Source organism: Meleagris gallopavo, chromosome 23, assembly GCF_000146605.3.
Source record: "Meleagris gallopavo isolate NT-WF06-2002-E0010 breed Aviagen turkey brand Nicholas breeding stock chromosome 23, Turkey_5.1, whole genome shotgun sequence".
In the NCBI taxonomy this organism is placed as follows: domain Eukaryota; kingdom Metazoa; phylum Chordata; class Aves; order Galliformes; family Phasianidae; genus Meleagris; species Meleagris gallopavo.
In genome coordinates this window covers 5,177,918-5,231,425 of record NC_015033.2, presented here as the reverse complement: position 1 = coordinate 5,231,425, position 53,508 = coordinate 5,177,918, and the positions used below count along the sequence as shown (strand labels likewise).

At 47.1% G+C, this 53,508-nt stretch overlaps 4 protein-coding genes across 8 annotated transcripts; 3 read left to right on the top strand and 1 right to left on the bottom strand.

The window, feature by feature from the left end:
• The first annotated feature begins 4,752 nt into the window (after positions 1-4,752).
• On the top strand, positions 4,753-11,516 carry DRAXIN (dorsal inhibitory axon guidance protein). The gene is made up of 6 exons (XM_003212328.4): positions 4,753-5,244; positions 6,870-7,054; positions 7,582-7,693; positions 8,046-8,135; positions 8,338-8,427; positions 10,547-11,516. The coding sequence occupies exons 1-6, from the start codon at positions 4,797-4,799 to the stop codon at positions 10,657-10,659; spliced, it is 1,038 nt and encodes a 345-aa protein (XP_003212376.1). The 5' UTR covers positions 4,753-4,796; the 3' UTR covers positions 10,660-11,516.
• A 5,212-nt stretch (positions 11,517-16,728) lies between these two features.
• On the top strand, positions 16,729-23,696 carry AGTRAP (angiotensin II receptor associated protein). 2 transcript variants are annotated; one of them, XM_019622558.2, is made up of 6 exons: positions 16,729-16,827; positions 20,843-20,877; positions 21,084-21,195; positions 21,803-22,001; positions 22,205-22,243; positions 23,465-23,696. In XM_019622558.2, exons 1-6 carry the CDS (start codon positions 16,801-16,803, stop codon positions 23,569-23,571), a joined length of 519 nt encoding a protein of 172 aa, XP_019478103.1. In that variant the 5' UTR covers positions 16,729-16,800; the 3' UTR covers positions 23,572-23,696. The 2 variants fall into 2 exon arrangements, with proteins under 2 accessions (XP_019478103.1, XP_010721213.1); XM_010722911.3 differs by lacking the exon at positions 22,205-22,243 and having other exon boundaries at positions 16,735-16,827; positions 23,465-23,601.
• A 3,676-nt stretch (positions 23,697-27,372) lies between these two features.
• Positions 27,373-41,771, top strand: C23H1orf167 (chromosome 23 C1orf167 homolog). Of its 3 annotated transcripts, none has more exons than XM_019622556.2 (20): positions 27,376-30,015; positions 30,513-30,556; positions 31,110-31,287; positions 31,400-31,575; positions 32,022-32,119; positions 32,483-32,666; positions 32,935-33,116; positions 33,625-33,811; positions 33,979-34,201; positions 34,730-34,911; positions 35,060-35,156; positions 35,572-35,714; positions 36,206-36,414; positions 36,773-36,917; positions 38,258-38,528; positions 39,077-39,185; positions 39,424-39,655; positions 39,753-39,888; positions 40,381-40,491; positions 41,584-41,771. In XM_019622556.2, the coding sequence occupies exons 1-20, from the start codon at positions 28,657-28,659 to the stop codon at positions 41,641-41,643; spliced, it is 4,326 nt and encodes a 1,441-aa protein (XP_019478101.1). In that variant the 5' UTR covers positions 27,376-28,656; the 3' UTR covers positions 41,644-41,771. The 3 variants fall into 3 exon arrangements, with proteins under 3 accessions (XP_010721211.1, XP_019478101.1, XP_010721210.1); XM_010722908.3 differs by having other exon boundaries at positions 32,480-32,666; XM_010722909.3 differs by lacking the exons at positions 39,753-39,888; positions 40,381-40,491; positions 41,584-41,771 and adding an exon at positions 40,592-41,002 and having other exon boundaries at positions 27,373-30,015; positions 32,480-32,666; positions 39,424-39,447.
• Positions 41,772-42,904: 1,133 nt separating this feature from the next.
• MTHFR (methylenetetrahydrofolate reductase) lies at positions 42,905-53,502 on the bottom strand. 2 transcript variants are annotated; one of them, XM_003212327.4, is made up of 12 exons: positions 53,480-53,502; positions 50,491-50,742; positions 49,169-49,407; positions 48,941-49,051; positions 48,585-48,778; positions 47,872-48,122; positions 47,138-47,272; positions 46,658-46,838; positions 46,088-46,270; positions 44,607-44,708; positions 44,272-44,391; positions 42,905-43,789 (listed from the first exon to the last, which is right to left on the bottom strand). In XM_003212327.4, exons 2-12 carry the CDS (start codon positions 50,730-50,732, stop codon positions 43,592-43,594), a joined length of 1,956 nt encoding a protein of 651 aa, XP_003212375.1. In that variant the 5' UTR covers positions 50,733-50,742; positions 53,480-53,502; the 3' UTR covers positions 42,905-43,591. The 2 variants fall into 2 exon arrangements, with proteins under 2 accessions (XP_003212375.1, XP_019478102.1); XM_019622557.2 differs by lacking the exon at positions 53,480-53,502 and adding an exon at positions 50,328-50,384 and having other exon boundaries at positions 50,491-50,580.
• Between the last annotated feature and the right edge of the window lie 6 nt (positions 53,503-53,508).

Sequence of the window (53,508 nt, the reverse complement as noted above, 5' to 3'; positions counted from 1 at the left end):
GGGAGCCGCCGAGCGCCCGCACCGCTGCGTGAAGCGGCCGAACGGAGCTGTTCCCTCCGTGGCGTTGTGTGTTCGCGTTCCCCCGAGTGCCCGCGGGTCGTTCTCTGCGTTTCTTGCCAGAAGTGAGATCTTGGTTGTGAATTAAATCAATTTGGCATCGCTTAACGGCTCGTTACGACCGGCAATTCATCATGTGGGGTTTAAGTGACGTTTATCCGATTCACACCTGGAGCCGGCCGTCAGCCTCAGTGGAAACGGTTCTGTGTTTCCATCTCCTGTCTTTTGCAGAAGGAGACGTTGGTCCCACGCGTTCGGGTTCAGAGTGAGAATGACATAGAGAGGAGGAAGGCAGAGAGCGCAGCCCGGCGCTGTGCTGCTCGGGGACGCATCGCGGTGGGGACGGGGCCAAATCTCAGAATAACGGACTCATTCGGGCAGGAAAAAAGCTCTGAGATCAACTCCAACCCCAACCCATCCACGCTGTGCCCTTTCCTTGAACACCTCCCCGTGTCAGTGCCTCCGTGTGCCCCTCTTTCCCCGTCCCACCGGCGGTGCTTTCCTCTGGCTGAGCGATGAGCTCTGCTATTGATCGCGTTTCATTTGTCACCGGGCATTGTGAGGGAAGCCGGAGAGTCCCCTCCGCTGCGCTGACAGCAAGCGACTATATCTCAGATGCTAATCTCAGACTCACTGCTATTTTAATCTCATTATCGGGCAGGGGAGGCTCTGTTTGATAGCGGGTCGCCTGTGATGGCTGTGTCAGCCGCTCCGAGAGGTCCCGGAGGAGAGCAGAGCAGAGGGTACTGCATATTCATTCATTCCACTTCAAAACAGCGGCTCTGTCCCCTGGGCTGCGCTCCCTGCTCCAAGGGATGCACTCTGTGGGTAGGCACCAGGGAAACGGGGCACAGCTGTGCTTGGGCTGGGATCACCTGGGCAGCAAATCCCAGTCCCAGCCCTTAACTAATGGGGAATGAGGCACATTTGGAGTGAATGCACTTTCTGAATGCAGGTTGCCTCGGGGAGGTACCTACAGCTGCTGCTGAACCCTCTGCAAGCTTCAGTCTATGATGTCCTGTCTTGTGTTTAAGCTGGATGGGGCTCTGAGCACTGATGGGGCTGTGGGTGTCTCTGTTCATTGCGGGGGGTTGGACCTTTAAGGCTCCCTTCCAACCCAAACCATTCTATGATTTTTGTGCTGCCATTTGCAATCAGTGCACGGAGCAAACGTGACTGTGGTCCTCCAACAGCAGAGAGCTGTTTGGTGATGGCAGAAAGAGAAAGCAACAAGCAAAAGGAAAAAAAAAAAACAGATGTTTCAAAGGGTGGTGTTGTGGGATTCATCCAGCCTGAATATCTGCAGAAGGTACACAGCTCCCAGTCAGGATGGATGAAGAAGATACGAAGTCAGATGAATCTGAGAGGTAGGTTGGGAGGAGAGGTGACAATGGATGCAGGCAACCTGCAAAAAGAGGACAGCTTTGACCCAAAAGAGCAGTGAGCTGCAGGCTTGGCTGCTCTGTCGTCTCTTTATAAAGTTATCCTTTATAAAGTGAGCGTGCAAGAAGTGTGGGAGATGAGCAAAGTGATATTATGTGTGCCTAGGGGAGGAAAAGAAAAGGGTGCATTCAAAATTTCCCATCTGCTTTCCAGTAGATCCTGGAAAGCTGGGGGGGACCCCTTTGAAATGGGAGGGTCTTCTCTTGGCAGATTGTGTATGAAGCTTCCCAGCATTTGCCTCCAGAAACAGAAAACCAGATGGAATGAGACCCAGCAGGGAAGGGAAATCTCATTTATCTGTACAATGCTATCCTCCTGGCTCCAGCCAGCTCTCTGCACGTCGGCTACCATGGAACCTACCCTGGCCATTCTGCTCCAGGCCTTCCCAAGCCAATCCATCACCCAATGGCTCCTTATTTGCAGGGAGCCTGGCACACGAAGCCGGGTTTATTGTCCATCATCTGTGCCACTCATGCACATACACACAGCACTCGTGTAGCTGAGCACACGCTTTGTCTGTTGCTGCAGCCTGGGGTTGTCTGGAATCCAGGAAATCTTTATGCACTGCTGCCAAAGGCTGAGCTTATGAGAGCCAAGGAGAAGTGTGTCCCAGATTACATGCTTGGGTCTGGCTTGGTTCAGCTCTTGAGCGTAAAAACTGCATCATCTGTGGTCTGGAGTGATAAAGGAACTTGATATTCTGCATTTCTGGGTTGAAGTGTTCTGTTCCTCTCTGCTGTGTCACGAAGAACATGGGTGACAACTTAAAGCCAAGGCTATCATGTATCATGGCTTCAGTCAGATGTGTGAATGAACCAGCGCAGCAGTGGCAGCACGAGAGCCTTTTTTTCCACACCAGGGTGACAGAGCTGCATTTACAGGGAGAAAAGAACCATGAGTTTCTGTGTACCCATTCAGTCCACGTCTGCCTTGCAGGATTACAAGCTGAGAGCAGAGCAATAGTAATAACATGTGAGTCCAGAGAAAGAGACTGCCCAGGGGGATGTTCCCCAAGATGCCAAACAACAAAATTTCTCTCACAGGGTTCTGACCATCCGCTGCTAACCCAAAATAGATCAGAAGTGTTGGCTGAGAGACAGCTCTGCAACGCTTTTGTCAGCCCTGAGCTCGCACCCCAGGTAGCTCCAAGGCCTTATCTTTGCTTTACACATTTTCTCGTCAATAGGCAGATTTGCTACCTTGAGAAGTAGGTGGCTGATAATCTTGGGGGTGCACAAAGGAAGCACAAAGTGTTGGCTGAAGTAACGAGGACACAGATCTGGTGCTGGGGAGAGCTGCAGGAGCTTGGTGAGTGTTTCCTTTATTGAAGTACCGTCCTTAGAAGAGGATCAATTTTGGACTTGATACAACATACACGTTTATTTCTGACATAGGAAATTCTGCCCTGGGTAAAACATCTTTTGCAGAACAGGTGCATCAACAGTGAGAATGCTGCTGTGCTCTGCATCCTCACGCCCTGGGCTGGCTGCTGTTGTGGACTGGGGTCCTGAGAGGACTTGGATGCTGAGGAGCAGCATCACAGCATCGAGCTGTTCTTTGGCTCCTGCTGGAAAGCAGAATTGTGGCTAATGTGTCTGTCAGGTTCGTTATCAAAAGGCTGCCTTCCATTCTCTTTGCACTTTTTCTCTCCTCCTGCCGTTTTGCCTGTAGATGAAAAGGTAAGATGCTGTCTGCAGCTCTCTGGGTTGTTCTGTGATGCCTTGATCCGGCTGGTCTGTGCCGGTTCTTACAGAGAAAATCCCTCAAAAAGACAAAGGCTGCGGATGCAGGGTTTGGGTTGTGCTTGGCTGCTATTTGTTACATTGGTGAGAAGCAGGAACTTGAGGTGCGTTGATAATATATTTAGCTGTCAGTCTGGTTTTCCTTTGTGCCAGGTAGCTGTCAATAAAATGCTATTCCATAGCACTACGCCTGCAGGAAATGAGCAGCTCCTAGATCAGCCCTCACCTCACACTTTGTTGGCTTTGTGGCCAGTGGAAGGACCTCATTTTCACACCCCACGTGGAAGGAAAGCCCTCTGTGCTGCCTGCTTCTCTCCAGAGGAGATACAGACCGAAAGTTTGCTCCCAGTCTCTAAGCAATAGCAGAGATGCATCTTGCAAAGGCAGAATCTGCTGATGTGTAGTTGAGCAGAATTACCTGCTTCCCTTCACAGGTGACATGGAGCAGCAGAGCACCTGGAGGAAGGGGCACAAGCCATTGCAATTAGGCAACAGAGTGGATCACTTGGTGAACAGAACGATGGCCATCAGTGGCAACCGAGGCCTGGGGTGCAGGAGAGGTTGGTGGAGGGGGTTGAGCCGCCCAGACTGAGAGGAACACTCCAAGAAAGCTACCCGGAAGTTTTCTTTAGAAAGGACAGGCAAAGAAAAACTAAATTAGAGAAGTCTCTAACCGGTGCAATGTCCCAAAGCCACATCTCATAACACAAACACAGGGATGAAAAAAGACCTGTGAAAATCCTCCACTGAAGCAGAATGGATGAGAATGCTCTGCAGCCGCTTACTGAGAGTTCTTTGGACTTAGATTGCCCTCCCTGTGCAGGTGTCACTTGGTGGGACGAGGTGAAGTGACTTTGCAGGCTCAGGGAGAGCAGTGGAATGAGCCATAGGGCGTTCAGCTTGCCTTCCTGCCCCTTGACCAGTATCCCCTGCTCTGCTGACAGCAGCAGATTTGTTTTTCTGCTACACTGCAGAGACGCAGCCCAACCCATCCCGTATTTTCTCTTTCCTTGCCCACTTTCAGGCGGTGTGTGCGTCCACGCCTTGAGCTGCTCAGGGCTCTTGCTGTTGCTGGTCCTGCGAAGCCACCATCTGCCTCCGGTTCTGTTCGTCTTGACGTCTTCATTGCAAGGAAACCAGCTGTGTTGGGGCCGCTGCCAGGCAGGCTGAGGATGCCAACGTGGCAGCCGAGTGCCCCAGCCGACAGCTGGTGCTGTGCAGCCCTCAGATGGCAGGCAGTGAGTGGGAGGGCAGGGGGCTGCTCAGCCATCAAAGGAAAGTGTCCTGCTGATTGATGGCCCTCATTTGCACATGAAACTGGGACCTCTTATCCCTGCAGGCCCTGCACGTGGGTCTCAGCTGCTGTAAGCCCGGCTGGCACAGGAGATAACCAAGGACGGAAAAAACTCTCATCCAACTCTTTTTGGATGACATCTGGACATCTCAAGTGTCTGAGTTGAATTTTGGTTGCCCTTACGGTTCCTACAAGTTGGTTGCTTCATTTGTGTTGTCGCTCTTGATTTGAATTGCAGGTGACACAGAGGCCCCAGGATTATGGCAGCTTCCTCCACCTTCTTCCCTCCGTCTCTTTTCCTGTGTGTGCTGCTTCTTTCTGACATCGCCTTTGCCATCTCCTTGGACACTGACATGAAGCTCAAAAATGAGAACAACAACCACTTTCAAAACCAAGAGATGTGGCTTCAGCATCCCAGGAGTGGGCACCAGCACAAGCATGGCTTGGCCAAGAAAGGCAGGGTCCTTGCTCTGCCTGCTAGAGGGCAACCGGCTGGGGAAGAGGCCTTCCGAGTGGGCAGCGGAGCTCCAGCCATGGAGGAGCTGGTGCCACTTGGCCAGCCAGCAGCACTGAAACAGGATAAGGATAAGGATGTGTTCCTGGGCTTTGAGCTCCCAGAGAATCAGTCCCCTGGGTCTGAGAGAGGAAAGAAGCAGAACCGAGAGCAGCGACGGCACAGCCGCAGGGACAGGCTGAAACACCACAGAGGTATGAGGGGACCAAGGGGAAATGGGGTCAGACTAAAAGAGGGGGCAATTAGATTGGATAGAAGGAAGAAGTTTTTTGCAGTGAGGGCAGTGAGGCACTGCATAGGCTGTCCAGAGAGGTGATGCAGGCACCCACGGTCAGGGAATGGGGCTCTGATGGAGCTGTGGGTGTCCCTGCTCAGTGCAGGGGTTGGACCTGATGGCCTTTAGGGTCCCTTCCAACTCCAACCATTCTACCTTCATGGGAGGCTGAGGCTGTTGGCTCACTTGTAATGAGGGCAAGAAGATGTAGCTGTGGTTGAGTGTGCGGAGAACGTGGGGTGTGTGCCTGCTCTGGGGAGAAATCTGCCAAACAAAAGAGGCACAAGAAAAAAGGCAACTCCAGAACTGTAGGCTTATACTGCTGGCTGCAATTTTCTGAAATTGACCTCGTTTGCCTTATAGGGGAGAGCTCTGGAAGTGCCTAGGACTAGAGGGGTTGGTTTGGGGTGGCCTGCTTTGTTGTTGCTTTTTTTATTTTATTTTATTATTTATTTATTTTTTAAGCAAATAGTTCAATTTAGGATGAAAAAAGACCAAGCCATGCTCAATCTCTCCACTGACTTCAAAACATGACAAGAACTGGAAATAATAATTAGAAAAGTCTACTTAGCTTGAAGATCAGTTTCTTCTCATCACAACTTGTATTCTTCTGAGTTGATGGCAAACTATGACAAATGTAGCTTTTCCACATGTGAGATTGCATAATTACTTTACAGCATTGTTAGAAATGTTGCTAAAAGTTTTTGACTGGACTGCTTCCCTTCGCAGGTCAACTTGTGGGGGTCTCTGCGGTACGGTGTCCTCACAGCAGTAAATCTTTAGTGCTCTTAAAGCCAGGCAGTCCATGCCCATCTGCACCATTTGACAAGTTGGGTGTCAGTCTCCCTGCCTTCCAGCTATCACTCCTCCCTGCATCAGTAAGAAGAGCTCTGTTGTTTTCTCAGGGGACTGACTGAACAACTTGCATTAAGCAATATAGAAAGAGCGTGCAACAAAGCTGGCTTGAAGCCTTAATTGCAGACTGCAAAACAGGCCCAGTACCTTTGGCTTAACCTAAGGTCTACGTTGAAATTAATTCTTTGCAAAAGCATGGATCAAGCTGTGAAGTTTTTGGTTGGTTTTTTTTTCATTTTAAGTTAAGGAGGTTCTAACTTGAGCTAGATAGAAATTGCCCACTCTTAAAATGAGGTAAGGATGTGTTTCAGGAATTTGCAGCAGCTTTAAAAATGGCTTAAAGGATGCATTTTGTATTCCCAAGACCAGCCAAAAAGAATTGGCTTGCTACGTCTATAGCTCCAAGAAATCTTGGAGATTTGCATTTCCTTTAGGAGGAAATCCATTGATTCTTAAGCATGAGAAATACAGAACTGCACCTTCTTGAAGATGCTGTGATGTCAGTGTGTAAGAATCAAGGTGCAGACAGTTTGGGACTGACTGACACCGGTCTCAACAGCAGCTCAGGGTGGTAGAAAATAAGGCAGTGGCTGGTTGGAAGCAAAGATTCCTTTAATTCACATTTTTCCATGGCGTGCAGAGAGGAAAGGGATGACAAAGCTCATGCTGTGCACCTGTTGTCCTCTGCAGGGAAGGCTGCTGTTGGGCCAAGCTCCCTGTACAAGAAACCTGAAAGCTTCGAGCAACAGTTTCAAAACCTCCAGGCAGAGGAAGCGACCAGCCTGACCCCCACCGTGCTTCCCGTCACTGCCCTGGATCTGGTCGTTTCCACAGAAGAGCCTCCTGTTCTTCCAGCCACGTCGCCGCGGTCACAGGTAAAGAGACCACTGGTAACTGCACTGTACCTCTGATACAGACAGCAATCTCCTGCAGCTAAGGTCCAGTTTCTTCTTTTTCAGTTAGAGGTAAGTGCTTGCCTACCACCAAAGCCCTTCCTCAGGAGCAGCTCTCTATCTTGCAGACACCCCAAAAGCTGCTCCTTTAGTCCCTTCTCTTCCCTGCCCTCCTTCTCCCTTAGCTAGCCATCTCCGTTCAGCTTCCAGGAGCAGAGATGCAGCAGTAGCTCTTGGCTGGAGAGGCAGCATGTTCTAATGCTCCTTGCTGGCCTTCCTGCCCCACAAGGAAACAGTGAAAGCTTCCCTCTTGATTTCAGCTGGGACAAGAGAAAGGTTTTCCATTCTAAACATGAGATGCTAAGAATCCCCAGTGGACAAGGTGGGGGGTGTGTGTGGGGTAGGAATTATAAAGCCTTAAGGTCTGAAAGCATGAGGAAAATTGACAAATGCTTCAGTGTCACTACAGAAGTATAATCCATTGTCTTTTGGTATCTTGTGGTTTGCAGGCCCGCCTCAGGCAAGATGGGGATGTGATGCCCACCCTAGATATGGCACTCTTTGACTGGACAGATTATGAGGACCTCAAACCAGAAATGTGGCCGTCAGCTAAAAAGAAAGGTGCTAAACTCACACTGTTGAGCTCACCATCTTCTTTCCTAAAAGTCATCCTGTAAGTCTTGGCCTATGGTTAGTGTTGGCAGACGTGCTGAGGGATAAGAGGCCGTTGTAGTGGGGAAAGAGAGAAAAAGCTGATTGTATTTATGCTCTGTTTCAACACACTTCTCATTTTGGATGGATAGTTTGAGAGGAAAGGAAAAATGATTAGGTGGAGGGTTGAGAAGTAGAAAGGAGACTGAACTATAAGGGTTTAGAACTCAAACTCGTGAAGTTTGAGGCTTTTTTTCACCTTAGTCTCCAAAATATATACTGCAGTGTGATATTTTCTACCAGCATCAATTCTTTTCCATAGAGAAACGCCGCAGTAAGAGCTCCAGTGGTGGAAATGAAACCTCATCAGCAGAAGGGGAGCCGTGTGACCACCACCTTGACTGCCTCCCAGGTCAGGATCAGCCTGATAACCAATCTCATGTTTGTAGAAATGGCTAAAGACCAGCCCAAGTTCCACTCTAAGTATCCTAATTTTAATGCTGTTCAATAATGGGGTGCAGAGGGCAGTTCAAAGGTAACATCTGTAACACTGAGCTGTCGCAGTTCTAGCAGGGGACAAATCAGCCATGCTCACCCATGCTCTTATGTTGCAGGCTCTTGCTGTGACTTGCGTGAGCACCTCTGCAAACCACACAACCGAGGCCTCAACAACAAATGTTACGATGACTGTATGTGCACAGAAGGTGAGCAGCTCCTCGCTCCCCTGCTTCCTGCTGTCTCAGTAGTTGGCTGAGTTGACTGGGCAGTGTTTGCAGACAGCCCTGCTGTTCTTAGCCATTCCTTGACACCGACTCGTGATGTGACTAATGAGTCATCTGGGATATCTTGTTTTCTCTCTTGATATCTATCTAACAGAAGAAGCCACAGAAAATAAACAACTCAGTGGTGCTTTGAAGTCCCACACGCTGTATGTGACACTGTATTACTACCCTTGCTTCACATTACTTTATGCCTCGTATGGCTTTTCTGAGTTAATTTCAAATGAATATGTAGCAATTCAGTAGGTGTGGGCAGGACTCAGACTTCTGTTTCTTAAAACTATTTCTGGAGAATCTACAACAGCCCTCAATAGGCAGTTACATCATGAAGATGTTGAAAAGCACTCTTCCAGTCTGAACACGTTCAGGATCAGCTCCAGGCACTGGGTCTTGTTTGCCAGAATAAAACTGCCTGCCAGGTTGGGTGACCTGTGTTTAAGGACTCTGGTGGCTCTGACCAGGTCATACACCTACTGCACCCAGTTAACTGAGTGTTTTCCTGGATTTGTAATGTTAAATGATAGCTCTCACCTTGGGTGTGTCATGGAATACTTGGAGGCCTTCATCAGTGAGGATGTTGTGATAGATTAACCCAGAAAAAAGTCTTTCTGCAAGCCTAATGAACTCTGCCTCTGGCCCTACTTTACGTTTAAGCTAGTTGTGTGTTGATGCCAAATATGCATCCTCTAAAGAGATCCCCAGAGGTATATGGTCCAGATAAGATGTTTAGATAAGAACAGAGCTCTGATCTTGCGTGCTCTCTTCCTGGGAGGCCTAACTGCCCTGGGGGTGGCTGGTAATGAGGGGCAGAAACTCAGCTTCAAGGTAGCCTGGTCTCAACATAGCCCAGGGACACGCACTCCAAAATGCTGCTCAGTGACCTGTGACATTGGATGGGTCTCCTGTGTACAAGTACTCAAGGACAGCTTATGGGCTGTCTCATTATTGCAGCCATAAATCCTCAGCCTCCCCCACTGTGGGGGTGCTGGCACTGTTGCTATCTGTTGTCTGCTCTGGAAGTAAAAAGATTTTCAGTTTCGAGAACGATCAAATCAGTTCCTGCCAAGAACTGCTATAACCAGATCCTGGACTACTGAAAATCAAAACTTTCGTGTGCATTGCTTGCACTCCATCTGGCCACCTGCCTCAGTTGGAACAAAGTCAGACAGTAGAATCATAGAATGGCTTAAGTTGGAGGGAACATTAAAGACCATAGAGCTCCAACCCCCTGCTGTGGGCTGATTGCCCCCCACCAGCCCAGGCCACCCAGGCCCTATCTGGCCTTGGGCACCTCCAGGGGTGGGACAAGCACCATTGGGTAGGCATGACAAAGTAAATCAGTACCAGAAACTGATGAGTTAACCTGACCAGAGGCTCCCATTGCCTTCCCCTGCCATGGGAGACCATGTCCTGAAGGGTTTTATAACAAATAAAATCCTTTTTTTTTTTTTTCCTCCCTCCAAGTATTCATCAATGCTATCTCTGATAGCTTCCTTCAGACCCTGCGTTTCTAGCATCCAAAATAAAGTGAAAGAGATGAGCAGTGAGCTTTGGATCAGACCTCCCAGTAACAGCACGTCAGTCTCTTCCCTCCTCTCTTGAAGCTTCAGAAAAACAAATAGCAAGGGGAGCTCCCCAGCCGTCGGTGCTGCACATTATGTCTGCAGTAATTTCCCGATGGAGAGATCACTTAGACAGTAATGGGAAGTAATAGGGGGAAACCAAGCAGGGCTTCCATAAAATCACTGGAAACAATTGGGATAATTCATTGGTATTTCAAAAAGCCAATGAAGCTTTCTGCCAGAGCCAATGAATCCCAGACCAGAACAGTGAGCCAAGCAGAATAGCAGGGCTCAGAAAGCAACGCGCCCTGCCCGTGCGAGGCATGTCTGCCACCTCCTTTGGCACAGCCCAGGCTTCCCAGTACTGGGACCAGCCCCACTGCTGCGGGTTCTGTCATGAGCTGAGGCTGGGAGCTGTGTTCAGCGTTTAATGAGACCTTACCCTCTCACCATGCCTGCTGTTTGCTGTTGTTTTTTTACAGGGCTACGCTGCTACGCCAAATTCCACCGGAACCGAAGGGTGACCCGAAGGAAAGGGCGCTGTGTGGAGCCTGAGTCGGCCAACGGAGAGCAGGGATCATTCATTAACGTTTAGGAGGGTGGGACTTTATCTCCTGCCTGGATGCTCGGTAGCTGGAGTCAAACTGCCTACACCTAGCAGTGAGGATTAGAGAAAAAGTCAAGCGAATGATTGAAGCTGCAGGCCAGGCTCCAATAGAACTGAGGCTGGCGTTAACTCTAGGGTGGTCTCAGCCTTTCCCAAACCAGGACTGCATTTCTCCTCCCTTCCCTCAGCACATTCCTGTCCTCTGGGTCCCCCTCTCCCAGTTAGTTGGAGACGATCGTGATTGCCAGTCTGATAGCAAGATAGGAAAGATCCTTCAGGTCAGGAGGCACAGGAGCTTAAGCTTTCCCTCTCAACAGTTGCTTGAGAAGAAAGGCAGACACTCCTTAGGGATCAAAGGTTCTTAGAGAACTGGAAGCTAATAGGGAGACAAAGAAGGGGAGACAAAGCAGAAGCTGCCTGGGTGAGGAGGGACCCCCTGACAGAGCTCTCCTTCCCCCCTCTGTTTACTGCTACAGACTGATACTCCCCAGCAGTTACATGCTACCACTTCCTACCTGTCTTCTTTGAAAGCATTCACTGCCACTCCTACCCTTCTCTCCTGCTCCCATAGAATGACCTGGTTTCTGCAAGGATGTGGCAAGACATCCCTGCCTGCAGCTCTCACTCATTAGTTATCCTGCCAAGTCTGTTATTTTTAATGATTATTTTTAGGAGCTTTCTGGGGAAGTGATAGTTTTCCTAGTGAGCCAAAAACGAGGTTTTTGGTAACAGGAGATAGGGACAGGCTGTTCCACTGTAGTGAATCCTGTGACATGTTGCATGTGTGTTTCCACGATGTGTAAATAAAGCTATGATAGATACTCTTTGTGGAACCCTTCTGCTTCTTCAGCTGCACCTGAGGATGGGGCAGGAGCCAGGAGGGCTCAGAGGAGTAGAAATAGTAATCCTGGTGCTTTGGGCAGAATCCTCTTTACACTGCTTTCCTAGACCCTGCTGTGTTCCATTAGGACAGGCAGATCTCCATTTTGCACTGTTTCTGTCATAGTGTCACACTGTGTACTCACTCAGGTGCTTCCTGGCATAATGGTTTGTGTCTCTGATATGATGGCTGCCCAGTCATGACTACAGAGATTCGCTGTGGATTCAGTAGTAGTTCTGACCCACGCGCACCTGTATTGCTGGGAGATGCACAGAACAATTTGGAAAGGAGGGTTTAGGCAAAGCCTGACGCTCATCTGGCCAGAGCTATTTTGATTTCTAATTACAGCACAACAATCTCAGCCCAAAAATTTGGAGTAAGGAATGGTGGCTTGGCTACAGCTCTATGCTGTGGCTGCAGGGATGCAGTTTGTTAACCCAGGGAGAGAAATGCAGCCCCTCCCTCAGCACAGATGCAGAACAGTAGGTGGTACTGCCAGTGCTATTGTCAGTGAAAGCATAAATGGAAAAAGGCTTTAATTGATCACAGTCAATTGCAGAGCTCTCAAATCCTGGTCTGTGTGACAGCAATAAGAACCACATGCACAGTCTTTTATCAAAGCCAAGTTTTGATATTGCGGTGCTTTCTGATATTGGAGCTGAGGTCTGTTAGGAACAGTGCAAGTAAAAGAAAGCTGGAAATTTGGCAAGGATCTTTATCCTTGGCGATGCAGGTATTCATTGCCCCATATTCCTCTAGGATTCTGGGCAAACAAGACTTTGTTGTAATAAAAGCAAGTCTGAATTTTAAGCCGGAGGTTTTAGACTTCAATAGGGGACCCTTTGCTTTTTCTGCTTTAGGTCCACTGTTAACTCTGAATATAGAGAACAGCTGATTCTTAATTGCTGGGATTAGTTAAATGTCTAAGGACAGTAAAAATTGAGTTAATTATAACGAACTGAGCTACAAGATTATTGTACTGATTGCTCAGATTGGGGTTTCAGTAGGAGAGCTCATGACTGAGACTTGTTCCTTCTGAATCAAACTGTGATGCTGCAGAGGAGAAGCAGAAAGGAGCAGCAGACAGGGCAGAGCATGCTGCACTGCCACAGCAGTGTGAGCAGAATCAGGCAACCTGATTTATGTCTCTGCCAGATATATGACTGACTTCACGGCTGCAGTGCAAATGAAAGCTGTTGAGTAAATAATGTGCCAAGATATAGAACGCAGGATCAGCCCATGACATAAAACCCAGGGGCAATGTTTGTGCAAGTCCAACCCACTTCTGAGCACAGGAAAGCTTTTAAGTGCAGCTCTGCTGGCTCAGCAGCACGACAGCAGTGGCAGCAATAGTACCACTAGGTTACATTTAGCACATTTCCCCTTCCTTCCTTCCTTCCATGCATCTCGCAGTTGCAACGCGATCAGTGACAGTTCTGCCTTTGGGGGCATGAGCTCTGAATAAGGCAGAGGGAGGCAAACGTCAGGCAAGCCTTGTTTTGTGTGTTCTTTTCAATGGATTGTTTGAGAAACTCAAATTAAGAATTCACACAAACTGAGCTTCTCTCCTGCCCTCAGAGAGCTTAATCCACAGCTCTTGGAAGGTTTTTCTGTTGTCTAGAAAGGACTTTGGGCCAGGCCCAAAAAAGGAACAGCAGGGCTCTGTGGAGTCATTTTGAAAGATAATTGCAGTGCATGCATGCAAGTCAGGTGAATGACAGGGTCCCACCCAAAGTCCTGCTCTGCAGCTACTGCTTTTAGCAGCCTCACAATGAGCCTGAGGTGTATGCATCATTTAAAGCACTTCTCCAAGGGTGAGAATCATTAGACGTGGAAAAGAGAGGACAGAGTGCTGATTTGACATAATCATCTCAGCAGCTGCCTGCTCTGTGAATGCTGCTGAGTGTGTTAGGGATGTTGCTGGCAGTTGCCAAAATGATGACTGCAAGGGAGACAAGGAGGGGAAGCACAAATTAAAACACTTGGGAATCATTATCTCTCAGGTCTGTAATAGTCTGCATTCATTTTAGCTGGGGGTGTTTTACTGAAACCCTCTCTTCCCCCCCTCCTCTGGTAATTACCCTGTTGTCAATCCATGGGGTGTGAAAGTGCTTCAATTTCAAACCCATGCTATACTAAATTGTTCGTGTCTGTGCCAGACAGACTCTGCTACATAAAGAAAACATTGCTTTCACGTATATTCTTTCAATCTGGAGGAATGAGGGCTGTTTTTTTTCTGTGAATGTTCTGAGTATCACATGTTCCCCATAAACTCATTTATGACATATCCATGTGTTTTCTAGAGCATCAATCTTGAAGTAATCCTTCAATTGTACAAGAAAATCTCTTGTTACATTTTAGAAAAACACAAGAGTAGCTCTTTTTTGCTGAGCTCAGAAAGGAATTTTTAGATTTATCTGAAAATATACCATATTAACCCTCCCCACTCCCCAAATCATCTCGCCATATGTTTTGCAGTGAGCTTTCTCTCCAGCACTGCAAAATGTCTTCAGTGACCCTTTCAATCCAAATGATGCTTCTGCTTGCTGATTTCCCCCTGGGATCTAAATGGGAGTTTGCAGAGCCGAGACAACTTCTGTATGCTCTTCCTCACTGCTTATTCAGAAAGTCTCTATTGGTGACACATGCATTTGTGCAGAGCTGATGCTTTCATTGCTCTTGGCTCTGCAGGCAGGACACAACTCAAAGATAGCACGGCAGCTGCAGTCATTAGTTATCTTTGGGCTAGACCCCAAGTGAGTGACAAGAAGAGTAGAACTGTGAGCACTGAGCTTGCCTTTATCTCTGTGGGCCAAACAGGGAGAGCAGGAGCTACCATACTAATGCCTACACTTCCCCACTGCTATCACCCTGCCCACCAAAGGAACAGCATTCTGAAGAAGCAAAGGAAAGCATTTCTGCCTTATTAGCCCCATTTTTATGGAAACAGCCGTGCATTAGATTTTAACTTGATTTGCACTAGGCATACTACCAAAATCTTTCATGTAAAGCAGTTAATTGCTGGATATTAATTGCAGTGAGCTGAACTCACCTGAACCAGTCTAGTTAAGAAAATCTCTGTATCCTATTTCCAGCCTCTGGAGTTATCTGCTTCTCCCCGCAGTCTTTAACTTGCTGCTATCTTTCTCACCACGTTTGTGATGCTTTGAGCTATCAGAACTAAGAAGGGAACAGAGGCAGCAGCTTACACAGAGAGGCAATTTACAAGGTACAAGCAAAGCTAAGCAGACATAAAAAACAACCAGTGTCAAGATCCAATAGGTGTGAGAGACGTGCAAATGCATCATGTCTATCACAACTCTCATTGTTTTCATATCCATGAGATCATTAAGGCATTTCTGAGTCCCCTGAGTCCGTGACATACAAGCCCAGAATATAATAAACAGGGCTGAATTAATTGCACAATACATTGATGAACAAAATGAAGTAAAGCACTTCCATTGTACAAGGAGAAATGAATGCTTTGCATTGAACAGCAGTCACATCAATCCAAATTACAGCTCACACTGCATAAATGATAATGAGACCGCCTGTCTCATTCAGACCAAGTGAGAATGCTGGAAGGAGCAAAGACACCCACATACTGCTGCATCTAAATAGTGCTTACACTTATACTGGGCTGCAGTGGAAACTGTCATTAAAACAAACCATATTGCTTTGCTAGATGCCTATTCCAGCAGAATGGCACCCCTGTCACAGTTTGTACCCAAACACTGAGCCAGCAATACAGATATTCAGTATCTCTTTACATATTTTCGGATGTCAAATCTTCTCTTTGCCATTTAGGGTAAAATCCAGTCCTTGACATCACTCAGATGATTAGCGTTGATCCCAATTGATACCACTACTTCTGTGAATAGAAGCAGGGCTTCCCTGCAGGACACAGAAATGAAGTCCTAGCTGATGTGGCAATGCATGAGTTACATTTCTGGTAAGGTGTCACAATTGAGGATTTTTGGGAGGACATTTTAAAATGTTTTCAACTACGCAGCAGGTCAGTTTGCTGCTGCTGCTTCTGCTTAGCGATTTAATGACTGTGTGATTTGGGCATTTAATACTTTGCCTTGGGAGATCTTCAAAAACTGTGCATATTAGCAGCCAGCAGGACTCAGGATGCCGTGAAGGACAGGGCAGATAGAGACTTCCCTTTTCAGAGGCAGGTGCACAAATGGCTTTTTCAAGGCCTGTTTGTGGCTTGTTTGAGTTCAGATCCCACACTGCAGACAACTCTTGCACATAACCTTGCACTGTGCTGCTTGAACTAAAAATGAGACTGAAGGGTGACTCACACATTTCCACATCCAGCTTCTGCAATGAACTTCTGACTCCTCTCTCACTCTTAGAGGCCCCATCTTAAAAACAAATTACAAGAAAGCAACTGACCCAGTAAAATATCACAGTCTGTAAAGTGTCATGCTCTGCAGACAGGTCATGCATACATTGGGCAAGTAAGGTTGGAGAGGATCACCCTTATTTCTTGGTTCTGCTATCCCATTGCTGTGTGTGGGGATAGGACTGCTGCTATGAACAGGGCAGGGAGAGAATTCATAGCTGTACACTGTGGGTTTGGGTCGACCGTTTACATAACAACTTCCCCAGCTTTAAAGCTGGAAACACTTTCAGAACAAGAAGTGAAGGAACCCCAGCTCAGAATCACAGGCTCATTAAGTTTGGGAAAGAGCTCTGTGATCACCAAATCCAACCTACCCCAATGTGCCCACATCCCTCAGTGCCACCATGTCACACTGAACTCCTCCATGGTGACCCCACCGCTCCCTGTGCAGCTGTGCCAGCACACCACTGCTCCTTCTGAGGAGAAACTGTCCCTAGTTAATCCCTAATATCCAACCTGCACTTTCCCTGGTGTGACTTAAGGCCATACTCTGTGTCACACGGATCAAGGGCTGAGCCCACCTCGCCACAACCTCCTTTCAGGAGCTGCGATGAGGTCTCTTCCCCAGCCTGACCCATCTCCTTCCCTCAGCCTCTCCCCACAGCACTGTGCTCCAGACACAGCTCTGTTCCCATCTCTGTACACACTCCACGGCCTTCATTTCTTCCTTGCCCAGCCTGACAACGGGCACAAGCACCCCAGCAAGGTTACCCTCATGCTGGGATCCACCCCCGGGGCACGGCGCTGAGGGAGGCGGTGTCCCGACCGCTCCCGCCTTCCTCCCCTCCCCTGGGCGGCCCCACGGTGGGAGTCACGGGGCGGGCGGGCCGCTGCCATGGAGCTGCCTGCCGTCAGCCTCAAGGTACGGGGGGCTGAGCCGCTGTGGGGCGAGGCGGGTCGGCTGGGAGAAAGGGGAGCGGGTCCCCTCGTACGGAGGTGGGCGTTGCGCTTGGTTTTGAGCTTGGTGCCCGGTGAGGAGGCGCGGGGGGTGTTTGAGGAGGGAGAAGTGGTTGTTTTTGCCTTTTGTGGGGTTTTTTTTGGAGTGGTTGTCGCTCAGATGGCCGCACGGGACGGCCAGTTCCCCCCCCCCGCACCTCTCAGCACTGATAGTGATGGGCGCCGCGCGCGTTCCTGAGGAGGCGAAGTTGGCGCTTAGGGAAACCACCTCAGAAAGGTGGCCGCACTGCGGGCTGATACTGACCGACAGAAAATGTGTTGTTTTTTTTAATTTTTCCTTCATTTTTGTGGGAGAGGAGGGGGTGTTGAATGAGGGTGACTGTAAACTTTCATGCGGTATTTGGTGGAGAAACGGGAAATAAGGGGCTTATGTTAACATCGGGAGGAAGCAGCTCCTGACACAGAGGCTGAAATCGCCCATTTGCTTTCCACGTTGCCCCTGAGACTGAAGATACCCTGATACCAGACTCTTTCCTCTATTTTTCCACCATTTATCATATTTTCAGAGCCTTTTAGGGTTACATGCCGCTCATTGCCCAGCTTCCCTGTTGGGATTTTGGGTGCGTTGCTGAAAGCATCGCAGGTTGGGTTTGCAGCCCTTGGTTCTGAGCTGTGTGTTGCCAGCAGGTTGGGGACTGCTCTGTGTCAGCTGCCCCTGTGGTTGCAGCTTGCTATGGGAAGGCTTACTTGTGGCTCTGCTATGTGAAATCTGGGAGTTCATATAGGCGTGTTTCCCCTTCTTATTAGCTTGCTGAGAGAAGGGACTTCCCTACTTAGAGGCAGGTACACAAATGGCTTTTTCAAGGCCTGTCTTGTGGGTTGTATTTGCAGTCACAGAACTGTAGGGGTTGGAAGGGACTGCTGGAGGTCATGAATCCAACCCCCTGCTAAGCAAGCTCCCTACGGCAGCTTGCACAGGAAAGTGTGCAGATGGATCTTGAATATCTCCAGAGAAGGAGATTCCACCACCTCCATGGGCAGCCTGCTCCAGTGCTCCATCACTCTGGCAGTAAAGAAGTTCTTCTGTTACAACCTGGAAACCAGCTGATATTTTGCTCTGTCAAATTTTAGTTATTATGTGGTTCCCAGTCTGCTAGAAAAAATGCTACATTCTCCTTTTTAGTTTTTTTTTTTTTTTACACGTGTGTGTGTCTTTCTTTCTTTTTCCCCACGCTAAAACAACAGTGAAAAATAACAACATCAAATTAAAAAATCTGCCACTGAAATCCCACGCTCAACCATGGGAGGTAGTGATGCAGGAGCTGGAAGAAAAGGCATGCTTCTTGAATGAATGAGTCCCCATGACAACATAAGTAAAATGTTGCATTTCCTCCCTGGTTTTTGGCAACCATTCTTAAATCTCTTCCTGGGTGAGAGTGATCTTGACCTGGCCAAACTTTTCTCAGCACTGGGAAGTACGTTTTGTAAAGTGAGTGTGGTGAGGCACTGGAATGGGTTACCCAGAGAAGCTGTGGATGCCCCATCCCTGGAGGCATTCAGGGTCATGTTGGATGACCCTGGGATGGTGATTGGCAGCCCTGCCCATGGCAGGGGGTTGGAACCGGATGATCTTCAAGGTCCTCTCCAACCTAAGCCATGCTGTGTTCCGAGATTCAAGGGCTGCAGCGTAGTGAGTTAATAATTATCCTGCATCTTTGTGCTGTCCCTGAGTCATGGCCTGCTGCTCTGAAACACAACACAAAGGTTGACAAGGTTCTTATTCAGAGAGGGACCAGGAATAACACACTACTGCTATGGGTTGGCATTAACTATCTGTAGTTCCTCTGAGATCAGAAGGATAAACCAAACAACAGAACAAGAAAAATTCCAAAAACCTGCAGGGCTGCAGTGTTTGTGCCAGAATGCAGCAAAGTCTCAGCCTCAAAGTTCCTTTTTAACCTGCATATAGAACTGTAGAATTAATATAGCAGGCCTTGGCCTACCGTAGATGAGGAATTCTCTCATGGAGCAGCATCTTCTGGCTCAGCTGTGATAGTAATGCTCAGCAAAGTGTGGAAAGCAGCACCACCTTATTTTTGCAGTGAGTGCTTGATAGCTAGGATTATTGCAATAGCTATGCTAAATCTTGAAATACCAAGTTTGTTCAAGCTTGGAAAATGCCCTATAATGAATATGCCTGAAAACAGATGTCTTGTTCTTGGGTGTTTTTATATGCTAGCTCTGGAATCATAGAATAATTTTGATTGGAAGAGACCTCTGTATGTCACCTAGCCCAGCCTCCTGCTCAAAGCAAAGCTAACTTGAAAAGTAGATCAAATAGGTCAACTCAAGGGGTTGGCAACCACTTTGGAGATTATCCAGTCCAGCTCCCCTGCTAAAGCAGGCACCCCAGAGAAGGCTGCAGAGAAAAGTGTCCAGGTAGGCTTTGAATACCTCCAGTTAGGGAGAATGAGTTCCTGTTCCAAAGAACTCTTAAAAAAGCAATGTATGCTCTTCTTAGGTATGGATATATCCCCCTGAACAGATGGGAATGAATTCTTCTGTCTCACCAGGAGGCTGCCTGCAAATTATCTCACGTAATGACTGCAGCTTTAAATAATGTTTTTCATTAACACTCCGTTTTCTGTGTTAAAGCATACTGAGACCATCAGCCAATTCCACAGTGCCCTGAAGAGCTGTCAGATAACTCAGACTAATAGCTGGGAAGGAAATGCTTTGTTTTTCTTTCAGCAGCCCCCTGGATTATCAGCCCTTGCTTACCTGACTTTCTGCTGGTGATGGAGCCTGCTTCATAATTTAATAACTGCAATATTGATCTAGACAGCTTTAAAAAAAAACACACACAAAAAAACCCACCCTGTGTAATTATATTAACTGCTGAACCTTGAGGGGTCTTGTGCGTAACGTGCAATTAAATACTACCTAATTAAGAATTTCCCTGATGTTGTGATCATCTCTTGGGTGAATGCTATTTGCATGTCTCCATTCTTATCCAAGAACATCTTGTATTCTCTTGATTAGCAGTTTCTGCCTGGTCTCTGCGGTGCAATCTGGGAGGAGGGGAAGCGGCGGGTGATGCTGAAGCATTTTGTAGGCTTTCATGAGCAATTAAAAAAAAAATCATTATTAAAAACCTGTTCGAGCAGTGTTTGAAGTTCAGACAGTCCATGCTGAATGCTCAGCAGATGTGATAGGGTGCTAGAGTAGAACAAGAGCTTTATCTTATGATATCTATGTTGTGATATCTTGGCTGGACAGTCCAAGGCACTGCAGATGCATCACTCCTTGTTTCACTCATGTCACAGCTTCATGGGTCATTAATTTTTGTGAAGCAAGGAGTTGTGTGTGAAGTTACACATTTTGAGTCAGTAAATATAGCAGTATTTGGGCACTGGTGTGTCACTGGAAGTGAAAAGAGTGGTGTAGCATGGCAGGATTGGGTTTTTAAGTTCCTAGAAGATGGCTTCAGGTCTCTTAATATTGGACTGAGACAGGCTGCTGCTCTGAGCGGGTTGGAAGGGGGTGAGGGGGAATTCACTGAAGTCTACAGCAAAAGTGCTGGGAGCTGCAGTCGTGACTATTCATGGACTTCTTGGTGGTGGGACACCAGATTGGTCGTGTATAAGCTGTGAATCAGATTGTCTGGCTTGCAGTACAAACTCTTCTAGAGTTCCAAAATCAATAACACATTTAGAAAAGGTTGAAGTGTGCTCTGAATCTACTGTCAACAGTGATGATGACAGTAGTGAATGACTGTAGTGGAACACCACAGGAAATACTGAGCAACAGAATCAGAGAAAAATGGCTTTGTCTTTGCTGGCCCTGCTAGGGCAGTTTTTTGCACTGGTTCCAGGGCACTCTCTCACTCTGTCTCATGAAGATGAGGTGGTGTAATTTTCTGTTGTTTTTACCACAGTTTTCCCAATTGCTGATCTGTCTTCCTCTCTGTTTTTCCATAGGCCATCATTCTGGTGCACTGGCTGCTCACAGTGTGGTGAGTGATTGGTAACTGGCCTGGCTTGAGAAGAGGATATTGCTTCAAACTAGGAATGGGATGTTCTTGGGGAATCAGCACTCCCTGTTCATGCCTGTGTGCAAGGAGCTCCTAAGTCCCAGTGGTTGTATGGGAGCAGGGATAAATGCAAACACTGCTGCGGGCTCCTTGTGAACTTGGCTTGGGTTTTTTGTCTTGTTTGGCAGGGGATGCATGAATAACTCGTTTCCAGCCTCCTATGCCTGGGGGAATTTCAGTGTCCTTGCAGTGGGGATTTGGGCCATTGTGCAGCGAGATTCCCTTGATGCCATCGTGATGGTGAGTGTGAGGGCATTTGCCTCTACCAGGCTGCTCAGAGACAGGGTGGAGGGCAGAAAAGCTCCTTTGAATCAGTGATGATCTTCAGCTGCTCCCAGTGCAGCAGTGAACAAGTCAAACTCTTTATTTATTTATTCTAGTCTCCCCAGGGGAGCCTGGCTTCTACTTAAGCACTATAAACTGTGGTGAGAAGCATTCACTATCCATTATTTTGCTTCTCAGGGGTAAGGCATGCTTGATTCTTTTTTTTCCTGTCTGCTGTTGTCACTTATAATGCCAGACTCCGAGTATTTAATATGCTTGAGTTAGAGATGCCTTTTAAATCCCTTCTCTGATCATTAAAGAAATTGGCAAGCAAAAATAAACAACCCTGGAAGATACTGGTAGAAGGCGTCCAGCAGATGTGAAGAAAATGCATGATGTATGAGATCATACACTTAGGATTATCTGTTTACCTGGGGGCCATGTCAAGGGTTAGCACTGTGTTATACAGAGGTAAAAGCACGACTGTGTGAACATTGATCTTCTAGTAGATAGAACCTATAACTGGCTGTTACTCCTGGTAGGTAATCCCTCATTCAGTTCATGTCCTGTTCTCTCTTTCCAGTTCCTGACCGGCCTCCTGCTCACAGTCCTCACAGACATCATTCACATCTCTGTCTACTACCCTTTGCATAGTTATCTCATTGATGTGAAGCGTTTCAGTATGGGCATGGCCATCTTCAGCCTCCTCCTGAAACCCGGATCCTGCTACTTTGTGTATCGAATGTACCGGGAGCGTGGAGGGGAATACATCTTCAACATAGGTAGGGTGCTTCCTCTACATCTGTGGGCCACATCCTCTCCTGGAGAAGGCTTTGTACCCTTCAGCCTCGGCCTTGTGCAGCTGGATCCTACCTCTCTTTCCAAGGAGGAGGATGGCCTCTCTCTTCCTCGTGTCTTTTCTCCCTTTTGTGCTCCTGCTGAGTCTTAGGCCTTAAATTTACATTCTTCCTCTCTTCCATTGCAGACCTGGAGTCCTCGTCTGACAGCCATTTTGCCTACAATGGTATTGGTGTCACTGCTGTCACTCTTACTCAGTTAACTCAGGTTTTTCCTCTCTTCCACTTTTATGCACTTCTTGGAAGCCTTTGGGTGTCCCTTTCACTGTGCCGACCTTTTCCTTCTATGGGAAAGTTAAGGCATCATCCCTTCCACCTGGATTATGCATGTGAGAGAAGGGTGGATTTCTAACTCCACGCTTCATGCCCTAGCTATCTTGATTGTTGTGGACTGCTGTTTCCTTACCTGGGAAATGGGACTGATGTTTACCTTGTGCTCCTTTGCTTGGAGGTACTCATTTTTCCTCCTGGCTGCAGTTGCTAGGAATAATGTGGCAGCCTTGCGAGAGAGAGGTGTTAGGTTGGGTATTCTGTCAGCTTCTTTGCCAAGCATTCCTGGAGCTGCTGCCAGAGATTGTTTGGTGTGTGGGAGTTCATCAGCCTAGTACAGCTGTCTTTTTCTTTCCTAAGGCTTTGTAGGACAAAAGATGGTATAACAGGCACTACAGTGTTTGAAAACTGCCACTTAGACTGCAGTGGTGCTAGCAAAAAAAATGAGGTTTCTTGTGAAAAGTGGTGGATACTTGTAGAGAAGGAGAGGCTGTCAGAGGAAAACAGTGGCTTCAGGGTATTGTTTGCACCTTGTGGTAGAAGAATGTGAATGTTTTCTCCATCAGCTGCTTGTGCAAATGCCAGGCAGATCTCTCTTAGCTGGCTCGGAAGGCCTGTGTGCCATGTTTGTGCCCGTTTTTATTACCTGCTTACTGTACTTGTAACTAGGATTTGACATCTGTATCCTATAGAAAGTGTAGCTGAGTATTCTTCCTTCTTACCATGCTGTTCCAGCACAGGCATGCTGACAGAATTTTTTCCCAGGCACAAGTTGGAATTCAGTCACATAGTATTTTCTTATCCTCTCCTGAAGTGTCTTTCTCACAACATTTTCAGTACAAACCATATGCGGTTATTTTCTGTTGAATGTGTTTGACAGATTTTCTCTTTTCCTACTAACTGGCATTTTTCTGTAGAACTGAATTGTGATTTTCCAGGTCCTCTGTCTTGTCTTTCTTTTGAAACAAAAGCCCTCTTCTAGGCAGCATCCTTGCTGCATAAAAACAAGCCTGTCGTGGTAATGTGGCATGCTCCTCAACTTTTGGTTTCTTCTAGGAGATTCAGTTTTTTGTGCTCATTTTATTTTTTTTCATCAAGCTTGTTCTCTTCTTGTTCAGGTCTCAACCATGCCGGCCGGGACCGCAGTGCCTATGAGACAATTGATCAGCAGGAAGGCTCTCCACTATGGCCTGACTCAAGCAGGACAGCTCAGCATTCATATTGAGGCTCTTGTCTGCAGCAGAATGGACACCTCCCTCCCTCATCCAACCTTACGCTCCTCCTGTGTCTGTTCTGATGGAACAAGACCTTCTACTGAGCAAACAGGAGCGGATCTGATTTGACTTTTCTTTTTCCTTCCTGAAGATTAGGCAGAGGGGTTCTTGGAATGAGCCCAGAACATCTCAGATGACTTTAAGCACTGTGACTCTCAGTAATTCCAACACACTGCTTTCCTCTCTCCCCCTAAATCTCTCCTGTGTGCAGCTGGATGTGCCTTCTGCATTCTTGCAAGTCTTGCATTGTGCCTCCTCTCTATTGTCAGTAAGGGAGAAGCACAAAATATTCCTGGGCAAGCTGTCTTTAGCAAGCTTATGGACTGCCCTTAAGACAACACAGTTTAGCCTGTCTTCTTGCTGATACGTTTTCAGGAAACATCTGGGAGTTCTTGAGGGCTGTTTTTGATGATGTTTTTAAATTAAGATTTATGACCATAACTCCCTAAGCTAGCTGTGGTGGTTTATGTGCAGCTGGGGTTGGTATAAAGTGCTCTTACTGGGCCAGGGAGCATTGACTGATGCTTTTATGAAAGTTAAATGTCATTCAGGATACTTAAAATGGCTGGTAAATGTTGATTACATGTGCTCTGTGCCTTGAAATGTTTTTTGCCTTCAGCTGCCTGCCTTAATAGGACTTGAAGTGTTACACTTTTCTAAGAAAACTACAAAATGAATACAGTTCTTTTGTGTTAGAAAAAAAATTACACTGGTCACCCATGTTTCATTTGAAAATATTGCTATTCCTGAGGCTCTGGGACTGTAGTCTGGGAGAGTTATTATGGGACAAGGTCTACAAGGCTTCAATGGTCTGTTGTAAGCTTTATGTAAACATGTGGAAGGTTCTGCATGGAGATGTATGGGCTGTGAAGGTAAGTGAGTAAAAGAAGGACTGGTGAATGGCAGAGGTGGGTTTGTGTAGTTCTGCACTGCAGTGGTGAGCTCTGGAGCGTGGCAAACTATAAATTTGGATCTTACGCACAATAAACCTGCCCTGCTGTGGCTTTCAGGGGGAAATTCTTAAAAACAAATGTTCAGCAGGTTTTGTTAGAAGAAGAAAAGATTGTCAGCCTTGGCTGAAGGGAAATACAAGTGCTGGGAAGATCGTGCTTTTCTGCAGCAGGGTTCACTTTCGAAGTATACATCTGTTATTTCACAATTGCATTTCTCTGACAAGACCTGCTGCTGTGTTGACTCTTCAATGACCAAAACCCCGTTAACCTTGCTCTAGCCCTTAGAAACATACCATTTGTATCTTAAAAAGCAAGCGTTTTTCTTTCAAGTTTTGTCACTCTAAACATTAGCAGATGCTTCATTCCCTCTACAGCACGAGCGTTACGGTGGCCTGCTGCTGTGCCTGGACCAATGCTGCTTATGCTTGGATGAACGCATGGTAGATGCTGTAGAGCTGCATTAATCTGATTTACTCTCTCATGATGAAGAGTAGGTAGGCAGAGCTTGTTTTCTATAAAGTGGCAGAGTGGACATATTCAGTGTTTTACTGTTCTTCAGAACTGTACAGTGACAGTATGGATCCCTGAATAACATGTTTAAATACTCAGGAGATAGGCAGCTTTTTCTTCCCTAGACCTGTGGACCACAGACAAAACGGCTGTTTTGAATGCAGCGCTTCCTGAGTATTTGCATGAGCATACGGTTACATCTAAGGAAGCTTTTCCAAGCCGTTCTCCGTTGGAAAACAAAACAAAACACAACAAAATCTGTATCAGTGCCCATTTAGCTGACGTGCTGTGTGCTTTCCTGTGGAGAGTTCAGCAGATGTGGGGGCAGCACAGAGGACAAAGCGAGGCAGGGGTGTCAGCACACTTGCTGTGAATCAAGGATGCCAACTCTGGGCAGTAAAGCAGAGACAGATGACAATAAAAACTGCCCCTTTCCTGGCTTCTGAGGAAGAAAAAACCAGTCGTTGCCGCCTCTCCCTCGTACTGCGGGGCTGAGGGCAGAGCACGGCCCGTCTCAGGAGCCACGTGCTCCCACCCAAAGCGCCAATGGCAGCCGGCGGGTGAAGAGGAGGAAACGGCGTCCCCTCTCCATGGTGCTGAGCGGGCGCTTTGTGCAGCGACAGCCGTGAGAGGTCGTGGCTGAGCTGCCCTGCCGTGCCGGACCCCACATCGTCTGGGCCGCCTTGAGAACGCTGTTCTAATTAGCCGTGGGCGAGAGCCGCTTTCCCGTGGCCATCTGCAGCCCTGGTGACAGGCGGCGTTGCTAATCGGAGGGGATAAGCTGCTTAGGGCAGCCCAGCTGGAGTGAGCTCACTGCTGGAGTTGGGAGTTGAGGGGGGACAAAGCAGCCGGTTTGCCCCTGCCTTCAGAGGAGCAGACAAAGAGGTGCTGATCCGCCCCCGAGGTTCTGGCGAGGCCGAGCAGTATGGTCAGCAGCTCTGCCAGTGAGTAAGTGTCTCAGCTGCTGGAGCAGTGACCATCTTCTCTATATTTTGGGGAGGAGTACTACACCATGAGGCTCGAGGCCAAGCTCGCAGTAACAGTGACGGTTTGGTCTGGGGGACAGAAGTACTGTTTCTAAGGAATTCTGTGCTATTGGTTCTATGATTGGAAGCATGTTGGTGTGGTATCGAACCAATCGCTGGTTCCAACTTGAAACGTGAGCCTTGGTCAGCAGGGGTGGGAAAAATGGAGTTATCTGTGCAGTACTCGTGTTTGTCATTTATCTTCCTTGATATCATAATGCTCACTTGAAAGAGCTTTATTTGCTTTCCATCAGTTGTGCTATTTACTTTGCTTGTAGTAACAGAAGTACATTGATCAGCTTAATTTTTGTTTGCAGAATTGGATTTATTTTGGGTTCTAATGCATTAGCATCATGCTACGCATGCGTTAAATGCTTACAGACATAAAAGCTCATACGGAATCCATTGGTTGTGGATTTTTGCAGTTTGCAAAATATGCTGTTTGCCTTGTGGCCTTCGAGGGAATTTTAAAAGGCACTTCATAAAATCTTATTGCCTTTTGAGTAGGATTAACTACTGCTTATAAGTGGCTACAGATAGGTCTGAATGGTAATTACAGCAAGGACAACAAACATGACTTTTAGTGGAGGCTTTCTCTTTCAGGTCTCAATGAGACCGAAATTAGGAATATGTCAGATGAAAAACAACTCAAATAAGCATGGTGATGTATTGAGAATCTGGTAGCTGGCAGAAAGAACTGCTGAACTGAAAAACAACAGAGCAACACAGTGCCAAAGTTCCAGATGTTCATGGAACAAACCAGGGCTGATAAGTAGATGGTTCTGTGTCCTTTGACAATTCCAAACCCTTTATAAAACTTCTGTGTGATGTGTTTGGTTGGGTGTTCCTGGGATGCAAGGAGAGCTTCTGCAGAACGCTGTTCTACGTTTTGATGTTACAATTGGTGCAGTGGGAAGTACCCTAAAGAAGGCAGCAGTGCTTTGTCTGCTCGCTCTGTAAGTTGCCAACTTCTACTTGGCTTGAAAAAAACAAAAATGGTGCATTTGGTGAGATTTGATAGGCAGAAACAGCAGTTCCCATGGATAATTGCAACACTGCATGATGACCTACTGTCCATTTGGCAATCCCCACCTTGTGGTGGTTATTGAAGGAGTTTGTATGCCTGCTTGCAGCCAAGGATGTCCGAGGCTCACATACTTTGGAAACAATGCCATTTTATGGAGACCTTCTGCTACTTGAGTGTGTTTGAAAAAGATGGTGGGCGTTTATTTCCTGCAGTCTTTTTTTTTTTTTTTCCCATATGTTGGTCTATTTGTTTGTTTTTTTTTTTAAAGATGATCTAGCTGCGTGTCTTTTTCACCCTATCATTTTCATTTTTTAAAAGAGGATTGGCAAAGAATGCTTGGAATGACAGTGACTGGCATTTGCATTTAAAATTTGAGGGAATGAAAGCACAGTCCCCTTGAATGGCACTTACTGCTGTTATCCACAACTGAAGTATCTGTTCTGCATGAGATCTATATGTGTAACCATCTGACTTAGTGGCTAGACTGCAAATTAGGTCTCCCATGTATGTTGTAATTATTCCAAATTGGGGGACAGTGTAGATTCTCTGCATGTTTAAACACGGTTCCGTTCTGTAGTGTGGACAAGGAGAAACTGCCCTATGTAGCCTCGAGTCTTTGCAGGGCTGTAACACAATTTGTGAATAAAGGTGAACTTGACACATAGTTAAACAGTACCTTAAGTCCAGGCAGTATCATTGCTAGCAACCTTGGAGAAAATGGGCATGGAGGAGATGTGAATTTGATTTCTGATCAATGAAGAGAGGGTAATCATCGTAATCCAGATGGAACCAGGTTTCTCTGACTTGTGTTTGTTTTAAAGTCTTTCTCTTCCAGCAGTTTTGTTGCAGATTCTTTCCCTTCATTCATTCCTGCTCTGCCAGTCATGATTGTCTGCTGACAGTAGGATGGATATAGTGTCCATATTACTTCCAGGATTAAGGCTGGTGGACTGGGGACAAAGAGACTTAGAAGGAAAGTACCCAAAGCCTGTGACAAACTAGGGAAGATGGGTCGAGAAATATGCATGCTCCTCTGTTTATATTTCTTCTTGTTTTTCTTCAGAGCAAAGAAACTTTCAGAAGGATGTGAATGTTGATCTGTATTTGGGCGCGAGAAGTTGAGCAGATACTTCTCATCGCTGGCTTGAGGCTGCTGCACTCAGTGTAACTCCCAGGCAGACAGAACAGGGCTGGCTGAGCACCTCATCGCAGTCAACTGGGCAGAGAGAGCCCTGGCTGTTACGACTGACCTCTCCTGTTCTTTTCAGCTGTTCCAGGATACCACCAGTCAGTTCTCCAGTTCCTGCTTCCAGCTGCAAAATAATCTCTAAGCTGCAGCAGCACAGCTCGAAGCACGTGGCTCACAGGACTCCTCATCTTGCTGTGTCCACACTTCCTGCTGCAAAACTCCCTCAGGGACACTCTCAGTTTGAGGCTTATAGCCTAGAAGGGAGAAGGAATGAGAATTCTGGCCTTCCTCAGCAGCACAGTCAGAAAGCAAAGGCAGCTGGTAGCTGCTCTATGCCTACTGCTCATCATCGCTGTTTAGAAGGAAGGAACAAGAACAGTGACTATCCAGTGGAAAAGCAGCAGCCACCTGCTGTGTCTTGTATGGATACTGGGAACCCTTCACTGGTCAACACACCTTTGCCATTTCATGCTGTAGATTGCTCTCTTAGGCACAAATTAGTGTTGTGTACTTCTTCAAGGAGCTCAAGGGGAAGTGTCAACTCTTGTAGTTCAACCCTGACTTCAAGTGATCTCGGTCCATCTAATTTGGAGCCCCTACAGCCTATTTTGCAGTCCTCACAGATTTCTGCTGCTTTGTACTGTTCAATCCGGAGGCTGAAGCAAGAAATTGCTTTCATGGGGAGCCGGGCCTCCATTCCTCTGGAGCCCAAGTCTTTTCCAGTCAGTGGCAGTTTGTGCTTTGCTCCTGATGATCCAGCTCCTACTATCCTGAGCACAGGAGAACAGTTAGCTGGAGTAAAAACCAGTGCTGCTCAGGCAAGATTGAGATGGAGCATCCCGTTTGCTAAAGGCACAAGCCTTGGTGCAGTGATGAGGGACTTTGGGCATGCTGAACCCATCTCTGTCTCTCATAGATGCAGATACATTGACTCGAGCATGTGGAGAACCAAACTTTCAGGTGGCATCCATCCAGATAGGCTGTCTGCTGGGATGAGCTCTGGCAGGCTTGTGGATACAGAAGAAGATTCTTCCAATGATTGCTCCCCTTATTTCAGATGCCAGTCCCAGGCAAAGCCAATTCTGGAAACTGGTGGGTTTTACGTTCATACAAAAAATCATTCATGTGAAAAGGTTCTTAAAGCAGAAGGGACATCTGGTGAGCCATCCCTATGTGCTATGCCTTGGACAAAAAACCACCCTGAGGGTCTGCACATGTCACTGGAAACGTGGTTGGCTGGGACTCAGATGAACGTTGGCGTATCCATGTATGGGACTCCAAGAGAAATGTGTGTAAGAGTCACTTCTTCTGGAGATCAAGAGTTTAGGCCAGTACAGCAGCTTAGCATTAAATCTGTAAAAGCCAAGAACCCCAAACCTCCTGTTGAGTCCAGCAAAGGCTTAGAAGAGGTATGTGACTGTAGATCTCGATCAGCCAGCAGGATGGCAGTGGGGGACAGCAGCCAGTCCAGCCTCTTCAGCACTCAGGTTGGAAAAGACATTGGTGACTGTTCCAACATAGAACACGTGAATGCAAACAGAGAAGAAAGGAGAAACAAACACTTCCAGCAAAGCAGCTGGAGGAATTGGGAAGCCCCTGACCACTCTGAAGAACCTTCTGTAGAGAGGAATGCCAAAGAACCACAGTGCTGTGAAGAAGGGAGCCAGACACAGGAAACTGTGCCCAGTGAGGTGAGGGTGGGCTCACTGTGTAGCATCCCTAATAGCAGATACTGTGCTTATTTCTACTTTTTGATAGTTGAAGCCCAGCAGTGATGGAAATGCTTGTCATTTATTTTTCTGGCTCTGAATGGTCAGAATCTCCTCTTTCTGGTCCTTCTCCATCTCAACATTTGCATGCATCTTCCTAAACACCAACTTTTTCACTTGGTGGTTGGTCTTGGGAATGTAAAGACCTGTTTATATTCCCAGGATCTACATGCAGACCAAAAGCATTAAGCAATTTTTTTTACCCTGCTTAATTGCAGGGTCCTGAGATTCCAGTTTTGTTGTGCCTTTTAATGCCTGAAGTGTGTGAGAGCATTCACAGAGCAAAAGCACCCAATGTAACACACGGTGCTTAGCAGGACTGTTCTGGACTCCATCCAAAATAGCTTACCATGCTGGGCACAGGCAAACTCTTTCACAGTAGGGTATTGGAATGACTGTTGTCTTCTGTCTGTTTTCAGGTGTCAGAGAACAGCATCTGGTCTCCAAAGGTGAATAAGCAAAGGTAAAAAGGACTCTGAATTTTCATGTGAGTGTGCTGGTAGTTAATGGGAGGAAAACTGCTGGAAAGTGGCTGAGGAACCATTCCTGGCTTTAGGATTTAACAGTGGATCTGCCATGGTTGGCTCAGGAGCTACATCTGGTTGTTTTCAAAAGCTGGCTGTCTAGAATGGAGTATACTTTAAAAACCAATATTTTTATCTTTAAAATTTTTCCTTCTAAATTCAACTTCAGTTACTATAGTGATGGAAGAAGCATTGGTACTACACATGACTTTTCAGTGCAGCAAATTGTAGCATGCTCATTCCAGAGTTAGTGAAGGTCAAGAACAGGGCTTATTCATGAGATGGGATTGAAATTTGTCATCTGTGGATTAGAAGAGTGTGAGATGAGTATCTTAATGTGGGGTGAAGCTGCAGGTTTTTCACTCTTTAGAGAGAATGATTTGAAATACTTCTTTTCAGTTTGATGCCTGAAGTCTGATTGCCATCTCCTGGCTGTGTTTAATTTTTGTGTGTTAACTGGAGCTCGTTTGTTTTTTTTTTTTTCTCTCAAAGTTTCCAGAGCTTACATGACAGACAAATGGTAACTAGGTGTTTCCATGCCTGGAGGGACCACATCATCTGGAAGAGAACTGCAGCAAGGCAGCAGCAGCCTCAAAAGGCCCTTGGTGCTTCTGGCTTGGTAGCCCAGCAAAGGTGTGCCTCAGCTCTTTTAGCTGCCAGCTTCCACAAGGTGAGGATGGGCCAGAGACAGTACAAGTGGCACCTGTTTGAAATTCAATGATACGGACCCTGGTGCTGATACTCTGCCTAAGTTTGTTCTAACCATGTGGTTCCTTCTTCAGTGGAAGGAAGCTGTGACAAAACAGAGCCAAAAACAAGCTGCACAGTCTGAGTCATATTCGTATACCCAAAGTTCATCGGTGGGTTTTTCTGGAATAGGAAGATTAGCAACTATGACAACCTCAGCTCAGCACCAGCTTACAGAAGGATACATGAAGGAAGCTGAGCAGGCTTGTAGGTAAGCTGAGAGGATTCTCCTACTGGTATCTCAGGCAAGTGGAAGTTTACAGACATTTTTGTCAGAGGGTGTGAAACTTGTGTCCAGGTCTGTGAATGTATTGCTTGCTGCAGATGGCTGCTGCAATAATTGGTATCTTAGAATTTATAGTGCACTACTGTTCCAGTCTGATTTGTGTCTGACACAGCTGTGCTGTACTCTTTCTTGAGTTAGGCTATCTTCTGCATATGGAATATGAGTGCAAATACCGTTGTTCCACTCCAGTACCACAGTCTAGCAGGACATGAGATGGTCAAAAGAACAGACCATCATTCAGCCTGTTGATTCTGAAGGCAGGAGAGCAAATCCGGACAAAAAGATAGGGCTACCTAGGGAGAAGGGAGGCTCTGGATTCACTTTGCATCTGTCTGGACAGAAGGGTTTTAAGGCATACTCGCAACTTTCAGGGTGGAGAGCGAACTGTGGACACAGCTTCATCGCAGGCAGAGAGGAGATGAGTTCTGCTGGAGAGCTCAAGCAATAAGAGATGTGAGACGCCTAGCTGGTAAGCACGCACGCTGTGGAGCAGCTTGAATGGAGCCACTGTTTCACCATGTTTCTTGGTTAGTGTGTAGTTGTTGCATTGACCTGGCTCTTCCAGAAATTGATCCTGCAAACAGCTGGGCTAATATCTGTAGTGGTAGAGGGTGGCTTACCTGCCATGCCATACACTTCTGCCTTGCTTCTTATATAAATTCAGCTGTAGCAGATACTGTTGCTCCAGCAGTGTGATCTGTCTCCATTAAGTGCCTTTTCCAGACAGCTAGAGTTCAGCCTGGGAATGATTGCTGTGTGACACTAAGCTGTTTCAAGTTCTTCTAAGTTGTTTTTCTTCCTGTCAATCTGTTCCTGCCCTGTAACACAGCAGCTTTCAGACTGTGGCGCCTTCAGAAGGAGCTGCTGAGCAATGAGGAAGGCAGGCTGCTGGAAGCACATGCCCTGATGGAAAAGAAGCGGCTACAAAACATTTTCCAGGTGTGGCAGTCCCGATACTTGGAAAAGAAAAAGATTTTAGGGCTGACTATTCAGATCCAAAGGAACTTGGTCTCCCGGTAAGTTGATGAGATGTATTTTTAAGGTGGAAAAAAGTTCATTCTGGAAGTCCAAGGAATGATGGTGCCAACCCAGATAATGATGCGTTGCTCCATCTTAAAGTCATCTTTTTACTTTATTTTAGGAGTTAATAAAGGTAGAAATATATTTTGGTCGAAACAGATTTCATTTTAGTGGAAGTAGAAACTTGATTTAAAGGACTCAGAAGTCAAAGTCCAGAAAAAGATTTAGTAGTTCAGTATTCTGTTTTCCTTTGGTCTTTCTCAGGTGCTTCAGTGCATGGAAAGAGGCTGTTGAGCTAAATGCATATTACAAGAGCAGCCTGACACATCTCAGAGTAGAATCAATGAGGAAATACTTCCAACAGTGGTTTCAGATGCTGCAGGTCAGAGAAAGCAATAAGAAGGCAGTGGTGAACCTCCTCTTTCTGAGATGGAAACAGCATTATGGTGAGTCTCATGGGGCTTGTGGATCACCTAAGATTTGGAATTGCTGAGACTTATTCTTTCTCTACTTGTACAGTGAACTGAAGCCTGAAAACAGCTGAAAACAGCCTGATAACAGAGAGGCACAGATAATAAATAGAACTATAGAATCTTTTGAGTTGGAAAGAACCCTTAAGGGTGATCTAGTCCAACTCCCCCACAAGGAACAAGGACACCTACAGCTAGATTAGGTTGCTTAGAGCTCTAAGCCATCCAGCCTGAATTTGAAGACTCTGGGCAACCCATTCCAGTTCTCAGTGCATGGAACTAAGAAATACCATGAGCAGTAGGTGGAGGGCTAGTTGTTCTGGATGTGTCTCTAATGCTATAAGCAGTTTGGTCCCTATTTCATAGACGTAGAAGAAAGCCTTAAGCCTTGACAGAAAGCTGTTAGAGGGCTGGGCTGGATTGAGTTTCATATGAACGCTTTCTGACAATTGTTGTCTCTTGTCAATCTCTGTAATTGGCTAAGGACCAGCTGTAAGCTCAGCATCTCACAGAACTACAATGGAAGGAGATGACAGCTGGCCATGGTGTGCTGTAGTGCCACAGTTTCCTGAGAAAACAAGCTACTCTCTTGATGACTTCTGCCTCAAGATGAAACTCCAGAGAGTGTATCTGTTGTGGAAAGAGAGGCTGTACGAGCACTGCAGAGCTGAGTGAGTGACAAAACCAGTTCCTGGAGCCCTCTTTGGTTGTATCCACTTGATTCCCAGTTCCCCTGGAAAAACCTCTTGTTCTATCTATTATCCATCTAATCTATAGTAGCGTCCCCCTCTGGTATCTCTCTTCAGTCACTTTGCCATCTCAATATCTTCTGTCTCAGTTCTTTCTCTCGGGCTTTGGAGGAACGTAGACTCAGAAAAGCTCTGAAATTATGGCACCAGAAGTATCTCATGCTGAAGACAAACAAACAAAGTCCTCAGCACTCTCACAGGGCTGTCTATGAAGAACCTCTTGCTGTCCTGTTTTGTGAGGAACGCTCAACATCTTCTGGCTTCCACAGCAGTGCTCCAACTACTCTTGCCTCTCAAAGCTCACTGGAAAAGGTGAGGAAGTTTTGTTACAGGTCCTTTCTCTGCCCTCTATGTACAAACTGCTCTGAAACTGGGATTTTTCAGGAAATAAATTCTGCTTCAGTGTGGTATCATCATTAAGAAACTGTGCTCAGTATTTAGGCCTGAAGAGCTCTGAGGCTGTAGGGTCCTGGCATCAGAAGTTGTAAACTCACTTCTCTCTCAGCTCTCCTCGTGTAATGATACTGGGAACTGCTGAGTTAGTGTGGTTTTCTTGTGTACTTTGTTCCTGTTTGTGGCTGCAAGGTGGAAGGGATGAAATACAAACAAGCTCTTCACTGAGAAGAGGTCAAACAGGCATATTTGCTGCCTCTGTGATGGTTTGCTTTCCCATCAAGGATGTGTTTGTGCTATGGAGCCTGCATTTCCTTTGGATGCATTCTGGATTTTCCTGATTCTTGGCCGAAAGGAGGTGTAAATGATGTGGTCAGAACTGCTAGCAGAGTAATTCTACTGTTAGAACACTTGTCTCATGGTGTCTTTTTCTCTCCTTACATGCAGGAATACAGTTTTAGTGACAGCAGCCAGCAGAGCTGCTCCTCCGTTCTGACTGCTGAGGATGTGACATACCTGCCCTATTACAATTCTTTCCTGCAACTACACCAATGTGCAGAGCTGCCAGCTGAGCTGGGTGGAGAGCTGTGCTTGCAGACTTCCTTTCCTCCATGGACGACTAGATCTGGGTAAATTGGAGACTTGTTCCTTGGGATGCAGGTTGTTTGGTCTGGCCAAATTCATTCTTTCAGGATAGTCACCCACATCATCTCACAACAGCCTTACAGATACTTTCTTCTTTCTCTAGCTTTCCTGACTGACATATTTTTTTTGTAGAGAAAATTGGTTTGTGGGAGGTCAGTTCCAGTCCTTGGCACTGCAGAGCGCAGACAGTAAAGTCCAGCCTCTTGTCAGTTACTCTACATGGGAGGAGGTGAGACCAAAAAATGATGCAATGCATGTAAACGTATAACTGCTTTTTGCATGGCTCAAATGAGGAAAGAGCCTTTGTGTTTCAGTGTCAAGATATGGAAGATCTCACTTCTTCTCTTCTTGTGATTGAACAGAATGCCTGCGGGGAGGGGTGGGGGTTGAGCTATGTCTTAGGGCAGCTCTTCCTGTTCACTTTCTAGTTGAATTGGAAGTTGTCCATCTGCCTGGGATTTAAAAATCATGTCAGACCCTTGTATATAGATGTGTGTGTGTTGGGGGGGGGGAGGGTGAGGACGGGGCAACGGGGGATTAAATGTCACTTCCACAGAAGTCACAGCAGCAAGAACAGGCAGAGCTGCAGGGAGTGACTGTGTCCAAGCAGCAGTTCAGGACTTCTTTGTTTTTCTGGATTCCAGGACTGCAGCTCTGAGAAGGAGGTGGAGAGTTCCTGGCACCGTGTGGAGAAATGCTGCCTGGAGAAGTACTTCATCATCTGGTCCACTCGAACTCAGCAACTCACAAAGGCCCAGCAGTACTGCAGGTTTCTTCAGCTGTCTCGGTAGGTATTGTGCTTCTCAGAAGTTTCCTAAAGCCGTCTGTTTCAGGAGCTCCACACTTGCTTTTCAAGAAACTTTCTCTTTTTCCTTTTTCAGTGGAAGTTTTGCAGCCCATTATTTTATTTTCCTGCTTCAAAATTATTAAATCTAAATGCCGTTCTCTCTGGTTTGCTGAGCTGCCTCAGAAGTTAGAGCGAGCCCAGTGCTGCTGGTATCAAGCCTTGGTAACTTCCTATCTACTGAACTGGCCTTGCTCTCTACTTATTCAGAAATTGCAGAGAACAGAAGACTTGGCACAGTCAGGACAGAGCACCTCACTCCCTTACACCTTGCCCTGCCTTTGGTTTACCTTGATTTACTTAAAGGATATGAGCAGATCTGATCCATTTCCTAAAATATCTCACGTACATTTATTGTTAAGGTTATGATTACAAATGTATGAATCTGTTTGAGTTATTCCTACAGTTGCTCCAATGATCTTTGCCTTTCTCAGAGCCTTTCTCAGATGGCACCGCTGGGCTGTGGAGAACAAGAACCAAAAAGTAGCAGCAGCCCTTAAATACCAATTTAATTGCTGCCGGATGGCTTTCAGCTTGTGGAAGAAGAGACTGGCCCAGAAAGTGGAAGCTGACCAGAGATTCAGGTGTTACCTCCACCAAATGACTGCTGATGCTCTTCGGCATTGGCATTCCTACTGTCAAAGTAAGTTACTTCATCCTACAGCAGCATTTGCCTCTGTGTAAGAACACTGTGGGAATGGTTGGGCTGGAGAAACTCCTGCTTCTGGTTGTAGGTGTGTGAACACTAGTCTAGGGGCCAGTGAGAGCCTTATTGCCCTGTTTTGCAGTGTATAACTGATGCTAGGGAGATGCAATCAGGGAGGCTGACTGGGGAAGGGGTGAACTGGGTAGTCTTTTCAGCTGCTTGAGAGATGATGGGCCAGACTAAGATTTCCTAGACTGCAATTTGCAGCAGGTGTATTCTCTGCTCTTGTGTGGACTCTGTAATGGGGGAGGGAGAAGTAGAACTTATCTCAGCAAGCTCCTGTCTTTTCTCATAGGGAAGTGTAACATGAAGGGGCTGCAGCAGAGATGGGCTCAGCATAGCTGCCAGGAGAAGAAGAGATTGATCCTGCAGACGTGGCGCTGCCAAACAAGGCAGCTGAAAAATGCTGCTTTATTCTGGGAGCGTCTCCTCCTGCACAGGTTTGTTTCCTTTCTTTGAAGCATTTCCAAGGGAAGCTTTGAGTGAAGAGCAATTTATGTAGCAGCGGATCCAGCGTATTCAGACCTGTTTGATCAGTGAGATGATTTATGCCAAGGATTCATTTAAGGCACGGGAAGTGAAGGTTTGTTCCTAGCAGATTTACTTACGAATTGCAGGCTCAGCCTCGGAGAGAAGGTCAGCAGAGGAAAAAGCAGCAACAAAAAAGAAACACAGTAAAACCTTAACAGCTGTGATGCTTAGACTCTATGCTCACCCCACCCAGTTGCATTTTCTTCTGCAAATCAATCTGTGTGGTGGCACCCTAGTGGGAATTGTGTTTCAGAGAAGTCCTTCATGTTGCTCCTTCCCGTAGAGTGCCTCCACCATTAATCTTCCTTCTGAGCTCTCTTTTGATGGGAGATCGCCTCTAATTTCTCACCTTAATGTCAATAAATAAATCAGCTTGCCAATCAGCGTGGCTGTGGTACAGGCTGAGCCCTGTTTCTTCTGAGGGGGGCATTTTTCATGCTAGGATAACCTGCAATAGATTCTCTTGATCTTCAGAGAAGCCTGCCAGGCAGAGGATATTTACACCTCTGTCCCATGGTGCAGTGGAGCAGTTTGCATAATGAAAACCCAAGTGGAATGAGGAACCAACAGGATGAGCCAAGAGTTAAAAGCAGGTTTGCTTCTGGGTTTGTGCAGGGAGACTGCCCTCCGTGCATCACAGTAGATAGAGGAGGAGTTATTGTAGGTGCAGATTTGTGGTGCTGTTAATTGTAACTCCTCCTGTACACACTGTAGGATTTGTTTATTTGTTTAAAAAAAAAATCTTGAATAAAATTTGAATAATTCTTTTCCAGCCATATATCCTGAGTACAGCAGGCTCTTAGCGTTTCAGCCAAGAAAAAGAGGAAAATCTGCATCTTCACAATGAGATACTATTTTGAATCCAGCTTGGGTCTGCAGCAGGCAGTCTTAACTGGGTCTGCTGGGATTGCGCTGAAGGAAATTTCAGCAGTGTCATTACTCTTATCCCACAAGTAAACAGACTTTCTCTATAAAGCATCATCCTAAAGATCAGCTGCTGGCACTGGGAAAAATCAGACTGACTAATGTAATTCTTTCTTGTCAGCAGAGGGAAAATGTAGCACACCATTGTATTCTGTTTGTAGGGGTATTTAAAGAGCAGCAACACTGGAATGGCCAGAAGGGAGCAGTCATACTCCTTTGACCACTTATACGTAACACTGCACAGTGGGTTGAGAAGGTGGAATTTGGTCCATTGTCTGTTTGGTGCTGATAAAGAGCACTTTTCTGTGTTTGTACTGTTTTTCAGGTGCATAGTCATCTGGGCCCAGGTCACTGCCTGCAGACTGAGGCAGCAAGAAGCCCTCTGTTATTTTAGAAGGGTCAGAGAGCACCATCTTCTAGAAGTGAGTTTTGCAGAATGGAGAGTGAAGTTCATGACAGCTAAACAGCAGTTGCTGGGAGAGGAGAAAAACCACACGTGGCATGGATGTTCTCAAGCTAAAGCCTGTCAGCGCTGGCGATTGGCCTCAAGGGGACAGCAAGCACTACACCTGGGGTCTGTGGCCACTGTGAAACAGGTAAAAAGAAAGTCCTTATGAGATGATTTAGAACTCCCAGTTGGCCTGTGGGTCACTGAACACTGAGCTGCAATGACAGGGCTTGTAGGAAAACCTGGTTTGGCTTGTCCTAACTGTGGTGACTGCCTTGAAATTCTTTACAGACTGTGCAAACAACTTCATCACCATAATCTGGCACAGATTACAGCAACCATCTGGAGTACAGTATTAAGGAGTGGGGATCTTTTTGACCAGAGAGACAAGAGCACTCCTTCCTCTCTGCTCAAAGGTGGGATGGGATAATCACTGTCCCCACAGAGCGGACAGAGCTGTTGGGCTGCATACTATTTCAAAAGGCTCACAGCTAATAAACCACAAAGAGCTGGATTGATTTTTGAAAGACTGATTCAGTCCTGCTGGGATCTCATCTGTGCAGTTTCCAGCCTGGGGTCTAGCACATTAAACTACCTGCAGGGATATGAACATAAGTGTATCTGTAAGGCTAGTTTCTGTGCCGTATGTGTGCATGTGTTTAGACTTGGTTGCAGCTGTGTTAATTCTGTTTGCAGGCCTGCAACTATTGGACAAAAGCAGCTGCCTTTTCCCAGTGCTCGCGGCAGTGCAGTACCCTGATAGGTGCTAGGAAGAGCAAGAAGATGTCTTTGTCTTTGACCATAAGTAAGATATACCCCATTCTCTCTTCCTTTTGTGGGGCCATATGAGGTGTGTGAGTGGGGAGGGGGAGAGGTGCTTGCCAATCTAATGACTGGGGTTTCTCTCTGAAGCAGATGCTCACTGCAATCAAATTTTGACTGTGGACTGCTTCTGTTTTTAGTGTCCAAAGGACTGAGAACCTGTGGCAACTCTAATCTCTTCCTCCTGTTAGCTCCTGTGTGATTCCTTTTTTCTTTCCTAGAAAGGAGAGGATGCAGAGAGAGAGGTTCAGCTCCAGCTGCTTCCCTTGGGTTTTTTCCCAGTGCTATTCGCTGCTGGCTGGTGATCTACAGAAACCAAAGGAGGACTGAAAGGCTGCCGGTCCCTCAACAGCTAGAGAGACATGATTTGGTAGGACCTGTCCCTGGGCATGCCAGGACCCAGGAGAACAAAGCAGAGGTGGACTCCGATGAGTGGAATGACAATTGGCTTGGGTAGGCAGAGTTGGAGGGCTCTGAGCTTCATCATTTTTCTGCCACCAGGGAAACACTCCCTGACAAAAGCTTGTTTTCTTCATTTTCTTGCCTACAGGAGGAAGTATCTGAGGTGGTGGCATCACACAGTGACGCTGCGCCGGTGCCAGCGTGCCAGGAGGCTGCACAGTCTGGCAAGGGGTTGGCAGCAGTGGAAAGAAGCCAGCAGGGTGGTGATGCTGGCACAGGTGTTGGTGAGTGGTACTGCCACATGGGTGTCAATGATGGGTGTTAGTGGATAAGCCCACTATGCTTGCAGCCTCAACTACATCCTAGAAGATGAGACCTGGGGATTTAACATGCACAAATGTGCACATAAAATCCCAGTTTGCTGCTGTGGCTACTTTATCCAGCTTTCTCTTTGAAATGCCAGCTGTCATTTGTCGCCCCTCTGCTCAGGACAAGATGAAATGGTTTCAAACAAAAAGAGGGGAGATTTAGAATGGATATAAGAAAAAGTATTTTTATAATAAGGGTGGTGAGGCACTGGCACAGGTTGCCCAGAGAGCTGGCAGTGCCCCATCCCTGCAGATACCTAAGGTCAGGCTGGAGGGGGCTCTGAGCACTGATGGAGCTGTGGGTGTCCCTGTTTATTGCAGAGGAGTTGGACCAGGTGGCTTATAAGAGTCCCTTCCAACTCAAACCATTCTATGATCTAATCTGTGCATTGCCTTTCTTCCTGGCAGGACCAGCAGCGGCTGATAGAAAAGGCCTGGAGAGCATGGAGACGTCGGTATTTACAAAGCTGTGTAGTGCAGAGGTTTTTGGAGGTTGAAGCCAGGAGCCTACTGTCTGAGGTAAGCACTGAAGGCTGCTTTTATTCTTTGAACTCCAAACCTCTGGTACAACCTTTTGGTTTAGATCTAAGCTCAAGGTGCCGAGACTCCAGAGAGAAAGGTTCAGCTCCAGCTGCTTCCCTTGGTTTTTTTCCCAATGCTGTTCACCACTGGCTGGTGATCTACAGAAGCCAAAGGAGGACTGAAAGGCTGCTGCTCCCTCAACAGGGAGGGCTATCCCTTATTGCCACCTGGAAGGTGAAACAGAACATGGAGCTATGTCTGGGCCCACGTGCTTCCTTGTTCCTTCACATCAGGAAGATAATAAGCAAATGGCAGTTTGTGGTTAGAGGGATGTAAAACGAGTTCCAGATACCTGTGTCATTTTGTGGGAAACAGCTTCTTACTGTGAGGGTAAATGGGTGTGTGCCTTTCCTAAGGAATTGAAAGGTGGAAGGTGCTAGGCTCTGTGGTGGATCAGCAAACACCACAAAGGGACAACTGATGTTCCCTGTGTCTCCCTCCCTGGACAAAGCACTACTGAAAGGAGAAGTTGAATATATCAAGAGATGGGACTTGCCCAAAACAAGGGCAAATAGCTTTCAGCTTTATTTTGCTTTCTTTTGGAGTAGCAGAACTCTGATAAGGGTTCGAAGGGGCACATAACGGGATGTTTATCCATGAATCTTCTGCCTCTTGAGAGCCCACGTAGGGAACAGTCAGGCTCCACACTGTTACTGGAGGACTGTGGTGACTTGCACCCAGGGTCAGGCAAATTGTTATAAATTTGAATGTGCAAGCAAAGCCCAGTATCTCAAATAGTCGCTTCCCTCCTCTGCTTCCTAAAGGTCCATGCAGGATTAAGTCGTCCTTTAAGACGATGAGTGCAAGTATTGAAAGGAGGGCAGAGGGAGGAGGTTGTCACACTGATTTGTACTCTTCACTTCCCTTATTGGCTACAGTAACACAGGGGGGATGGAGGAGACACTAAGTGAACAGAGAGGCATCTGGCTTGGCCGCTGCTAGAGGAAGAGCTGTGTTCACTGGTGCTGTGAAGGTGGCTGCAATCTCTCCAGGGTAACCCAAGTTTCTGATTTGTCCCCTCTACTTCAGGCGTTTAGAAGATGGCGTCAGCTCACAGAGTTCCAACTCAAGGACAGAGGACACTGCTGAATGGTGGGGCCTGCCTGCAGCTGCTCATTTCAGGAGTGGAGGAGTCACAACAAAGAGCTGATCTCCTGCAATCAAGAAGGCCGTGCACGATCTACCTGTGTGATGAAAAACAGTGCTGCAAGCCCAAAGTATGGTGATAGCCAAAGGACAAGTAGGAAGAGGAGGTATCCAGAGAAAGGTCTTATTTAAAGGACTGATATTCTGCCTCCCTACTGCCACAAACTTGAGAACTTACTAATGGCTTTTGTTGTGAGGTTGCATTCCCTTTTCTGCTAGAGCCTGATTTTGTTGGAGTTTTGATTAAAAGTCAAAAAATACCTTATAGGACCTCCCTTAACTAATTTTTTTGTTTTTATTTTTTGTAATTGAGAGTTTAGTGTCATGTAAAGGACTAAGCAAACCTTGGGTTTTGAAGAAGTGAACAGGAATGTGTCTGTGGAAATGCTACATGCTGTTGATTCCAAAGTTTGGACTGAACCTGGTCACTGTGAATAGAGGCCTTATTTTTAAGATTAGGCTCTTCCCTTGGGTGGTTGGGATGATTCCCACTTGGCCCCTACCTCCTGTCCAAGTCCATCAGCTCTTCATTAAGGCTTTCAGTGGGTGGCCAACCTCTTGACTGCTTCCTGCTGGTTTCTTTCTGCACTGAATGGGCTAGGGATGAAGAAACCTGCTGGGAACAGCTGAGCACCAAAAGCTTTGCTGGGGGAAGACAGGCGTGTCTGACCCCCAACCTTCCCATTACTTGCTCCTGTGATTGATGCCCTGTAATTACCCTGGATATATGAGCCCAGTCTCAGACAGCTGTAATGAGAGGGTTTGAAGAATCTGGAAAAGGCTTTTCTTCCTTGCTTGTTTGAAAGAGATGCTTGCAGCTTAGCAGGGATCGTGAAATCCCACTGGGAGCTGCCCCAAGGTCTTGTTTTTCCTAGCCTGGGGTAGCTTTGCAGGATTAAGGACAATGCAGCCTCGGCAGCCCCTTCTTTCACTGGTGCAAGGCCTAAGTCTGCTAGAGTCATTAGGTCAAGAAAGATTAAGTTATTTTTTTCCTATAGATACTAGAGAAGGACTACCACTCTGTGGCCACGCAGAACTGAGGCAGGGGCCATAGGTGGTTATTATTCCTTTGTCCATATTTCCTTTGGACATGTGTTAGAAATAGAGGCAGCACTGCCTCGCAATCAGTTGTTTTCTTAAACCTTTCCTTGGGCTAATATTATTCTTTGGGCTGCTTACAATAATCTAGTCTAGTACAAGAGACACTCATCTACATGTAGTTTATTGTATCTTTAAGTAGAGTGATTCCTATTTGATCACATCCAGAAGTGGAATTCATATTCCCATTAAAAAACCTAAAAATCAGGAAGTACAGCTAAGAGGAAAAGTTAGGAAAAAATCAAACCTTCTTCTGGAGTGAGCACAAAAAGAGTCTGATATTAGTTATGATGCAATACATCTTTGGAGTGCAATATAAAAGCAGCTTGAGCTTCTTTTTATGGTTGGTAGCTGCTGCATCAACTTCCTTGCATAGATGTTGTTGACAGGAGTGTTTCTGCCCCCAAAAGCAGCACACCTTGCAGAAGAAAGTTGCCAGACTTCCACTGAGCTATACCACATTGGTGTGCAAGGTTTCTCCTCCAAGCTGTGATCAACATAACCATGGTAAGCACCCCTCCATCCTGCAGAGCCGGCGTTCAAGCTCAGCAGAGAACCTCAGCTCAGAAGTACAGGTGGTTCTTCTGGCTACTGTTCAGTGGAAAGGGATAAGGAACATTTTTGCTGGGGATAGAAGAGCTTGTAATGGGGGTTGATCAGAGTTGCCTGACTCTGAGCAGCAACGCTGACTGGGTTTAGGAGCCTCTGGTCCAGCATTCTGAAAGGAGCTGCTTTTTCTCTCCTTGCAGTCAGCAGCTGAAAGGAAGAACTAAGGGAGTAGAAGACGAGTTTTTCACTGCTGAGGTGGAGAGTTCAACAGCTCAAAAGTATCATCCACAACCTGCCAGAGGCAGTTCTCAAGTGGGAAGTCATTGTCCACCAGGTTGACCAAATAATAATTGTCGTGGATGTATTGGATGATCATGCGAGAGGGTGACTCCTCTTCGTAGAGCTTGGCCCACTGCTCAATCCACAGAGCAAAGGCCTCATCCTGCCGAGGAGAGAGAGATGTTTGTAGGGGTTTAATGCACATTTTATACTACCTCAACTGGGACAACCAGCATCACATATGCCTGGGGCTTGTTTCTTCACAGTAAATGCTGCAAGAGCTGAGCAAGGAAGCTCCTGCTTTCCAGGCAGTGGGAGGTGCCACAACTGTTCAGAGCAGAAATGAGACGTGCTTATAGTAAAATGGCTCAATACTGCCCCTGAGCGGGTAGTGGGAGGGAAAGCTGTTGCTCAGAGCTCTGGGGACTCGTATGGAGATGATGGCTCCCCCAGCCTCCCGGGTATTTACTTAGTGTCTCTGAAAAGCTCTCACTGGAGAGAAGCTGTAAATACACTGAGGGAGCAGACTGCAGCAAGCTAATGCCACAACAGTACTCAATTGCAAGTGGTGTTACAGATTCAAAACAAACCAGACACTGAATTTCCAAGGTATCACAACTGTGTCCAGCAGCAGAAAGGACTCACCTTCCAGGAAAGGAAGCTTACAGGATCTACCACGGTAGGCTGGATTATCTCCCTGCCTGGAAAGATGCCCCAGGTAACAGCATTGGGTTGCAGGTCAGGGGCGTTGGTGATATTCTGGCCCTACAAGGAGAAGAAAACCTATCTGAAGCTGCTGGAGGAGATATTGAGTCAGAGCAATTTTCCTGTCCTTGTTAAGAGATCAGACAGCAGCTGCGGGTCACAGCTGACTTGTTTCACTTTTCCTTCATGCCCCAGTTTGTTCCTGGGGATGTTTGAATCTCTGACCTCTGCCTCTCTCCCAACGTGGTGAAAGTATCATGTAAATATCAGCCTACCTTGACGTTGACAATGTGGTAGTTCACCCGCAACTCGTACTTCTTCAACACTTTGAGCAGAGCTGTGACGATCTCATTGGAGGTGAAGAACTCTAGGTATGCCTGCCACAGTGGGAAGAGAGAAAAAAATAAGAGCCCTAATTCATGGCAGGGCTGACACACAGGCAACCAAAAGAACAGTTGTAACCTGTGTTTTTTAGCAACCAGGCAGCCTAAGACTTCTATATCCATCCCCAGAAATATGTATTACAAAGGGGACTGGAGCAAAGGGCAAAGCAAATTGGCAAGAGAACTGAGAAAAAGAACTCGTGGAGAGCAGAGCTAACAGCCCGAGAACGGCCAGTTTAGGAAAGCTGTGAGCTATTTGACCTGTACCCATGTAAGCAGAGAGGCCACAATATGCTCCAGGCAGTGTAACCACAATTGCTGGGCCTGGAAAGCAGCCCGTACTGGCCAGAGTTCCTAGAAGGAGCCTGACTTCTTGTGGTACCCCATAAACAGCAGTATCCTGCCAAGGCAGCCCAGTCTAGCAGGAGATGAAGTCAGAGGTCTCAGCTGGGCTCTGAAACACCCTGTCTTTTGTCCAGTCTCATCTTTTGTCCTCAGTCCTCCCAGTGAGCTCACACAATCTAATTCTGTACTTCCTCCATCTACTGCTGCTCTGTGCTTGGCTGCTCCAACAACTGCTTCCCCTCCCCCCATTTCCTGGCTATTGTGTGATGATGGATTTCCCCTCACCTCAGGGAATTTGTTTTTTTCTTTGAAAACATAACTGCATTTGCCATCTGCTCATTTCATGGCTTTAGCAATTCGGATCCCTTTTGAACACAGCTGCTTTGTTTCCTAGTACAAGGCACTTGCCTGGCATTTACCTTGACACAGGAGATTCCTATCACAGCCATTAATGGCAAGGATGTAGGGCCTGAAAATGCATGACAGTAGGAGGCAGGCATGAGAGATAAGACTGCTTGCAGACCAGAAGTAACCACAGCAGAAGTGCTGCAGTGGAGGCAACTGGTGAAGAGCTCTGCCTTAGGGAAAGATGGATGAGAGAATTTTTAAATACCCAGTTATTAGCATGAAAAGCTGGGTGGTAGAGATACTGCTTCATTGATTGCTATTATGAGAAATCTGGGTGCTTCCTGCATTGGGAATGGGATCAGCTGCAGTGGGCAGGCATGATTTAGTGTTGTTTTTGTTTTTTTAATCTGAAACTTGATAGCTCTGCTCAGGGAAGTGGTTAGCATCAATTGCTTGCTATGAGTAAAAACAAGAAATTGTTTTGAAGTAGGAGAAAACAGCTAGGTAAGCCACAGAGTTGACATGATCTGTCTCTTAAGTCAACAGTGGAGTTTTGTCTTATCCCAGCGAGAAAGCATTAGAATAAGGAGCTGGCAGAAGTAGTATCTGGTTGGAAGCCTAAGATCTTCCTACCTCATGGAGACTGTACTAGGTCGCAACTTACTGCTACCCAGCAGTACCTTTTGGAAGACATAACCTCCACTAGGTCCCCAGCCAAAAATGGGGTCTGTGGATGGTTTGCCATTGATGTTTGGCTGAGAGTTAATAGTCAGGATTCCTCGTCTGTTGACCTTCTCCAGCTGCTCCTTCAGAAGGCTGGTTTCAGTAGCAAGAGGGTCATCATTCCAGGGCATACACGTAACCTACCACGAGGAGAGAGGACGGTTTACAATGTGGGTGTGTACAAAAATCCTTTGGTTACTAACTGCTGCTGAAGGAACTCAAATGTCCTAGTGATCTTGAACATATCTCACACAGGGCAGAATTCTCAGGTTTCGTTCAGGGGGGCAGGTATGCTCAACTCCAGGAATGAGCTCAGCATGATGCTACAGCAGCTTCCTTTTTATGCTGAGCCCTAGCTCTGGCTCTTGGATTCTCTTTGGAGAGAGTATCCCCTTCCAGCCACTATCTCAGCAGCTTTAGGTAGGAAACTGCCATTGTTCTCATTTAGAATAACGTGACAGGAACAAGAGAAATTAAGTACGGTTGTCTGTGCCACACTGACCAGCCCTTTCAGGGCCACCTCTCACCCTGTGTCCGTTCTTGTTGGGCTCTCCGGTGATGTAACATGTGAAAACCTCAAAGACGCTTTCCTCACAGGTCAGTTCTTCTCCCCACATCTTCAGGAGCTCCTCACGGGGAGACTTGCTCTTCAGGTAGAAGAGGTAATAGTCCTTCAGCTCCCCAAAGGCCGGAGAAGAGGAGTTACCCCTATAAGCAGAACAGACACAGGATTAACAAAGCACTGATGAAGATGCATCAGTCTGATGATGCAAGAAAACAGCCAGCCATGAAAAGCATCCACCACAATCCTCCTAAAGACCAGGAGCCTCAATACCGTGGTGCCATTTTCTTCACCTCATTCAAATCCACACAATTGGGGACCTCTTCAACAATAAACCATCATTTCTGCCAGGCTGAAGGCATGCACAGGACACCCACTAACTACAGAGATCAACTGTGCAGCAGGCTGTTGTACCACACCTTGCCATTGCAGGCTAACAGCTTACCATCGACCGTTGGGGAAATCATCCCATTCTTGAGTTCGATAGATGTAACTTTTTGGCCTAGAGGCCCAAAAGATTGGCCGAACATCTTCAACTCTTCTCTTGGGGTGAGCACTGACTGCCCAAGGCAGAGGTCGCCTGCACAGAGAAAGCAAAAGTCAACACACTTCCCCTGCTGTCTTTCCACAAGAGGCTGGAAGCCTTCCTCCTAAAGAGTTGGCCTCTGGAGAGAACAAGTAGCAAAAGCTGAGAAGAAATCTGTTTGTCAAGAGGTAGGACAAAAATCTTCCTCCTTTACGCAAAAGGTTTTCCTTCACAGATGTTTGGTAAGTGTCTGTTAAGTGCAGGACTGACATCTGAGATTGGATGAAGTAAGGGAAGAGCGCTGACTGAAGGAAAAGCTATCCCTCTGCCTGTGCTTCCACTTGCCTATTTTTGAAGGATGTGGACTCAGATCCCATTCTCTGTATTAGGAATGTATTGAGAGACTTAAAAAAGTGTTTCCTTCAAGCGGCATCTCTAAGAGTTTAGGTTTTAAGGTTCCACAGAACAGGCTACTTCAGTTCTTCCCTACCTACCCTTTCTCCCAGATTTTATCAGAGACCTGCAGGAAGGATGAATGTCTAGATGCAGAAAGGTACTTAAAAAGCAGAAGAGAAGAACCAACCCATCCATCCCTTATGCATTCAGTAGATGGGATGTGCAAGAACTAAAACAAACCAGCATATTCAGCTCACCTAGGGTCCTCATTCCAAATGCCAAGGCGCTTAAGGACTTCAGTAGTAGCCACTTCCCGATTGAGGGTGTAAAAATGGAGCCCATGCACGAGGCCACTGTCCAGCAGCTCCCGGCACATGGACACTGCCAGCTCCACCCCATAATTCCGGATAGCTGCATCGTTATCCTTGATGGGTTCAATCACATCTTTGATTTCTTGGGGCACTTCCAGTTTGGAGAGTTTCACCAGCTGGCGCAGAGAGTGGTAACCCTGGGTGAAGATAAACAGGATTTCAGTCTTTCCAGGTCCTTTTCTCATGTCCAGTAACAGCTATTTGATCTCAACTTTGCAGCAGGAGACAGAACTGGGGGCTCCTGGATTTCGTACAGCCAGGCTCCATCCCTAGGATCCCTAGTAACGCAGACTGTTTGTGTCAGTTCAGGTGATTTCATCACATTTACCTACTCAGTGCCTGAGCTCAGCATGCTAACAGTGATGTCTCACCACTCAGAACAAGTAGGCAACTGCCTTTTATATCCCTCTGTGCCATATGGGTACAGAAAACCTTCACAGAGTTTCATTTAGCAAACCACCTACAGATTTATCACACGTTTAACACTCTTACTTCCCAGAAATTTTTGGAGCTATTCACAGACCTCTCTCAGGCCCTGACCCCAAAACACCTAACATGTTTCCACATTGCCTCCCCAGGCCAGAATAACTTGATTTCACCTGTATGGGGAAGATGCCAGGAATAATGGGGCAGGTAATGCCAATGGCTTGACAGTCCTTCATGAACTTGAGAAAGGTTTCTGGTCGGAAGAAAAGCTGTGTAATGATGAAGTCTGCCCCAGCAAGAACTTTCTCCTTCAAGTGCTTCAGGTCTGCCTCATAGCTCTCTGCTTCAGGATGACCCTTGGGGTAGCCTTTGGAAGGGACGAAGAAAAGAAAAGCCAAGCCAACACGTCAGAAATAAGGAAGTAGCCAATCTCACTGTGTTATTTACAACCCAGGTCCAGAAAGGGACTGCTGGACTGATTTCCCCCATCTCAGACCCTACCCCACACTTTGCATCACAAAATACATACCTGCCACACAGATGTCAAAGTAATCATCAAATTCACTGCGAATGTGCTTAACCAGGTCAACAGCATGGTTGAATCCATGTACTTCTTCTTCCCATTCCTCACCAACAGGATCTGGAAAGAGAATAAATCCAGTCCCTCCAACTGTTACTCCTTCATTTCGCCATGAAGGTGAATGTAACTGCAACACCACTTCAGCCCTACTAAGTGCTCAAGGACAAAAGGATTCACCTCCACGCAATGCCATGATGTTCTTCAGCCCCAGCCGCTTGGCCTTCTGCAGGTGCCCTGTGATGTCATCCTTGGTCTGATTGCAGCACGTCATGTGAAGGATGGTCTCCAGGCCACAGTAGTTGACTGCAGTGTTGGCAATAATCATGGAGGAGGTTTCCTTGTCAGATCCTGGGTCCCCTGCAGGATGCCATGTCACATCAATGAAGAGAGGACCACCTGCTGCCATGCGGTCAAACCTGTGGATTTTAGAGCTGTGTTAGCCTACCAGGTAGCCAGCTCACCTCCTCTCTACGCCAGGATATCTTGCTCCCTGCTGGAATGCCATCAACAAGCAGGGAAAACTTGGATGACAGCAGCAGGAGTCACCAAGAAAAGCGTGTAACTAAGAGTTAAACATGTGGCAAATAGGAAATGAATATAGATAATAATCACTTGAGGCTGAATGAGGAAGAGCATAGAATCTCTTGGAGGAAGTAAGCAATTTAAGTCTTCTCTGTAGAATAAACTTCCTCTCAGTGCGTTCTGTTAGACTGATGCACTTTCTGGTAGACCACAGTGCACATCCCATTCACTTTGAGATGGAAGACTATGCCAGAACCTCCTTTCCCAGCTTTAACTGTATAGGCCACAAACATGGAAAGGTAGGCCAGATCTCTGTGGTGTTTCCAAGTGTACCTCACAGAAGAGATGAAGGCTCCTCTAACTTTTCCTCTCTCCTGCTCTGGGTTGGAACAGCCCCTTCTGTTTAAAGTAAACATAGCACTGGCATACAGCAATTACAGAAAGTATTCTAAGAATCCCTCTTCTCTTCCAGACGAGTACATGGTGGCCCAGGCTCCAGGATAACCTTCAGTTCTGCTGAGATCTATCACCTTCCAACAGCATGTACATGGGGAAACCAGTTTCAGAGTCTAAAACTGGTGTCCTTGGTAAAACAGAGGCACAAACTATAGTGGCTGAATGATTCTGAAAACCTGTGGGAGTCAGTCCCAGAGATCCGAGCACAATGTCCATGAAATATTTTCTGTTTTAAATAGCTATTACTCTATCGTCCCCAGCACTTTGCTTCGGACCTAGAGCATGGCAGCAGCCTTGCACTCTCAACAACCCCACCATGACACTTAACACTTGAGGGCCTCCAAGGAAGATAAGTTACCTGGTGTCCATTACCCTCCTCAGCAGGAAAGCACAGCCCCATTACCTGCTTCGTCACCTGGAAGGGGAGACAGAGCACGGGGCAGAGCCTGCCTCATTAACTTTTTCCCAACCCTCCACCAACGAGGTTTCATCTATCCCCTCTCTTACCCTGCGGCCCTCACCTGGAGATGAGATTGACAGCAGCGTTGGCTGTGCGTGGAGGGAAGAACTCCAAGGAGAACCACCTGTCCCCAGAGTCCTGCCGCCGCCGCATCTTCTCCCGCAGTCGCTCATGACGCTCAGCGTCGAGGACAGGAGTGGAGCAGCGTGAGCTGTCCTTGGAGCTCTCACTCCCACTGCTGCTGCCGCCATCGGACTTGGAGCTGGAGCTGGCACTGCAGGTATGCTGGTTCTCATTGACCATGGTGAGCGCTCTAGAGAAGGGGAACAGAATCATAGAATCATAGAATTACTCAGGTTGGATAAGACTTTAAAGATCATTGAGTCCAACCATGACCTAACCGTGCTACTCTAACTAACAACCTTCGCTAAATCACATCCCTGAGCACCACATCCAAATGGATTTTAAACACATCCAGGCATGGTGACTCAACCACCTCCCTGGCCAGCCCATTCCAGTGCTTTACAGCCCTTTCTGTAAAGAAGTATTTCCTAATAGCCAACCTAAGCATACCCTGGTGCAGCTTAAGGCCATTTCCCTTCATCCTTTCACCTTTCTCACTTTAGTGAGAAGAGACCAACCCCACTCTTGCTGTAAGCATCCTTCAGGTATTTGAAGAGAGCAATAAGGTCTCCCCTCAGCCTCCTTTTCCCCAGACTGAATATCCCCAGTTCCTTCAGTCTCTCCTCATAGGGCACATTCCCCAAGCCCTTCACAAGCCCTGTTGCCCTTCTTTAGACCTGCTCCAGCACCTCCATGTCCTTTCCGTACTGAGGTGCCCAAAACTGAACACAGAACTCGAGGTGAGGCCTCACCAGTGCCGAGTACAGGGCAGGATGACTTCCCTGGTCCTGCTCACCATTCCTGATCCAAGCCAGGATGCCATTGGTATTCTTGGCCACTTGGGCACACTGCTGGCTCATATTCAGCCGATTGTCCATCAGTACACCAAGGTCCCTTTCCATCAGGCAGCTTTCCAGCCACTCCTCCCCAAGCCTGTAGGGTTGCCTGGGGTTATTGTGACCAAAATGCAGGACCCGACACTTGGCCCTATTGAAACTCATACAGTTAACCTTGGCCCATCGATCCAGTCTATCCAGGTCCCTCTGCAGTGCCTTTCTCCCCTCAGGAAGATCAACACTCCCTCCCAACTTGGTGTTGTCTGCAAACTTACTGAGGCTGCTCAGAAGCGGCACAGTGGGTACAGGACATGCATCTGATGGCAGGTAAAAGGAAAAGGGGTCCTGTGCTACAACCACCATCAATCATCGCCAAGCGGTCCCTTTGGCCAGCCCTCACTGTAAGCTATGGCAGACAATCTTGTGAAAACACAGTAAAGCGAGTGCATTTACACAGTGCTGAGAATAACACAGCAGATGGCTTCGTGCCACCTCGATGCAACTCTTCTGCGTCCGCAGGATCAAACTTGGCTCTCACGACAGCCAGGTTAACGTGACTTTTGCTCTGTCTGCAGTTTAGCAGGCCGTGATGCCCCCATGCACCAGCTGAAGACCTTTTTGATCCTGCAGTCTCAGCCTACACACACACCAGCAGATTTTATTCTACAGCAGCTGCCCCTTGGACTGCATCCAACTTCATGAATTCCCATCTGTTTATTCCCAAAAGGCAGCATTTCTTTACAACGTAGAGATAAGGACAACTGCTAATGGGGAAGGTAAACAAGAAAAAAAAACTGGAAGAATCCTTTCTGAAACAGGCCGCCCTGCCTGCCATCCTTTCTTTTGTCCTTATGGACATCACCCTGTGGCACTTCTCTCTCTGCAAGACACACCACCTCCGTAGATGTTTGCGCTGTGCCATCCACTGCACACACTCAGCTATTTCCTTCACCAGATAGGCTGTTATGTTCATTTCCTCACCAACTGTGGCTGCTTGGAACTGAGGTTAGAGACCATCCCATCTTTCCCTGCCCTGCAGAATGCTCAGGTATGCTTGTTGGCCTTCCAGAACACTAAGCAGCTCTGCAGGTTGGGTATAGGATGCTCAACTCCCTTGAGCTCCCTGGACCACAACTGCTTGATGCTTTATCTCCACCACCTCAGAAGCTAGGGAGCAGTTACAGACAGCTAGAGAAAAGCTGCTGTAAAAAATGGGATTTGGGTTATTTGCTTTGTCAAAGCCTAAAGCTGCCACTGAGAGCAGCACCTTGTCATTACATAACAAGGAATCTATTCTGGAGGAAGCTGTTGCACAAGCTGGCACACTCGCTGTCCTCACCAGAAACTCTGAGCTCAGGTCATCCAGACTTTGAACTCTTCTCCTGTTTACACTCAGTTGGCCATCAAGCCAAACCCTTTGGGAGAAAGTCTGCTTTTACCACCTGGGGACCACTCCAGCTGGCAGGAGATAAGAGAAGGGAGCACAAGGCTGCCGCTGCTGCCAGCCTCAAACCTTCAGCGTCCCAACAGCCCTCCCCACAAACACAACAGCAGGCAGGATGGGGGTTATCCCAAAGCAGTGCAGGCTATACGGGCAGCACCACCAGCTCAGTGCCGACGAACAATAAACCTCGGGGCTTTTTTCCCCTTCGGCTCGAGCAGCTGGCACGCAGGTTGGCCTTTCGGTGCCTCTATAGGACGAGGTTTTCTCGTCTCGTTTTCTTGCCGGCCGTCTCAAAGCACAGAGGCGGTAGGAAGGCCTCGTGCGGTGCATCACTAGGAGCGCTCAGCGTTCCCATAAGCTGGCAGGGAACGCAGCTCCTCCCGCAGCAATCACACGGCTCATTCGCGTGCTTCGGGGCCGGAGCCGCAGCCCCCAGAGCTACAAACGGCACAGAACACCTGTACAGAAGGCCCTGTAGGAATCGACTCTATAGGAATCGACCCTGTAAGGATGCGCCTTATAGGGAATCCGGCGCCCCGCGGGGACGCCTGGCTGCAAACGACCGTGTGCTGTCACCTCGGCTGAACCTGTTCTAAGGGTGGGATGGGAAGCCTTGCTTTTTTTCCCCCCCGCAGGGCCCCGCTCACCTCCCCGCGGCGTCGCACTCTGCGCATCG

Bases quoted from the DNA above. Each gene is read 5' to 3' on its own strand.
- DRAXIN (XM_003212328.4), top strand. From the start codon at position 4,797: ATGGCAGCTTCCTCCACCTTCTTCCCTCCGTCTCTTTTCCTGTGTGTG. The intron at 5,245-6,869 runs GTATGAGGGGAC...TGTCCTCTGCAG, and splicing joins CAGGCTGAAACACCACAGAG to GGAAGGCTGCTGTTGGGCCA. The intron at 8,136-8,337 runs GTCAGGATCAGC...CTTATGTTGCAG, and splicing joins CCACCTTGACTGCCTCCCAG to GCTCTTGCTGTGACTTGCGT.
- AGTRAP (XM_019622558.2), top strand. From the start codon at position 16,801: ATGGAGCTGCCTGCCGTCAGCCTCAAG. The intron at 22,002-22,204 runs GTAGGGTGCTTC...CTTCCATTGCAG, and splicing joins GGAATACATCTTCAACATAG to ACCTGGAGTCCTCGTCTGAC. The intron at 22,244-23,464 runs GTATTGGTGTCA...CTTCTTGTTCAG, and splicing joins CAGCCATTTTGCCTACAATG to GTCTCAACCATGCCGGCCGG.
- C23H1orf167 (XM_010722908.3), top strand. From the start codon at position 28,657: ATGCCTACTGCTCATCATCGCTGTTTAGAAGGAAGGAACAAGAACAGT. The intron at 32,120-32,479 runs GTAAGCACGCAC...CCTGTAACACAG, and splicing joins AGATGTGAGACGCCTAGCTG to CAGCTTTCAGACTGTGGCGC. The intron at 32,667-32,934 runs GTAAGTTGATGA...GGTCTTTCTCAG, and splicing joins CAAAGGAACTTGGTCTCCCG to GTGCTTCAGTGCATGGAAAG.
- MTHFR (XM_003212327.4), bottom strand. From the start codon at position 50,732: ATGGTCAATGAGAACCAGCATACCTGCAGTGCCAGCTCCAGCTCCAAG. The intron at 47,273-47,871 runs GTGAGCTGAATA...TTCTCTGTGCAG, and splicing joins ATTTGGAATGAGGACCCTAG to GCGACCTCTGCCTTGGGCAG. The intron at 44,709-46,087 runs GTACTGCTGGGT...CCACTGTGGCAG, and splicing joins GAGGTTATGTCTTCCAAAAG to GCATACCTAGAGTTCTTCAC.